Below are 61526 nucleotides of genomic sequence, written 5' to 3'. Positions count from 1 at the left end.
CGTTGTAAGGAGGTTGTAATCAGACTCTTTCAGTGGTGCCCTGTGCCAGGACCAGGGACAATGGGCACAAACAGAAACACAGGAGGTTCCCTCTGAACATCAGGAAACAGTTTTCTTCCATGACAGTCACCAAGCACTGGCACATATTTCTCAGGGAGGTTGTGGACTTTCCATCCTTGGAGTCATTCCAAAGCCACCTGGACATGGTCCTGGGAAACAAGCTCTAGGTGGTCCTGCCTGAGCAGGGTGGTCAGAGCAGATGACCTGCAGAGCCTCTTCTGACCTCAACCAGTCTGAGATTCTGTGAAAGAGGGAAAGGCTTAAAACAGCCCAAAGGAAGTACATCTTCACTCAGCACACAATTCCCTTGTGCAGCTTGTTGTCACAGAATGTTCAGGGTGCAAAAAGTATGAATGGGCTCAACAAGTGATTAGAGAACATCATGGGAGAAAGGTCTATGAAGGGCTCTCAAATTTGATGACGTAGCTAAACCTTCTGGCTCAGGAAGGGAAATGGGATCATGTACTAGAGCAAACAGCACTTTTAATGTTCTATGTATTTTCTTTGCAGTCATCTACTGGAGGGGACACTAGGAGCTCTCAAACTTTGCAATAATCCAGTGTGGTCCTCCTTGTCTTAGGTCAACAGTGACTAACCAGAAGAAAAAAGAAAGAAAACAAACCACCCTTTCCTTTCTTCATCTCCTCTCTCACAGCTTTAGCTGCTGGATTTCAGCAGATATGAATCAGATGGTGACTGTTGTGTTCCTTTTGTTCTGTAAATGATTAAAACAGAACATTTCACACTCGCTTTGTGGCCCAGCAGAGAAATGCTACATTTTCACCTTGGCAGATCCTGAGGTGGAATTTCTGGCTATGGAGAAAGTGAGATCAGGGAGAGAAAAACTATCCCAACATAGAGAGGAACATATGCAGACTGCTTTTCTGTCTCTCCCGTGCTTGGCATGTCTTCTCCCCATTTTCCATTTCCTCATCCTTCCTCTCTTTTCTACCTCCTTCCCACCCCACTGGTATTTTTTCTGCTTGCTGCTTAAAGATGATTTAATTGAATATCAGAAAAAAGGAAGCAGACGGAATAAAAAATGCGAGGTGAAAGCCCCCAGAGCAGAAAGGCCTGGGTAGAGTAATGAGAATGTGATGAAATGGAAAAATAAAGTGGGAGCGGGGGGTATGAACCTCACTCTGCCAAAATTGAGATGAATATGTATAGAAGATGCAATATATCAGTGGAAACCCCTAGGACCCGCGCCTCACATTTCCCGACAGCCGACCAGAGGAGGAATTAGCTGGCTGTGCTATTTATAAGTGCACCCTGGGCATGGTCAGCTGCTGGAGAAGGTTCCCCACAACAGCGGCTTGCAGGAAATATTGCTTTGGTGATACTGTCTGCCTGGGGAATAAACACGCCCAGAAACTAAATCCCATTGGATATAAAAGGGAAGGAAAGAAAAAGCCCTGGTCCCTGCCCTGTTTCTTCCCACTGCTTCATAACCATCCAGCTGTTTTTTCTTTCTTGTCCTGGCCTCATCCCATACTGGAGCAAATCCAGGGAGGGAGTGCTCTGCTTAGCTGTCTTCTGCCAGAAACCAAAGAGGTCAAGTTATTAGAGAAAAATGAAAGCTCTTTGGCAGAACTGGAAAAACAGATGTGCAGAGATATTTCTGCTGCCTCCAAATACAATGCTGCCTATGAAATGCGTATCAGAGGCGATCTGATAAATGTACTCTGTTGTCATGGTAGAAATCTTAACAGTGGCTAATTATTTAGCAGGACGGGTTCCTTTGGGGCTTCAGGTCTACTGGAGCTGAGTTTACTGGCTGCCAGGTTACAAGATTACTTGAAAACCTCTTGCAGATGTGATTTAGAAAGTGGTGCTCCAATGCCACAAGAGGATCTGCCTCTGCCCAGTAGTTAGAAGTCTCTGCAGGGCAGGTAAAGCCTGTAGCTATCAAGAAGAGAGAGGGTATTCTCCACCTGAGATATGGTAAGAACATCTTTTATGTCAAAGGCTTTGTGGCTTTTATTTGCTAAATTTTCCTGGGTGGAAGTTTCTATGCAGTGTATTCATATTTCTTGATTCAGCTCTTGCAGGGCAGCTATTTGTACCATCCCCAGGGGCTGGACCCCTCACTCTGACCATCAGCCACTGCTAAAAGCAGCAGAGACAGCAAGAAGTGGAATTGTGTGCAGGCATTTGGGGTTGCCTCAGTGTCAGGCGGAGCGGGACAATTATTTGTTTGCTTGCAGCATTTGGAATTTGTGGGATTACACGCATGGATGGCTGCAAATGTGACGAGCATCAATACCCGTGTGCGCTCGTGGCTTGGGATGGCTGCGTCCCTGCTGCAGGGCCTCAGGGCTCCAGCCCCAGCTCTGTCAGCAGCAATTGCCCAGAGCTCCCCAGCCAGCAGGTGTTTGGCATGGTGCAGGGCTGAGTGATGCAGGGGACTGCTAAGGACCAAGCTGGAAAAGCTTCTCCCTTCCCATGTAGCTCACCAAAATGCTTGGGATATCCATGAAAGGTGTTTGTTTTCCCTAGCAGGGTATAAGAGACATGAGATGTATGGATAATGCAGGTCTCCTGAGCCCATGGCTACCAGGGAGAAGCAGGAGAGAGGCATGAAAAAAGATGACACTGTCATATCATATCTCCTGATCTTATAATTGGAATTCTGGTGGCACTTGGTCCTGGTTGAGCAGGTTAGAACCAAAAGGGGCGAAAAACGAACTTCTTTCCTGCACCAAATTCCTTAGAATGACATCAAACAAACAAACAAACAAACAAATACACAAAGAAATATTAAAATATCGGAGCTATTCCCAAATTGACCAAACAATATATTTTAATAAAATATATAAATAAACAAATTACATATGTAATTTATTAAAATATTGGAGCTGCAAAGGAGAGAAGCTTGGGTGGTGGTTGCCTTGCCCTCCTGAGCAGACACAGCTCCCCAGAGGTTATCAGATGTATCAAACCACAAGGGGTTAGAGAACTCCCTCTACAATCTGCCATCCTTTGTGGCCACTTACTGGTTTATCGAAACAAAACAGAATTGAACAGGAAAAGATATTTTGAAAATAATGTGGAAATACGCACCAGAAAATTAATAACATGAGAGAAAATTGAAACCATACTTTTACTTCAGCAGAAAAAAGGAGTCTTTTCCTTGGGATCATAACAGCATGGTTCACCAGGTCTTTGTAATTCTACTGAAAGACAAGATGGCAGATAATTTTTTTCTTGATATATTTGTTCTTTTAGCACCAAAATCACCACTGATCACTATGCAGCACTAGGTGAAAGGGGAGCACAAACCCCAGGGCCAGAATGAGAAACAAAAATAAGCCCTTGAACAGATTGGGTCTGCTTGGCCAAGGGCAGTACAGCCAGATTGCTCCAGGCCCCCATTACGCAGACTGGGAAGCAGAATAACCAAAATAGTGTGTCCCATTTTGCCCAACCAAATGATGCAGTTGGAACATGACAAAAAGTAGTGCTTCAATTGGCACTTTGAGCTGGACTCAGTGGACTCACTGGACAGCAGTGCCCTCATCCCACTTCATCTGCCACACTTAACAAGCAAGGGCAAAATTTCACCTTCATTTTACCACTGAGCTGGCTCATGGTTCACCTGTGCTTATAAGCAAAGCTAACCTCTCTATGTGAGGTAGGAAAATCTGACAAATCCAAGGCAAATTCCTCTTGGGGACGGAGGTGTCTAACTCTATTGTTAGAGTTCTCCATGGTTCTCCATGACTTTGCAGAGGATTTAGGCATTCAAAAACCTGAATTTGGGCTTAATCTTATCCCACATACTCAGGGCATCTGCAGATGACAAGGAATGGAACATCTATCTCTAATCAAGTATGGTACCCTAAGCCTGTAATTTTTCTCCTGAAGTGGTCAATGATGTGATGGTTCCCCTTGCCCCCCCACCTCAAAAGCAGCATATTTCAATTCACTGCTCCCCTGCTTGAGCACAACCCCAGCCTGTATTAGGCGACTTCACGGAGACAGGTAAAAGATGTTTCACAGCTTCAGAGAGACATTGCAGCACCTGGCTGGCACCTCGCCTTGCACACAGGCATTGAGGGAAGGGCACCTCTGAGGATGCCCAGCTCACACGGCAAACATCATTCTGGGGTAACATCTGTCATAGGAGATGCTGAGATGCACGAACTGAGGAACCTGATTTCACCACAGAATATTTTTTCCTTCTTTGCCTGTTCCCATATCCTATAGCTTCCCTCTGTCTTGCATTTGAGCAAAATCCAAACTCTGAGCAAAGCTGGGTTTTGTGATGCAAAAAAGCAATGCCTCAGGCTGCTGTGAACCACAGCACTCTCCCGGTGCCTGGAGCTGCTGGGAGTCCTCTCTGCATCCATCCAGTCTGTGGCCAGTCTGGGCCAGCTCCTGTCTTGCTGTGCCCCTTTATGGGGCTGTGGTGACAGTGAGTGTTTTCTTCTTCAGCCTGTTGCTGCGTTTCTTTCTACCTGTCTCTATCCATTTGGCACAGTGTTGAGGAGGAAGAAGGCACCATCAGTCCCTGGGAGAAAGAAGTGCAAATACAATAGAAAATCCTGGCATCATTAGGCAGCTTGCTGGACTGAAAGAGGTTGAAGCACTGAGATGGGGCAACCCAAGCAGTGTCCTGGCAGTGCCACTCATCCCATAAGATGCCTACCCTACCGGGCAGTGCTGGGAATGGAGTGTGTTGGGACTGCTGCACCCAGTCTGTGCCCACATCACGGCTGCAGGGATGGGAATGAAGTGCTGTGCAAACACCAGAGCAGCTCTTCTGCCACGTCCCCTCGGTCAAACCCTTGGCAACAGGGCTGGAGTGGTCTGGGGAGATGCAGCAGTGGGTCACTCCCGCCCTAATGAACGCTCATCCCGTGGAGCTGCTGTGCCAAACCACAAAGACGTGTGATGGAGCAGGTGGGCAGCAGGGCAGGGGGCTGTGCTCAGGAATGCGGCGCTGAGTTTAGGAACGAAATTATATCCCCGGTCAATCCCCGACAGCCATCGACTCCCCCATGCTCAAGGAGACGAGGAGGATGCCCAGAGTTAATTCACGGGCTTGGGACCGCCACCAACTGTCCCGCAAGGCACCAGGGAGTCTGTGGCAGTCTCCAGGTCGGGATTTAGATCCCGAGCATCCCCAGACATGAGGCGGGGCAGCCGTGCTGCCACACAGGCTCACCCCGGCCGCACCCTGGTGCCGTCAGTGGCTCCGGATGGGGCTGCAACCCTCCAACCTGCAGGGTCCCCCGAACGAGCCTCGCCCCAATCCTCGACAGGAGGGCCGAGAGGGGCGGGCAGGGGCCGCCCCGCGCCGGGAGGTGCCCGGACCGCTGCTGTCCCCGCCCCATCGGCTGTCCCCGCCCCATGGGCTGTCCCCGCCCCATCGGCGGTCCCGCCCCCGCTGTCCCGCCCCGGCCCGGCCCGCGGCGGCCGGCGGAGCGCGCCCGGCGGCGGCGGGGAGCGGCGCGGATGGCAGCGGTGCTGCCGGGGACGGCGGGGCGCGGAGCCGGAGGTAATGGCGGGCAAGGGAGACGGCGTCTGTGTGTCCCCGCACGGCTGCGTGTCCGTGCGTGCATGTCCGCGCACACGTGTGTCTGTCTGTCTGTGCGTGGGGGGTGCGGGTGCCCGTGCCCACGTGTGTGCTGGGCAGCGCGGGGTGCCGCGGCGGGATGTCGCTTCTCGTGCCCGCCCGTGAGTGCTGCCGTGCCCTCCCGGGAGGATGCGGGAAGGCCTGGGCAGCCTTCCGCCGGCTGCCGGACCCGGCGCACCCCGCTGCCGCCCCGGGCTGCGTGGACCCGCAGGCGGTGCGGAGCGGGCCGGGTCGGTGCTGAGCCGGCCCGACGCTCCCTTATTCCCGAGCCGCCGGCCCGGCGGCGCCGCTGCTCCCGCTCCTCCGCTCCGGGATTCTTCCCCGCTCCGGGGAGGCAGAGCAGCGCCCGAAACAGCCCCGTTCGGAGCGGAGTGTCCGCAGTATATCCTGAGGGAGGAACGCTCCGGGGTCCGCCGCCCCGGCGCTCCCGGGAAGAGCGAAGCGCCGGCCGGGAGCCGGGGAATGTTTCCAGCGGCGCTCGGAGCGGCCGCTGCCTTTCCGCAGCAGCGATCGCAGCGTCCCCGCGGGTCCCCGCGCCCGGCTGTCATCGGAGCGGCCCCGGAGCACCCAGCGGGGACACCGGCCCCGTCCCGTCCCGTCCCGTCCCGCGGGGGCGTGGGGCGGCAGCGCCGGCCGCAGGGGACACGCGGGAGGGGCCTCCCACGCCGGGAGAGAGCTTTCTCACGTTGTTGTTGCAGGAGGATGGTGAGAGGGAACTTTTTTATATTTAACCTTCCTACCCATGCAGATAAACTCCGGTTAAAAAAAAAAAAAAATTAAGTCAGCATTGAAAGGAAAAAAAAAAAAAAAAAACCCAACAAAAAAAACCCCCACGACGTGAATTTAACCCAAATCCTTCTGCCAGGTTTTGTGATTCATAGCTTTAAGTACAGGAAGGTCGCTGCCTGGGCTTTTTCCTCTTTCGATGGAAAGAGTTTTGTTGGTTTTTTTTTTCTCTTTCCTGGTGCTGTGTGAGCATCCCGGGAGCTGTGGGCAGCTGCTGGCAGAGACAAGGATCTGATGGCTGAGGGTCTGCAAGGCCCTTCTTGTGCATCCACTGAGTTCAGGTTATGTCATTTTATGTATAGAAATAAGAAATAAGCCTAAGGGCTTCCTGAGAGAAGGGTGGCAGTGAGCATGAGTGCTATGAATTTTCCTGAGCACAGCTAGCTGGCAGCGCCATTCCTGCTAACAGGTGTGCATGTATATGGTTATATATAGATGCTAAATATATATCTAAATAGATGTAGATGTTTGTTTATGTATTTTATATATTTACATAGATGTAGACATATATGGCTGTGTATATGGTATATAAATAAAATACGGACGAAGTGTATATATTTACTTTTATACATATATATTTGTGTATATATATTTAATCATTTCTAATGGCCAGAAAAGCTTTTCCAAGGGTTCTATAAATACCTTATCCAGGAGTGTCCAAGTGCGGGGGGGGCAAGACCCCATAGTAAAACCCTCTCTGAGGCTGTGCTGGGTGTGTGGTATGGCCCTGCATGGAGGGTCCATGTCCTGCCCAGCCTTCCTCATCCCCAGCCACGACTGGAGCAGTGGTGTGAGGAGATGAATTTGGGGAGGCTGGTTCTAGGTTGTTAAACAGGGGAGATGTGTGCCCCACAGTGCTGCTGGCGCTAGGCTTCCCAGTTTCCCCAGGCTGTGTGGGGCCACTGGGACCCCCCCCAATCACCTGCATGTCCATTCTCATTTGTCCTGATGTCCATTGCTCCCCTTTTCTCTCTGTCAGTGTTTGCAGGGGAAACTTTGCTTTCCTCCTTCTTTTGGAAAGCACTCAGCTGCTGGAGGAGGGCAGCTTCAGTCCAAAGAGGCACGTGTGGTCTCTTCTAATTCAGATATCTTCAGGATTGGTGGCAGGCCTGAGGGCAGTTTCCGAGTCTTGGCCTCCCACGGCGATCTGGACCAAGCCCTCTGCACATCAGTCCCTGGATGGAGCAACGGATGCACGAATACAGCTCTGGTGCTCCTTGCAGGAGCTCCTATGTGAGGAAACGCCAGCACAGAGCCAAAGGCTTTGCATTTCTCCCGCAAAGACACACCTAAGGGGGTTGGAAGGGATCCCAGCAGCAGCCTGGAGAGGGTCAGGCACAACCAGACTCTGTGCACACGAGTGTTTCAGGATTATGCGGAGATGTTACTGCTGACCATTGCAGCTTTCCTTCAGGAAAGAGTCCACAGTGCCTTTTTTTTCTCACTGACAGGCATGTAACTCGCTTTAAAGGCCAGGTCTGGTATAAATGTTATTTGGTGCTAAGGCAGGAGTGTGTGCCCTGTGCAGCCTTCTTGTCCTGGAAACCATTAGGAGGATAGCTGCATACTTGGATTTTCACACACAGACTATCTGCTAATGTAATAGTCCCAGTGGAAAGTTTAGTGCTCGGGAATATTTTGCGGATTTGAGAAAAATCCCAGGAGGACTTTTGGTTTCATATAGCAATTGCTTTTTGGCAGCTTTGGGATATATGTAATCTGGTCCCCATTTGTGTCCTGAATTTTTAAATGGAACGGCCTGCCTTCCACTCAGGGCAGAAGTAGAAATAGATGGAAGCAGAAAATAATAATAACAAGAACAACGTTACCTCTAAAAAATTCTTAGGGCAACTTTTCTGTCCAAATGTAGCATTTAGGAAATGTATATGTCCATTTTTGGTCATTTTCATGATTTTTGAGTAGGTGAGATGCTGCTGTGGGTGTAAATCGCAGGTGGATCTGTAGAAGCCAGTGAAACTGCTCCAGGTTTGGGTTGGTGCATGCGAGAGCAGAGTTTGGCCACACAATGGTGTATCCCATCAGTGGCAGGAGGTCCTGCAGCATTTGCTGGCTTCCAGTGGCCTTGTCCAGGTCAGATGTGTCCAGCCACGGTGTGTGGCTGTGGTTTTCCTGATGCATGTCTGCCCTACATCTTGAAGCTGTAGCACGTCATTTCATTTTTGTGCAAACCAGGCAAAGGCAGCCAGCACGTGTCAAGGCAGCACCAGCCAAGGGGAGGGTGATCTACAGGGGCATGGCATGTCTCAAGGACACATAGCATGGGGTTAAATAATTGAGCAGCACTTGGGATTATCTGCTCTCACCATGTTGGTTAACACAAATATAAACGTGCTTTAGACAACAGTAACTCCAGTGATCAGTCTCAGGCTGGAAAATAATGACATTGTTAATTTAATTTAATGAATGATTTAATGATTTTAAATGCTTTTAGTGAAATTCCTCCCTATGGTGGCTACCTGGGATGGACAGAGGGTCCCTGCTAGTGACATGTCCCATTCCCTGGGATGTGTCCTTCTGCTTGTGACCAGCACCATTTTGAGGCTGGCTTTGGTATGATGGCTCCACACTGGTGGCTGTTGCTGTGGTTTTCCCTGTTCTAAATTTGAGCTGAGCCATCTGGGAGCAAGAGCTACAGGCAATTATCTTGTTAGCATTTCTACGTATAACACCTTTATTAAATTTCGGCATTTTAAAAGTGGCTGAATATAAATTACATGTAATGTTTTAATAATGGAAGGATCATAATTGTAATATATATTCTGGTGGGAAGAAGGTTTAATTTCTTTTTGCTTTAAATTATGACACTTAAGAATTGTGCAAAGACTCTGCTTAGTCTAGGGTTATCTTAGCAGTTCTTCACATAGATCATATGAAGAACTGTAGATCCTTAGGATGGTTTGTTGCTTGTGTTCAAAAAATGGAAAAACTCTAGAAATCCATATGATAGAGTTCAATGCCTGCCTTTTCAGTTAGAGAGTACTGTACAGCCTTTGTACTATTTTTGTTCTGTCCTTATCCCAGGCTCCTTTGTACACTGCAAGCTTGTGGGAATGACTCAGGGGGAAAGCTATTTAACCTAAAGGACACCACTGGCAAAAAAAAAAAAAAATATGGATAAAGAGCAATGTCTGTGACTGTGAGTGGGAACCAAGAGGAATATTTGTGTGTGTCTGAGGAAGAGAGATCCCAAAACCTCCTCCAAATGGGGTGAAAAAATTCCTCTTCTTCGGGATGCTGTTTATTCAGTTCAAGAAGGGAATTTTATAACATAGTTGCCTGAAGTAACAAGGAACTACCACTGAATGATCCACAGACCTGGGTCCTATTTCACTTCTGGTTAATTAATGGAAGGGCTTAAATATCAGAGTGACACGGACCATACCAGTGCTTTTCTGTAACGTGATCATTTTTAAAGGCAGTAAGTACAGCAAAATTTATCACAGCTTAAACTCCTGCTCTACAAGTGTCTTGTCTGTAAGTTGTAGCTGATTGATGATTTTGCTTTTTTTCCCCCAGTGGAACAAGATTTCCTTCCCTAAGAATTTATGTGATGAATTTTTATCTTGGAGGTTTTTTTATTGCTTGGAAATCAGAATTTATAGCGTAGTGAAAATGTCTGCAGACAGTTGCTGGGCTGACAAGTGGTGTGGCTGTAGCAGAAGTGTTGTCTCACTCACGAGCTCCATGTCAGCCTTTGTATTTCACTCTTTACCAAGAGTTTCTTCCCCTACTTTCAGCTCTGAATAATACTTATCCTTTCATCTCAGAGCAGCCGTGCTGACATGAGTCGTCCTTGTGCCACTGGCACTTTGATCAAAGCAAGAGTTTCAATTATTGATTCAATTCTTCGAATAAATTTGGGCTGGCTGTTTTTGTAGACTCAATGTTATAGCTGTGAAGGCAAATGTGTAGCTTATAATATAGAGAGACCTTAAAAATGCACATATTTTTGCAAAGCCTAACACAGCATCCTAAGGAATATACATCTTTTCCTCCATCAGGTTAATGCCCAGGTAATGTTTGGCACCTGGAGGTGTGATGAGAATACTCTGCCTGTATCCTGCCTCTCTTCTGGGGTGTGCCTGGGTCAGGGGGGAAAAACCAGCATGTTATTCTAGCTTTATAAAACCTGTTGCCATCTGAGATGAAAGAGTGATGATGGGCACTGTTTGCCCCTACATGCCAGCACACATGATTTCCATTGGGAAGGCAGAGAAGTGTGGGCATCCGAGGGGATCTCCCAGTGAGGCAGGCTTGGCTCCACTCTTTCCTGTATCCATCTGATCTCATGCCAGGTTTGGGAGCTGCTTTCAAAGCGCATTTGCTTTGCTTCTTTCATAGGTTTTATTCTCCCCTGCTTTGGTTTTTGCTGAAGGGAAGCATATATGAAAATAAGCACGTGAGGCTGAAGTTTCATGGAGAAAGTTCATCCTGGTAGGCAGTTAAATTTGGACGTGTTAGCACAATTCTTTGGGAGAGACAGGATTTGGCTGACTCTGTTGCCTATTCCCATTAGTCTTGCTCGTGTTTTCTTGGGCAGTGCACTTTCTGGAGAGTGAAATGACAGTTTCAAGGATGGGTGACTCCAGAAACTCTTCTTGAGCATTGGGATAGCACAGAGTGGATCCTGGTGCTGATGCTGGGATGAGGATCTGTTTCCCCAGAGCAGTGAGTTGTGGAGGCGTAGCTCAGTCTGATAATCCTGCCAGGCACAGGGGTGCAGCTTCTCTCGCTTTCATGTGGGAAATGAGAGGTGCTGCTCACATCTGGTGTGCATTATGCATGTTGGATTTTTGTCCTGCAAGATATTGCTCTGCTCCTGTGGAAATGATACTAGTGATGCTTCTTCAGTCCTCGCAGGGCTCAGGAGCCCTGGCAGTGGATGCGAGGTTCACAAGCAGAATTATGGGGTGTGAGGATGAGTCAGCTACCCCAGAAGTGACCTAGAAAACTTGTGCATTGACTGGGGAGCTGCTGATGAAAAACAATCACCTGTGGCTGCCTGAGCCCCTGCACTTCATCGGAGCTGTGGCTGCAAAAAAATCCCAGCACTGTTGGAGGTACCAAAATCATCCCTTGTGACATTGTTATGAGTCCAATTTTTATACTTAAACCAAGTTATTTTTTTCTGTGCCAAAGGAAACGGAAATCTTCCTCCCACCTTTGGGAGTGTGGCAGGCTGTGTGGCTGGGGTATGGCAATCCCTACTCCCAAGACTGGGCCAATGCTTAGGAGAGAAAGTAGGGTTCATAGGCCAGGATGCACATGGAGGGGTGTCCAGCCTCGACAGAGGGTCCCTGTGACCCACTGCAGGGACTGATTGGTCCACCCTGGGCAATTCATGGCACAGCCTTTGTGCAGCCCTTTGGACCATGGAGTGCTTTACTGTCCTTTTGTTATTTCCCTTAAATAATTCTCTTCCTTTTTTGACCTGAAATTTTTATGCAGCAGCAGGGCAGAGAAAATACTTTAAATGGCGAATAAGGTATTTATCCTCCTTTTTGGCATGGCTGTGATACAGAAGGGCAGATGTGGGCTTGGAGATGATGTAATTTTTCTCCTGTCATTTTTGGACTTCCCTTGCATACTGTGGCAGGGTTTATAGGAAAGTGTAAAGCCTCCTTACTTACTTTTTAATTTCAGATGATTGCTTAGGATCATATTTGAAACACCTCAGCCTCTTTTGAACCACTTGGTCAGTAAGGTACAGATTGAAAGAGGAATTTTTGAAGATCAGCTCTGTGGTTTTGTTTGGCTGGGTGGCTTTTGGGTGGTAGAGGAGGAGTCATACATGCCAGCAGCATGGGCTGTGCTGTGGGCAGTGACATTATGTTACCTGGGTGGGCAGTGGGTGTGATGCAGAAACTCATTACCTGGGCTCTGCCTTGAGGTATTGCCTCTAAATAGCAGCAAGCTGTGTTTTCACAACTGGCATCTTCTCGTGTTTTGCTGAAGATGAGAGTAGTAGTACAGTTTGGCAGTAAGTAAACCATCTTCTCTGATTGTTTTTGTAAATTTGTTTCTTGGGGATGCTGTTACTGCTTTAAAAACATGGCTTTCCTCTCATGTCAGAGCAATGAGCTTCCTATGTGGTTTGCTTTAGATCCTTTTCAAAACCAGACTAAAGCCACATCAGAAACAGGAAATATTTAAGTTTGCTCCACTGTCTCTGGGTCCTGGCTGACTGTCTGGTGTTAATCTTAGCAGCTGATTCATTTGAATAGTTCTGAATCTTCAAATGAATTGCACTGCTGTGCAGTAACCTCCAGGATTGTACGTCTGCTTCTGTACAGTGGAATGCATGCTTATCTAAAAGAAAAGGAGAACAAATGCATTGGTGTCAGGCAGTCACTTAGATGTAGGAGAGTTGGTAGAGATGCAGAAATGAAGGCCTGGAGCAGGCTACTCAATTTAGCAAGGACTGAACTGGGCCAGAAATTTGTTCATGTCTTATAGAGCTGGCTATAAGAGACATAATGATGAAAACATCATTACCTTCAATGGCAATTGAAGGCAGTGATGTCTGTGGACTGGGCTGCATCCTGGTGTTCTGGGGCTGAGGGGGCTGGGCTGGCTTTGGGAGAGGGAGAGCAGAGGGCACAGCGCAGCTGGCAGCTGCCTGCAGGCACCTATAGGCATGATGAGGTCAGTTCTTCTTGGCAGTGTCTGTCACAAAACATGGGGCAGCAGCTGCAGCAGCTGGTGGTTTGTGGCTTGTTTGGGCTAGATGTGGGTAAAAAGCCTTTCCCCAGGGACACATGCCTGGCAGGGCGATGATCTTCATTCTAGGTTGCCCTCAACTGGCTTCTTAACTCCTGGCTGCTGGGCACCACTGCTCTGGCACTAGGAATCTTTATAGGGATGAAAATTGGTCTTCTGGTGAGCATTGCAGAGGAATGAGGAGGTCTGGGAAAGGAACAAGTCCATGACCATTGGATTGGTGCCTTACACCATGCCAGAGCTGGATGTAATAAAGTCTTTCCCTTCAGAGACGGAAGCTGGGATTTGGAAGGCTCCAGTGACAACAAGGGGAAAAAGAAATAAAGCTTGTGCCTTGCTCCAAATGGCTTGTGAGGTTCCACTAAGCTTTCAAGTGGTGCCTTATTGCCCATGACCTGGATTGTGGCTGTGTGCCAAGCACTGATCTATTGGCAACTGTTTTCTGTGTTACACAGAGACTGGTTTTCTGTGTCAGTTACAGCTGACGTTTTATTAAAACCTACTGTGAACAAACATAAAATATTGTTACATCATTTTTAACATCATAAAACATCATGACATCATTTTATGATGATAAAACCTCAGTATGGGTACAGCACAGTCCAGTAGTTTCTGCCTGTATTGGGGCTACTTGATTTTGACTGCAGAGATCAGAAACTGAACAGTTTGGCAGATACTGGCATTTACCAGTCCTGATTTTAGTAGAATATTGCTCTGCTATGACAACCAGGGACGAATGGTTAGGTGAGAATTTCTGCTCCTGTTAAAGAAAAAGCCATGTCTTTGTTCTCCATCTTGTAAAATTTGAAACCGTGACCAAAGGGTGCCTACAGACTCGAAATGCAGAAGGCGAGGGTACAGTTTTACTAACAGTTTATTTCTTTTGAATTCTGCTTGGTGAGTGGTGGGGCCAAGCCAGTACCTGCTGGCTGCCCAGGTTGCCTGTAGTGCTTGAAGCTGCTTGTCTTCTTCCTTGGGTGTGTAGGTTTTCTTTGCTTCACCCCAATCTGCTTTTTATTCATAAAACAAGGTTGGGTTTGAATATACAGGATTCCAAATTCCAAGGCAGGACTCTGTGTGTGGAGGAGCAACGAAGGGTGTCTTTAATCCACTTCTCTACCAGAATAGGCCAATAATTTTGGAAATTAGAGTACTTGAGATTTTTCTTGGGTCTGTGTCAGCATCAGCACAATTTACAGACCAGTCTCCTATGCTTGTTTTCACGTACATATATGGCTTAGATCTACTCAAGCAAGCAATCTTTCCCTCTTGCTTTCTAAATATAGATAACTGCTATACACATTCATGCATAATATGAATGGTAAAGTGATGAATTCATTAACATTTTACAGAAATGCCTATTTCCTCTCCTCTTGGCACAGAAGAAAATAGTATCTTCATGCCTGTAGAAATGAGAGGCAGGATCCTACCCCCTTGTCATCCCCCTGCTGCCTTGCTCCATGCAGTTGCATGGGGTTAGCGATGACCTGTGTAATATATGTAGGCAGCATGCAGTTAGCTGAGCACAAACCAAGCAGTCAGGATTAATAAATCCAGGTCATTCGTGGATAGCTGTTTTTCCTGCAGAGTGAGATGCTGTGGATCCCTATGCTTGTGGGCTTCCTGCCCCACAGGGATGGCTGGATGCATCAGTGGTGCCACTTTGAGTACTCTGTCTCTTGCTCAAGCAAGTCTCAAGCAAGTCCCAAGCAAGTCCTTGGCAGTGGCTGGTGATGGAGGTTGATGACCATTCCCTTAGCTTAAAATCTGTGACAGCCAGTGGGGTGGATGGAGAGTGAGCCTGCTGTGTGCCTGTTGTGCCAGGGTACTTGCAGCCAGGAGATGCTCATTTCCAGGGTTTGAACCTCAAGGAGCCTCTCTTTACAAAATGAGTAAGTTTTCTGAAAAATGAGAAAGTAAAAATGACATAAGTGTAGAACAGACCAAGTTGGAAGGGACCTTGCAGATCATCTGATCTAACCTTTTGAGGGAAGGAGACAATTTAGATGAGATTATGTACGACAGTGTCTAATCACATCCTGAAAACCTCCAGTGACGGGGAGTCTGCCACATCCCTGGGGAGGTTGTTCAGTGAGTTATTGTTTTCACTGTGAAAAGTTTCATCCTTATGTCAAGATAAAACATCTCTTAGTGCAACTTGTGCTTGCTGCCCCTTCTCACTGTAGCTCCCTGTGAAAAGAGAGCCTCTGTCCTCTCTGCAGCCTCCCTTTAAATGCTGCAAGACTGTACTGAGAGCTCCCTCGCAGCCTTCTCTTCTCTGGGGAAAAAGGACCTAACTCCTTCAGCCTTTCCTTTCAGAACAGGTTCTACACCCCACTGATGATCTTTGTGGCCCTCCCCTGGACCCTGTACAGTCTGTAGCTTTCTTGAATTGTAGGATTATGCCAATGTCATTTGTGGCTTGAAATACAGGATCAAGCCAATATCATTCCTGGTTTAACACTACTGTGATGTGTTTTGTATCAGTTTGTTAAAACAAGCACCCCTGAGAAGAGATTTAGGATGAGCCTTGTTGTTTGCCAAGTTGCAAGCAGAAAAGGCCTTAATGCTCTGTAAGTGTTGCTCGGCAGAGACTAAAACATCTCTGTATTATCAACAATGTTTCCAGCACAAATCCAAAACATAGCTAGCAGTAGCTACTGAGAAGAAAATTAACTCTGTCCTAGCCCAAACTAGCACAGTCTCCATCAGCTCCCGTGCAGTTGGTCTGCAGCACAGATTCCCATGGCCCTCCAGCTACATCCTCTCCTTATTGTATTAAGAACATCTGGAAAAAGTGATTTATAAACTCTCTCCCTTGATAGCACTGGTTGTATTTTATGTCTCAGCAATTTTCTGTATTGCTAAACTATTACTCATGAGCAGATTTTGTGGTAAGACCTTTCCCAGACTATAGTCCTATTTAATGTGTGGCTGTGTCCTCACCTTTCCTTCTTTTTACCCACTCCCTTGTTCAGTTTTACCATGGCTCTGTTGATTTCATGTCCTGGGGCTATGCCTTGATTTGTGAGCTTGTGACTTTTCACTGTTCGCTCTTTCTTTGTACCTGGACTGAGGACCTTGTAGGCCAGACTGGGTCAATGCATGAAACAGCACTGGTGACTTGGTGTTTTGCCTCTTGTTCCTCAGAGCGAATGTGTTATTTAGGAAGTGCAGACTGAAGAGATGGTTTGTTCACTGGCCTCAGAAGGGCTTCTCAGCACATAGCCACGCTCAAGAAATTTTTTTGGACTACTGTCATAAGTCATGGCTTCACATTTGTCATTCATGCAGTTTCTTTACTGGCATTCCTTTCTTCTTTTTACAGGCTCCACATCTGTTTGTTACAAGCCTACCAGCCCAGTCCAGGTACTGGAAGACTCTGGCTTTCTCTACCAGGATCACCAGTTGTTTGCTGGCAGGCATGAAGTGTCCCCGCTAACGGCTGAAGTGATCAGTGCCAAAGAAAAAGCTGGTAAGTGCATGGCCACACTTCTGTGTGAATCCAATGCATCTATTTCCAGGTTTTTCCCACAGTATAAATTGAGCAGTTTAAACCATTTACAAGTAATATTTAGAGAGCTGAAGGTCAGCTTCTCATTCTTTGTATAGTCAAAGTTATCTTTGACTTGTGTGTTGTGACCCACCATCACTTGTCACCTGTAGTTGTGGAGGGTGCATCATTTCCACTTGTCCTGGACATGGTTGCTTTTCACTGCACAGCTGGACCAATTTCCATGGCTCTTTTGCTGATGGAGCACGACCATAGCACTGTGGAAAATCACTGTGGTCAATCCTTCTGGACTTCAATAATAGGCCATTTAAAGTACACCTCCCAGATATAAGGATGATAACATGACTAGCACAGAAGTGGAAATCCTGATATATTATAAAGAACTGCCTTGACTGTGTGATGTTGGCTTAATCCCCTTTCCTTAGGCTTTTCTCAGGTGTTGTCTAACAACCTAGACTGTGAGCTTTCTGGTGTTTTGGGGAGACATTATTGCTTGTCTGCGAAAATGTCCAGTGTGATGAGGCTTCTGTGTGCTGTGATAACATGAACAAAGCAGCAAGAGTTTGCTGTAACTGCAGGGGCATTTTAAGCAGCTGAAAATGACCCTGCGGTTACAGGGACATTACAGGCTGTTGAGCAGACAGGTAGATGGAGATGCACTGTGTGTCTGTGCATCTTCCTGCCTCAAACACCATCCCGAGGAGCTGACAGACCCTCTGAGAGCTGGTGGCCAGGGTGCAACCCCAGGGTGAGGCTGGTGGGCAGATAACATTGTTACAGGGACAGCAGGAGAGGTGTAACTGCTAGTGCAGGTGTGGAGTGAAACACCCTGGGAAACTTCTCTTCCTCTTGAGCCCCGCAGTCATCTCTAAGGCTTTGCCGCAGAAGTGTTAGCAGAAATTACCTCTTATCGTTGTTAAGCGTCAAAGGCTTTTCCTTCCCTCTGGCATCTGGGTTGTATATAAGTTATCCCACAGCATGTGTAGTAACTGATGAAACCTCAGGGAAATGACCAGACCTCAAGAGAAAGTTTGCTTTTAAACTGCTTTCAAATGCCAAAAAACAAATGTAAGTCCTGACAAACTCCTCTGAGAACTGGGAACAGCAGGAGAGAGAAAGGTGCCAAGAGTGACCTCAAGAAGCCAAACTGCAGAAAGCACCTCCTTCTTGCCTGGGGACATTGGAAGACTCTTCTCGCTTTTGTCTGCACTGGAGTCTTTCAGGAACTTTCGTCTGAGCTCAGTGTTCAGATAGACATCTTACAGCACTTTTGGGATGGAAGGAGGGCTCCAGGAGGGAGAGACTCCAGAGGTCTTAGCCGTGGTTAAATCATAGAATGTGCTGAATTGAAAGGAACCCATTGGGATCATCAAATCCAACTCTTGGCCCTATGCAGGACACCCCAAGAATCACACCATGTGCCTGAGAGCTTTGTCTGCATGCTTCTTGTTGCTTAGCTCCAGGCAAGCCCCACTGCATATATAGTGCAAACATGGTGCCATTGACTCTGAATAACTTGACTAGCCTGTGTTAGTGTTATGCAGCTAATCTGTCCTTTTTTTAAAAAAAGCTGGCATTACATCTATAACCGTAATGCCTTCCTTGTAAAATTGCAACAGTTAGTATTGACTGCCTTAGAAATAGTGTTTTCAGCCACAAGGGGAGTTGCACTTTTAGAGGAAGATGCCAGAACACATATTATTCTCAGACCTTTAGGACCATTTGATTTTCAGTTCTGTTTCACTGTTTTTCTGTGACACATTTTACATTTTATTTTACATTTTACATTTTATTTTGTCATGGCACTTACACCTTTGGCTCTCAAAAATACAGCAGTTGGTGTTGCCATGCAGGCTGCCTCTGTAAGTTGTGCAAGCCATTTCCAGGGAGAGGTCAAACACTGAAACAGGCTTCCTAGAGAGGTGGTCAATGCCCCAAGCCTGTCAGTGTTTAAGGAGGCATGTGGACAAGTCCCTTAATAAAATGCTTAACTTTTTCTGAGCTTTGAATTGGCCAAGCAGTGGGACGAGATAACCATTGTAGGCTCCTATCCTATCCTATCCTATCCTATCCTATCCTATCCTATCCTATCCTATCCTATCCTATCCTATCCTATCCTATCCTATCCTAACCATTTTGGTTAGAAAATACCAAATTTCCCTGTGACATGGAATGTCTGTTTTTGACTTAGAGGGAGGTTCAGAGCTGTGGGCACTGAACGCATGGAATATTATGGAGGGGAAGGCCAGGGAAAGGACTGGAATGTGTTCCTAGGGGTCACTGCCAAACAGGATATACGAGTGGAGGATGAGCAGGGAGCAGTGCTCTGCCTCCTTTGTTGGCTTCCAGCCATGACCCCTGTGCTGCCAGGGGAATCCTGGCAGGACACTGCCCATGGGGTGCATCCTGGGCACGGGGTCACCGTTGTGGGATGTAGGAAGGGAAGAAACACGGGGGGAATTAGAGCTCCTGGACAGCAGAGCTAATGGCCGCCTTTCTCTCCCTGCCCAGCCGAGGAGACCCTCTGCACCCTGCGCCCGCCCAGCTTCCGCCGTGTGCCAGAGGCGGAGATGCGAGGGGCGGAGGAGGTGGCAGCCGGCACCGTCCTGCAGCGCCTGATCCAGGAGCGGCTGAGGTATGGCAACCCCAGCGAGAACATGAACCTGCTGGCCATACAGCACCAGGCGACGGGCAGCGCCGGCCCCTCCAACAGCACTGCCAGCACTCTCTCTTCCGCAGAAAACCTTGCTCCTGAAGACCTGCCAATGGTCCAGCCGTCAGGGCGGCAGGAACCACAGGGGCAGGAGCACCAGGGGGACGGTGCTGCCATGGAGAAGCAGCCTCGGGCCCCGCAGCCCCCGCACGGCACCGAGGAGCTCCCCACCTATGAGGAGGCCAAGGCCCAGTCTCAGTTTTTCCGTGGCCAGCCCGCACAACCAGCCACCGCCGCCACACCGGGCTTTTATGGCTCCTCCGGCCAAAAGTCCAGGACGGAGGGGAGGCCGACAGTGAACCGGGCCAACAGCGGGCAGGCGCATAAGGATGAGGCGCTGAAGGAGCTGAAGCAGGGCCATGTCCGCTCGCTGAGCGAGAGGATCATGCAGCTCTCGCTGGAGAGGAATGGGGCCAAGCAGCATCCCCCAGCCCCAGGAGGTGGGAAGGGTTTCAAGGCAGCCCCACAACCCAGCAAGGCCACGGACCCACGGGGCCCGCCTCCCGAGTACCCCTACAAAGGCAAGGCAGCAGCCCCAGGCAGCAAGGCGCAGGAGCACGGGCTCTTCTACGGCGAGCAATCTTCACAAGATGTCCTCAAGGCCGCCTACGCCGGCCCCCAGCCTGCCCGGGCAGAGCTGGCCCTCGTCCGCTACCAGCCGCCCCCAGAGTACGGGCTCAGCAGGTAATGGCCGCTGGGGTGGGTCTGCAGGGCCACCTGCTCCTGCCTGGGTGTCCGTGGGGCTTGGGCCTCCTGTAGGCACGGCCAGAGTGAGCTGTACCTCCAGGGACCGCGTGGGGACATCACACCCTGCAGTGGGGACATAACATCCTGGGGCTGAGATGGCAGGCCTGGCTGGTGGTGGCACCTGCCTCTCCCAGAGGACTGTGTAAAGCTTATATTCCACTATGTGCTGCTTACATCTCCCCACAGGGCTCACGTGGGGATTTCACGGTACTGGGCCCCTCATGCCAGGCCTCCCTGTGAGCACACGTTTATTCCAAGCGCATTAAAAATAATCCAGTGTTTGCTGGCTGCGCACGGATCCCCGCGAGTGGTGCAGATCCTGCCTTCAGAGATGAGGTGGTGTGCTAAGGGCTCCTTTCCCTTGCTGTACCTCAATGCAAGTGTTTGTTTGTCTCATCCCTGTCTGTTTGACCTCTCAGTTATTTTGTTGGGTTTGGAAGTCTGAAGTTTGGTGTGAATGTGAGTAGTTTCCATGTTGCAAGTAGTTTCCAGTGGCAATCAGTAAAGACCCTCATTGGGTCTTTAAAGACCCTCATTGGGTCTTTACTGATTCCAGAATCCCCAAAGGTTTTGTTGCCATCATCTTAAGTTGCACAGTTATTTTACCGCAGCACAGGCACAAAGAAAAGGTGATGCAACTGACCTTTCTGTCCACCATTTGTAAGGCGTGAAATGCAGGAGGGAATGCTCTGCTTTTCCATGTTTGCAGAGAATATGGGTTTTGTGTTGAGACAGGTAGAAACTCAAAGTGTACTTTCAGTGACAGGGGCAAGGGGGCTCTGACAAGCAGCAGGCCCGTGCTGAGTCTTTCTGCAGCTACATGTATGGCCATTGTGTGGAGTTTGTGCAATTGTTTCAGAGCAAGATGGTATTTTTAAGACCTCTGCAAAAATGCCTATTTATGCAAAGAAAGACCTGTGTGGATGTGAGGGCAACTGGGGTCATGCTATCCTGCAGTTCTTTGTGGTGCTAACAAACATCTCCAGCACCAAGCAGATTCATCCTCACAGAAAAGGAGCTGGTTTGGGTATTTTTATCACTCTTGGAAAATGCTGGTTCAATAGCCACAGAGTGTTCTGAGTCTGTGCAGGTGAGTGGAGTTGGGTGCTGGATGCACTGCTTCAGCTGACTGGGAACATCAGTGGGGTCAAATGGAAAACCGTGTGGGGCCACTTCCAGAGCTTTTCCCATTGCCTGATCAGCAAGGTTAATGCTGACAAACCCCTTTGATTGAATGCAGATTTCCATGCCATTCCTCAGCAAAGGCTGGTTCACCCCAGCAGCTGTGGGGAGAAATCCACTGGCTCGTGATGGTGGTCACTGCTCATTTCTGACAAGGCAGCATTGTTTACCCCCAAATCACACTGCAGGGGAGATATCTGCTACAGGGGATTGGCATGGCTGGGGACTGTTTCACCAAAGCTGGGCTTGCTCTGAGGTGTAAGGTGTCTCTTGAGCTTCATTTAAGGCAGTTCTGGATCTGATGTACAGGTGGTCATTTTCAGGTCCTTCTTGGCTCCCTTCATGTGCTGCCTGGATTTTGGGGATGTTTCCTGTCAGTGAATGGGGGACTATTTGGCTGTGTTCAGATGTCAGACAGTGAGCCTCTGGGTCTCAGCAAAGTGATGGTCTTCATCCTCATCTCAGGCTTCTCTATAATTTTTACACAGGAATGTCAGCCTTTCACTTTCCTTTGGCGCACTGAAATATTCGTTACCTGGACTTTTTCTCTATTATGAACTGCTGTCACTAAAAACTAGGAAATAAACTCACTTAGTTTATTCTGTGCTTATCCCAGTTTATAACAGGTCCCAGGTCCTGTATGGTCCTGACATCCAGGAAGATTTGGTGGACAAAAGGATTTAGGAGGTGACAGATGTAGTCCCTGTGTGCTTATTCATTACTTGTCATTTCTCTATCTCAGTAGCTGTGCTCCAGTGTGTCCTTGTATGCATCTTGGGCTGCATGACAGGATGGGCTTGCCCATGTCTGGGATGGTTAAAATGAAATTTCATAAAGTGTTCTCCATGCCAAGTATTTCAATCTTTGGAGAGGATAAAGGCAGGTTACCTGTTCAGGGATGTCAGCCTTGTCTTTGCTAGAGGATTTGCCTGGGCAGCAGTCACTGTCTGAGCCCTGCTGGAGGAGTTGGGTGCATGTGTTACTCTCCTGGTGTGCTCCCAAGCAGAAACCTTCCTGTGAGCCCTGCACTTGCTCACTGCTTCTCCCTTTACCTGGGCTCTGGGGATGCTCACCATCAGCCATCTGGCTGGGATGGAGGACCTTGACAGAAGAGGTTGAGAGAGGGGACTGCCTGGTTTCATAAGGTTAATTAACAGTAGGGGTGGGTTTGGGAGGCTGTTTTTTCTGTTAGAAGAACAAGTGAAGTAAGGAATTTCAGCTTTAATCTCGTCAGGAGTGTCTGGGAAAGAAGCTGATGGAAACGGAAATTTGCTCGTGGTCAGATGGGAATGTCATATACCCCAGCATCTCCTTCCCTCTGTCTTGGTCATATCAGTTCCCCAGCCCATCCATCCTGGCATCCTCTGGACAGGGACAATGTGACAGTCTTCTGTGTTCCAGAAAAGAGGACAAACACAAAGTGCATCAATCCAGAAAAAGCACTTAGAGATACCAGGGCTGGAAAAGACTTAAGGGGTCACTGAACCCCCACTTCCCCACAGTCCTTCTCTGACAAGGGAAACGTGGCTGGAAATGGACCAATGCTGGTCGGAGGCTGTTGAAGGACTGTATCTGCTGCTTAATTTCCTTTTTTGGTTTGACTTTTTTGTTTTGCACATGACTTGTTTTAAAGGAAACATTGCCTTTATAATCATTGGGGTGAAATCTTGAAATTTATTGCAAATTTCAAGATAATTAATTTGTGTTGTACTGAAGAATTCTTAGAATCATATGATGTGGTAGTCTTAACGTTTATATAAATTAGATTTAATGACTTCTGTTTTATGGACATCACAGTGGCAGAGCAGAGCTTGAACCTTGATGCTTAAAGGACAAAACAACTAGAAGGCAAATAAAAATGAACCAGTATTTTTTCCTTTTAAAATGTCAGTATTTTTAAGCCAGTTGCTTGATGCTTGGGGCCCTGACTCACAACTTCTGAATGCTTTAAGTTGGCCAAGTATAATAATCTTTAGAAAACGTTTCCTTTCCTAGATGTGCAGCCATTCTTGAATGGTGTCTTTGCTAACTTTCCTTAGGTGCAGGTTCAGAAAGTCACAGTTTGTTAGGTAAAAGGGCTTGGAACTAATCTAATTTAGTTTTTTGCACTATGCCGTGAATTAATTCCAGTTTGTGAAACATTCAGTCCTGGGGAGTATAACAATCTCCATCTGGAGAATCCATCACAGATTTTATAGCCTTGTTCCACTAGCTAATTGCCATCTCTGGCAAAGATCTCCATTTTTGTTTCAGCCTGTGTTTTCTAGTTACCAGGGATTTTGCAAAATCTTTGTCAACTACAATGAAGAGATCTGTGCTATCAGTTCTTTAATACACTTAACAGATGGAGCCCAGAGCCCTGTAGTTATTTCACTAGTGTCAAAATCCCTTTTTTTCACTGTGGAAAGCTGACCTAAACACTGGTTCAGTACCAGCTGGACCAGAGGCTAATCAGGTGTAGTAACACCTCTGATTTGACTCAGTGTTCCTTGTTTACATAGCTCATTAACACTTGCAGTTGGCACCCTGGGATCTCCCCATACAGCTTGTTACCCAGTCAGGCATGTGAGGGTTGTCACAGCCCAGGATAGTATTTTCCACCCTTTTACTTCAGCTTGCTGTATTTATTCCTGGATGGATGAACTTGGACCAGCTCAAGTCGATATTGTACCTCCATGTTGTGCTTAAGCTGTGATCCAGATCGCTCAGTGCAGTGAATCCACTTCTCTGATCCCAATGTCTCTTGTCAGATCCTGGTGTCTTTTATTCAGAATGATTTCTTTATCTGCACTATTAATAAAAAATGTGTATAGTGCAAATGAGGCCTTGAACTGGAAACTCTGCTTCTTACTGAGGGGAATTAATTTGTGGTACATGCGGAAGACAATCATGCAGGAACCTTTTCATTCTGATTTAATCCATGTGTTTTGAAAGTCAGCATGCAGAATCAATGAAAAGAATAAATCTGGGCTGTTTTTAAATACATCCCATTTTTTATACGCTTCATAAAATTCCACCCTGCCGGGATGTAGAAGTCTATAATTAACTGCTGAAATACTCTGCTGCTTCTCCAGTATTTGTGTATTTATTCCCCCCACACATATTACTGCTGTTTTCAGACAACCTGTTGATAGTTACCAATTCAGCCATGTCTGTGGCTGATGTCGGGACACAAGGAGCTCCTTTTCTTCCCTGAGACAGCCCAGGCAGGCGGGTTTGCTGTCACTGTGGACAAGCTGAAGGATGTTACACCCAAACTGACTTGTCCTGGCTTTTCTCTGCAAGGATAGCCCAAACATGAGCGTAGGTTGGAGGCTATGCTTCTATCTGACGTGAATGCTGGCAGCCCTGCAGAAGAGCTTTGCTTTGTATTCTTTCCTTCTGGTCTAATATGCCTTACATAAAAATAAATGAAAGTGAAATGAAGCTGTTTCCACAGCTTGGGTGATGCCCTGTCATTTCTCCTTAGCCTTCTCTATTATTATCCCAGCTGGTTCCTCTAGAAGTGCAGAGGTTCAGGAAAGCACCTTTTTCTTATGCTGAGAATCTGTTCTGAGTGTGGATCTCTGTGAGGAAATACAATATCCTGTCCCTCTCCTAACTATCAAGGGTATGTTTGATACAGCATATGTCTTTTTAGATTATAATTTTGCCCTGCAGAATCTTCACGTAATTGTGCCAAAGAAGATGGGCTAAGTCTTTCCGGAACTAGCAAATGTCACCAACAAAACAGGGAATTCAAAAGATGTTGAGTCCAAGTCTGCAGAATGTTTTTTGAAACAAGCACTTGTGTTTACAAGGTGCTGCAACTGTTGCTGATTCCATAGGACAGAGAATACCATGAGGGCCATGTCTGGGCTTTGGCAAATGTTCTCCCATTTCTTTCTGTATCACCATTTAGTGATGGATCTATAATTTTGCTTCCTTGCAGCATGACCATCAGAGTGGACTTGCTGACTTTGCCATGATCCTGTTTTTGTCCTGCACGGTCATAATACTGTTTCTTCCATGTTATTCCCAGTGAGACAGAATAGTGTTTGAAGTCTGCTTCATGACTGCAGAAATCATAATGAATTCAAGTAGATACCTGGTCTGAGGTTAGTATCCTGACTGAAGGCTCCCAGTCAATGGGCAGGAATAAGCACATTTCACACACTTTTTTACTCTCATTGTAAGGTAAAAGCCTAAGGCAACTTCAAAGAACTGCAGCCCAGAAACGCCTTATTCTCATCGCTGACTCAGCCAGAGCATCCACAGAAGATTCATGAAGTTGTGAGATGAAGTTCCTTGGGAGAGTCTTTGAAAGATGAAATAGGTCAGCCTGCCCTAGGGGCAAAGGAAGGCAGAGCATTCAGAGAAAGATGAGCTAAATAGGTTAGAGGAGGGCATTTTAATTATGAATGTAAATGCCATGGTGTATTGGAAACAAAGTCCTTCCTCCACTGGCGCCTTTCTAATCCTGAACAGAGGAGAGTTTCACGGTACCTGTAGCAAGGCTGAGGTGGAATTTCATTTCCAGAGCATGTACAGGCATTTTCATTTACTAATATTGTGCTGCTTTATCCAACAACAACTCTTTTGTATTTATGATTTCCTGGTCATCAACAGCAAGTGGACTTTGTCATTAATTTTCCTTTCTGGGTTTCTTATTTCTGCATAAAGTTACAAATTCTCCCCAGATTTCTCTGTCTCGGTAATTCTTGCTCCCAGGTGGTCCAGTATAAGAGGAGTATTAAGACCATGCCTAAATTTGGGGGCTTGGGCAGCCCCAACTTGAGAAATTGAGGAATTTCTTATGAAAGTGAAGTCAAGTATTTTGCTGAATTCATTGTATTGCAAGCTATAGGTAATAAGCTGTTTTGCATGTATCACATGGTGTATCTGTGAAAAGAGGGAGAGTGTTGGTGACCCCAGCACAGTAGCCCTTAAGCCTCACGGCCTGCTGGTGCTCTTTATACAAAAAGCTGTTTTCCTTATTTTTTTTCTCTTTTCCCTTCTTTACAATACATTGCAGAAGCTTATGGGGGGGCCCTACCTCTACAAGAATGCCAACAAAAAATATGTTTTTAATAGAAATGTAGCTGAAATGTTGCAGAGATAGCCAAAGCTCATAATGTTCCACTGTTGCATGCTTTTAAGAAGGATGATTGTTGACTAGAATGTTTGGCTGAAAGATTGTAACCTGCTCTAATGCAGAGTAAGATCAACATTTAAAATACAGTACAAGCATTGTGAGAATGTCATTCTTTACTAAGCTCAGAGGACCTCAGGATAATCCTGATTGCTGCGTTTCTTTGGAGCTTTACATGAGAATTTGGATAGCAGCTAAGCTGCTGTTACAGCATTCCTATTTTTGCAAATGCTGATTTGTTAATGTGAATTGCTGTGTTTATTTTATTGCGTATGTACTCAAAGATTTTGTAGTTGGCCAAGTCAGAATTAAATTGGGACAGATTAAACAAGTTAAAAGAAAGTTAGAAACATTAATTTTGTTGGAACAGCTGTGCTTCAGGAGGTATAAAGTCTGTTGTACCTGTTCAGTTTCCGAGCTGAAAAACACTGGAGAAACTCTCCTGTGGCCGTGGCTGCTGAGACTCTGGTGGCTGGTAGCTGCTATAGGGTGTAAATCTTTAGTAGCTCAAAAAGTCATTTGCGGTTCAAGAAAATAGAGATCTCTGTGGTCTTTCCTTCCTCTGTAGTGTAGAACTAGACAGGCTAAAGTGACAAGAAAAGATTAAATTGATGAAAGGCATAGATTTCCCAAAAGTACAGTGTCGAAAGTTAATGAAGGGTCTGAAGGGTGTATCTATGGACAAAGATTGCTGTGCTTCATAATAAAAAAGAAAAATTGCTGTATCTCCACTAGTTTAGATTCAGAGATCAATTTAATTCTATTGCTCTACGCTATTCCCATAAAGAAGCGAGAAAATCTGTACCTGCAGCAAATCTTCTGTTTTCTGCTTTCTACTAAGCGTCTTTGTAGGGGTGTAACTGCATCCAGACAGTCGGGCTTTTACTTGCATAAAACCAGTGGTGCCTTTTCTTTTGGTAAAGACAAACAAGCTCACACTTAACTGAATTCATTGCTGTGGTAAAACATGTGAGCACAGACAGGCTGCCAGCAGCATTGAGGAGGCGTTGCGTACTTGTCCGAGTTCACATTCACTTGTGGAGCATCTTTTGCACTGTGAGTGACATCCCTCACTCATGATGTTATTTATTGTTCGGAATTTTGAGCAAAAGAATATTCAAGTCCCACAATGGGCATCAGGTCCCTTGCCAGGTTTGCACACTGGAGCACCAGAAGGAAAGGGGGACTGTGGGGATGGTATGAGAACTATGCCCATGATCAGAGGGCTGGAGCACCTCTCCTAGAAAGACAGACTGAGAGTTGGAGTTTTTCAGCCCAGAGAAGAGAAGGCTCCAGCGAGATCTTTCTGCAGCCTTCTAATACTTAATGGGGGCTTATAAGAAAGCTGGAGCAGGACGTTCTACCAAAGCCTGGAGAGACAGGATAAAAGGAGTTAGCTTTGAACTGGAAAGGGTAGATTTAGATTAGATATAAGGAAGTAAGTTTTTATGCTGAGGGTGGTGAGGAACTGCAATGGTTTGCCCAGAGAGGTTCTGGATGCTCCTTCATGGGAAGTGTTCAAGGCCAGGCTGGTTGGAGCCCTGAGAAGCCTCGTCTAGTGGAAGGTGTCCGAGCCTGTGGCAGGGTGGTTGGACTAGATGTTTTTTAAAGATCACTTCCAACCCAAGCTATTCTGTGATTCTGTTAGTTCCTGAGTGTTTTGGTTTTTTTTTGTGAAGTATCATACAGCACCTCCCTGGCTTCCTGTCTTTCAGTAGACATTTAGCTCCTTAGTAATTAGCCTGCACCTCTGCCAGAGAGCTAATATGCCTGGGACTGAGAGCAAACCCTTCTGGTCCTGGCAACTGCCCAGAGGGAATGACCCCTCTCCTGTCGTTTTGAGCTGCCCCTGTGGATGTTTCATTTACAGGAGAGACACGGCCTTAGAGCATGTCTATGCTAGGCAGGTAAAAGCCATCTCAAGGCCAGACTGAGCTCAGCACAGCTTTCCTCAATGCTAGCTGCATGAAGCTCTGCTGGGATCTTCTTCCCAGAGGCACTGGTCTGTACTTCTGACCAAGTTAGCAGTGTACTTGTGTTCAGTGTTTCCTCCACTTCAGTACCTTTCTGTGCCAGTGTGGATACATTGGGCAAAGCTGGGATGAGAGTGTGGGACTGTGTGTGCTGTGTCTGGGGGCCTGCAGATTTGCTTTCACTCTAGTTTGGACAGAAGATTAAGGCTGAATTGCTGGCTTTCTTTGCTGTTGTGTGGCTTGGCAGTGACAAGTTTGTTAGAGCAGTGCTGTTCATTTTCTAGGGCAGGATTTTAAAATTGCTTTCACTTTTCAGCTTTGTTCTGCTGCAGTTGAAGGAAGTGGTGGGTTATTGTCAGTAGAATTAGGCCAACACTGAAGGCTTTTGAAAACCCTATTTTGAGAAGCTGTGTAGGTGCTGAAGACAACAATAACCATAATTACTATGTATTTATATAGCACAAAATTGTCTGTCTAAGAAAAAGCATTCATGGTTCTTTGAGGCCCAGTGGAATAAATATGTGTGTTCATTATGTCTTGTGCTGTGTGTAGGGTACAGAAATAAAGGTAATGATATCAACAGCAAGCCTAATAGCTTGTGTTTACATTAAAATATAAATCCAGGAGGTGCTTGATTGCAGACTTCAGGTGGGGTCTAGCAGCCAACTTATTTTCCAGCCAGACTGGGCCCTGACACTGAGGTGCCACATGGTCTGGCTTGAGTCTCTTTAGCAAGATCAATGTAGAAATTTCAGAACTTTGGCATTAGGGCTGAGAAGTGGCTCAGCCTGTGCACAGTGAGATTTTGCCTGGGACTGCTTCCCGTGACTGAGGCTTCAAGGGCTGCCTGTGCAGTGGATGGAGGGATGGAGATGGGTTGAGTGAGGGACTCTGATCCCTCCTGGCTGTCAGCTGCAGGCTTACCCTCACTGCTGAGACATCCTCCTGGATTATCTTCCAGCCACTGCAAATTATGATTCGGGTGTATTAAAGAGCTGCCTGCTGGCAGCAAGCCTAGCTCACAAGCAGATCCACTACCAGCTCACTTCTTATTCTTCCCTGATATGAGTTTGGTGAGTGATAGATGTCCTTAATCGGGGAACAACACAATGAGGTCTCCGGCTGGAAGATGGCTTTAATGGCTCACTGTGATTGAATAGGGCTGTGCTTCCAGCAGTTCTGCAGCAGCACTTCCTATTCCACTTGCTAAACCCTCTCAGGGATGCTGCTTTGCTCACATCACTTCCTCTTGCCTCCCAGCTCAGGTGATCCACTGGTCTTGCTCTGGGTGGGGAATGGTGTTCAAAGGGTGAGTAATGCATCCCTTGTGTTTTCTTCAAGCCTGCCAGCTTATGCTTCTCAGCCATGATGTTTGTGGGAAGGGGAGGCAGGAAGAGGCTGGTGGCTGCTGAAGTATTAGCTGCACACCTAGGCAAAAATGCTGGTTTTGAGTCAGTGCGTCCTTTATGCGCTCATACCAGGCATGTATGTCACTGTCAAGAGCAGGCAAGGAGACAATTTACCCAGTCTCTGCTGCGATTGTTGGCATTTAGGAGTCGTGACTGTCCAGTTAGAACACTGTTAATAAACCATGCAGTCATTAGGTGAAAGCTCCCGTAAGCATTTCGAGGGCATGCGGCTCTAACACTTCCCCCATGTGTGCTTTCCCACAGCCGACAATGCCAGCCGCCCTTCCCGCCGCCGCCGGCCCAGCAGCACAGCCCCATGTCCTCGCAGGCCGCCGCTGGCCCTCTGCTCCCAGGCTCCTTGCCCCCGCTGCCAGCCCCTGTGGCTGCCCAGACCCCGACGCTGCCGGGCCAGCAGCTGACACCGGACGCCTTTGCCATCGTGGAGCGGGCACAGCAGATGGTAGAGATGCTCTCCGAGGAGAACCACGTGCTGCGGCAGGAGCTGGAGGGGTACTACGAGAAGGCAGACAAGCTGCAGAAGGTAGGTGTAGAGACGGGGATGGAGCCTGCCAGGAACACCATCTTGCTGCTTCTGCCTTTGGGCAGCTGTTCTTCAGAGTTGTGTCACTGCAGTGGGGATGCACCACTGGCCACTTCTAACTACTGCCTCTCCATGGTGGTCTCACAGATGGGTAATCCTGTGCTTTGTGGGCTCTACTGCATTTAGGATGAAACAGGGCAGTCCATCACATCTCTCTCAACTGGATATTTTCCCCTTCCATCTTCCATGCTGGCCTCACTGGAGCTTTCCCTGGAAGTCTCCCATGGGCAATATGTTCCTGGTGCAGCAGGGTCCTGTACCATCTGCACAGGGGTTAGAGATGCTGATGAGAGCCATATGAAGAGAACATTCTCATCTATCCTAAGCCGTCTTGTCCACCACAATAAGCTGGTGCGGTGCTCCACACTCTTCAGAAGTGTAACAGCGACCAGTGGGGTTGTCCATTGTTATGAAATGGATGAACTGGATTGTCTTAGAGGCTTTCAGTTACTGCTCCTCGAGTTTCTAAGAACTGCTGTTAGACATCCATTTGAACATGTTGGTTCTAAAACCACTGTCCCTTTATCTGAAAGAACCATTTGATAAAGATTTTGCTTGAAACCCATTTTTTTCTGAGAGATCCTGCATACTCTTTTCTATAAATATGCAGGTTTTTTCAGCAGAGAAAGGTGATGTCTTGCACACTGCCTGGGGTGAGAAGATGAAGAGTTGTGTCAAGTGAAGTAGAAATTGTTTAAAACTGAGACTCACTAAAGGCAAATCAGAGATGCTCCTGAGATCTGCTGGCTTTGGGTCCCAAGGGCTTGGACCAAATAACTTATTTAGGACCCTGTACTACTATTTCATCTATGTCTTCCCGCCACTTATACACAAATGAGCTTAGACTGCAGGTCTTTTCTTTCTGAATTTAGAAGTCTATATAGGAGCTCAATTTTTTTTGTATACTGGGTGGATCAGGGTGTTCTTGGAGACAAGATCCTTCATAGAAGAAGCAGCTCTTATAGACCATGTCCCAGCCTCCACTTTGGGAGAAATTTGTGACAATCTGTTCAAACAGATTAGAAAAAAGAGCAAGTGTTTTGTAGCTGCTGTCCTTTCTGCCTCCTTCTCTGCAACAAGATGAGTTTAGTTTATTCCCAGAATCTCCTAAACTTAGTTAAAAAAAAATTTCACAGCAACATTAACTATTCATGAAGAAATCTGCCAAAACATTAATACTGACTTCCTGTGGCCTTTGTGGGCAAAAAGAAATATTCCAGCTATTAATTTTACAAAAGCTGTGTTGTTCAGTAAAAGGTATTTAAGTGTAATGCCCCATAAATATTCCAGTTTCTTTCAGCCTTGGAAATGGTTCTCTCTTTATCTTGGATGCCCCGCAAGTCTATTGCATCAGACACCAACAAAAAGGTATTCAGGCATGGGCTGGAGTTTCACTTCAGTCAATAAAGTGTGGACTTGAGTCTCATTGACTTTGGGGGAATGTAAGCGGAGTATTAAAGTGAAACACATACTCAAGTGCATTCCTTCTTCAGGAAACCAAATCTCTAACACATGGTATCCCTCCCATGCTGCTTTTGCTGTGTTTGAGCACAAGGTCAGGGCAGGTCTTCCTCGGTTCCCACAAACATTGCCTCTGAAAATGTGATTGAGTTAAATTACGTACTTTGGATGTGAAAATTCTTCCCTCTTGTTGCAAGTGGAAAGGTCAGGAAGGAGTACTTCTTGTTTGTGGGTAACAATTTTACTCTAGGTAGGACCACCTTCCCATCACTTTTATTTATTACAGAATAGGAAAAGAAGTTGGAGAAAGTCAGCCTGACTTGTAGGACTCCCTGGGTATTTGTACATGTTGATCAGTTCTGAGAGTTGTCACATTCTCAGTTGTTGTAGAGAGGTACAAGGTGGTGTTGAGTCCCTGCGCTGTTTGATGAGTTGCCTCGTTTTCTTACCTAAAAAGAATTGGAAGAGGAATTGTGTGCATTTAATTTTGAGCTTTTTGCATGATTTTCCCTTTTCTGAGTAGTGTTACCTTGCTGAAGGTTAATTGCCAGGCTGGGCTGGCTCTTCCCTGTGCTACATGTGTGGGTTGTTTGAGTGGGTTGGCTCCAGGAGCTACCAGGCAGAGAAAAGGCTAAATTGTTTTCTTTTTCCTCCATAGAAGAAGGAGAAGGAAATCCCAGAGCTGCTGAGAAACGCCAACACAATTTATGGCTGTTCTTCTGCTCTCCTTTAATTTTGCTCAGTGCTGATGGAGCACTTGGTACAGCAAGTTTTTTGCCACTAGGGCTGCAGATGGTGTGGTGATGTTGGTGTTTTGGGAAATATCAGCATATAGAAGGCCAAGCAGAGCCCTTGTGGTAACCAGCTGCATTGGGCCAGACTGTTAGGCTGTGGAAAGCCACTTTTGTGCTGGCAAATCTGCTCTGCTGTGGAAGGAGCTGTCTGGAGAGAGCATCTTCTCCTGCAGATAGTGGCTTACCAACTCCCTGAACAATTCAGAGAGAATCAAATTAAAGCATATTGCTAAGGGCATTGTTCATATGCCTCTAAAGCACTGAAAGGCTGGGGGCATCAACCACCTCTCTAGGAAACCTTTTCCAGGGTTTGACCACCCACTCAGGAAAGAAACGCCTTCTCATGCTAGTCTGAATCTCCCCACTTGTTTCAGCTTTTGTGCTTGTGAACAAGCTGGAAGCAGAAATTGGAGAAGGTAATCAGGTTTCCCCATCATGGCTCTGCCAAGCTTTCCTTGGTGCGTGGTTTGGAGGTGCTGCCTGCCCATGGGCTGTATCTTGACAGAGTGGCTCCAGCATTGTAGGACGTGCATGTCCAAGCTGCTGGAGCCTTGCTGTGAGTTCCTACACAGCCAGTGGGGTGACAGCTCTAGTGTCCCTGGAGCTTTCATTCTGCAAGTGCTGCAGCTGGAAAATCATGCCTGAACTTACTGAGAGGGACCTAACTCTTCAGCAAGTAGAGGTGAGCTTGCACCCTGGCTTTAAAAATCATGAATCTGTCCCACCTATGACTCAAGAGGCCAAAAAAGCACTAGATTTAGAAAGGTACGTGGGAGACTATGTATGTCTTTTGGTTTTCCAGCCTGTGCACATTATCAAGCATTTCTCCACAAACACAAAGGTAAGGCATGCAGGAACACATCAGCATTGATCATCTCTGCAGCAATAATTTTACTAAAGCCGTATCACTTAACATGACATTATCTTATGGAAAGAGTTTGATGGATTGAGCTGAACAGCAAAACTCTACCCAGAACTATTATTCTGTCAGTCTTTTGGGCTCAGGTCTTAAGATGCAAGTTCACCACTAAGGGATTTCTCTGCATACCCTGCCTGCAGTTCACCAGATTTCAAGGAGATGAAATTAGGGAGATTGAAAACCCAAAGCAATTGGTTCTGTCTGTTATAGAGAGTTTCTCTTGTATAAAGCCGTCTTTAGTCAAGGATGGAAAGGAATGGATCACAGTATTTTAAAAGTGACATGATAGCAGAGCTGAGCCTAAAATACTTTTGGTGGCATTCAGAGCTCAGAGATAAGTTCTGGATCAGGGACCTGTTGAACAATAAATGTTGCCTCCTACACCCTTCCTAGGAGAGAATACAGCCCACACAAGTACACCGTTTCTTGTTTTTTCTCCTCTTGGGTGGCATTAAAGCAGTCACCTTGGTCATAGACCAAAGGCAACCAAGCAGTTCCATCAAGTTTAGCCCACCTCAAGGTTTTTTGGGAGCTGCCAACGGGGTGTCCTGGGGTGTTGTGACATGGTGAGCTGCCCCACAGTGTGTTTACAGGGATCCCCACTGCAGGAGCCATGAGCACTGCTGGGGCTTCATGCCATTGCCTGCCAGGGAGATTGGTCATTGCAGAGTTGGTGGCTGGTGTGACACTTGACATGAGCATTGCCCTGACCCCTTGTGTTATTGGAATGTGCTGGGCAAGTGCTGGAACGGGACACATTCCTGCAGGGCTTTAACAGAAACTCTCTCTTCTTTCAGTTTGAAATTGAGATTCAGAGGATTTCAGAAGCTTATGAGGGTTTGGTAAAGACCACCACTAAGAGGGAGTCCCTGGACAAAGCAATGAGAAACAAACTCGAAGGAGAAATTAGGAGACTTCATGACTTCAACAGGGATCTCCGTGGTATGTTCCAGTTACTTGTGGTTTTTCCCCCTTTGGTTGACATGGTGTTTCATTTACAAGCTCCAGAACAGCAGGCTTTAGAGGAGTGGCTTTCTACAATATGTAGATACACATCATGAGAAGTAAGGCCCTGCTCACTGGCATTAGACAAAACTGTTGTCACCCTCCTCGTGGCAAAAAAAACTTCTGGCAAAGTGTAAAAATCAGCTCCAGATGGTGCCTTTGTGTTTAGCACTTGAAAATATGGGTTTAACAGCAAAGCCACCAGTCACAGTATCCTGGTGTCTCAAACCTGCCCACTCCTAAAGAGCTGAAGAGCAAATTGTAATATAGAACAATACTGTGTTACTCAAAAATCTCTGAGGTCAGTGCCTTCACAGGCCAGTAGCTAGTATCCAGGGTTATCTCATTTTTAAAAAAAAACTTAAAATTGAAGGTGTATCCTTTTGAGAAAGGAAATGGAGGATACGTTGGGTATTTCCCATCCAGGTTCCTGATGGGGGATACTTTGGTACTCACTGCTCCTGCAGTGAGGTGCCTTTTTCAAGCTGACTTATGTTTTTTGCAATGGTGTAAATGGGTCACACTGTCTTTTTGAAGTGGGGAAGTTTCTGAAGGCAGGACCTTTCCAGGGGAAGCTGTCTTTGGCTGAAAAAAATGCCTTCTTTCCCAGGGCACCCCCAAGGAGTGGTGTCACTGGGCTGGGGGCTCCCGTTCCCCAGGATGTCTTGCTGTTCTGGGGGCAGCTCTTCACTGCAGGAAAGCAGCCATCTCCTTACACAGCTGGGTAATTCAGATTGCAGATGCCTTGTGCATTTTGAGTAGTGTGAGAGATGATTGCCTGGACATGTCAGCTGTGAATGGCAGAGACTTTCCCCCCAGTTTCTGTGAATCTGAATAACACAGCTTCATGGAAGAGGTCAAAGGCCTCATCTTTTATGTATGTGTCAGCCTCCATTTTAATATCCTCCTTCAGAGAGTCTATTTATACTTCTCTGCTGGCATGCATCTTATTTTCTTGGTTGGCCTACAATTTTATATACATATATTTATACTTGAAGTATTTCCTGTTTTTTGCAGAACGACTGGAGACAGCCAATAGGCAGCTGGCCAGCAGAGACTTTGATGGGCACGAGGATAAGGCAACAGAGGGCCTTTATGCCACTCAGAGTGAGTACTGTGCTCATCTGTTTGGAAGATGCAGATATATATATTTATATATATATATGCATATATACATGCACACATATAGTGGAGTGGAGGTGAATACTCTGCTATTAATTGTTATCCTGCTTGTGGCTTGGTTTTACTCAGCTAATTCATCACACAGTCTTGTTTAAGCTGCAGACTGGATTGTTTAGGGTAGGGTTTTTTCTCTCTGAGCACCAGACTCAAGCAGTGGGAGTTAATGGTAACACAACTTAGCTTATTTTTGATAAATATTTATCTGAAATTGTGAAGTGTTGCTTGCAGAGATAATCTCTAAAGATGCATGCTTTTTAGAGGAGCCAGATTCTTCTCTTGGCTGGGAAGAGCTCAGAACGAGCTCTGCTCTGCTCAGTTGTCAGTGCCATGGTTTGACTAACAGCAGAAAGAGCAGAGCTCAACCATGCCTTTTACCAAGGACTGAAGTGACAAAGATTTTACAGCTTCTATTGCTATGGAAGCATCCATTCCCAATGCACTGTAGGCCCCCATAATGACTGGCCATAGTGCTGCTTGTTTCCTTGCCATGCACTGATGTGTGTGTGACCATCCAAACTGGATGCTGTGTGGCATTGTATGGCTTCTGTCATATCCTAAGCATCTTCAGCATGCTTCCAGAAGGGCTTGGTCACCTGGAAGCTGTGCAGTATCTTGTGAGCTGAAATCCCAGGGAAGCTCATTGCTGTGTACAGCTCATCCTTCTGTTTTATTGCATCTAGAGCTTCCTTGGAAGATGAGCTGCAACTGCAGCGGAGAACCATCCACCTCCATTAGCATTGCAGAGTTTGGTACTATTCCACATGCCTCACCACCAGCCCTGCAATGTCCAGCAGCTGCTCCAAATGCTGGAGAGCCTTCTTCTGGCTCCCACCAGCAGCAATGGTGCCAGCACAGCTGATTGTTTGGTACATGTGTGCACAAACCAGAAAAGAATCCAGTGATCTTTTCCATGACGCATTAGCTCTGCTGTATTAGCAAATGGCATAAAGGTGTGTAGATACTGCTGCAAATCCAGTGGGATGATCTTTTAAGGAAATAGCATTGCTGTATAAATCTTGTCATCCTTAGGAAGAATTAGATGTCATAAGCTGCTCAGTAGAAATTGGAAACTGGGATCTTCTCTCTTCATGTAGAGACAGCCTGGCAGTGTTGCTATATGCTGTTAGCTACAAGGAGGAGTTAAATCCCTGGGATGGACTCGGTGTGAGTTCTTTTCCAGTGCATAAACCTGCTCTGTGCTTCTAGTGATAAATATCTAGCAGTGAAACTTGGTGCTGTGCACTCAGCATATTGCTGCAATCAATTCACAGCTTACAAACAAATATAGCTTTTCGGATCCTGTCATGTAAGAAGGTCTGGATGCTTGGAGTGTCTCCTGGCTAGGCCAGCGAGCTAAATGTTACTAATGCAATGCAGAGTGCTTCCAAGAATAGAAAAATGGGCACATGTAAAGCAGGTCCTCTTCAGTCATGTTCTTCGGGCTGCTGTGACATGCACAGTACTGACCTCGATATCAGAGTGTCTGCCTAACAGACACCCCTCTCAGAGTCCATAAAAGGTTCTGCTTGGAAATCCTCTGTTGCTGACTGCATTTGTACCCTGATGTTTGTGTGTGTCTGAGTCTTCCACTGGGGCAGACCATGACTGGGGTTCGGTTGTACCTCACTGCTGACCTAGGGGTTTTTGCAAGCACAGTTTGTATCTTCCTCATGTCTTTTAATAGGATGCACAGGCAGAAAACTGAGAAGAAGGAAACTGACTTTTAGCTATTTTATATACATTGAGATTGAAATACTCATTTTAGAAGAAGAAAAAAAGGTTTGTTGTGAAGGTGATGTTTTGGTTTTATTCCTAAGAGTAGCAGGTTATTAAGTAAATGCAGATTAGTAAATGCAAATCTAAATTTTCACTAGGAAAGCAAAAGCAGATTTCTAGTCCGTATGTTTTTGGAAGACAGCTGGGAAACATGGCCCAAATTATGTAATAAGACTCTAACATCCACAGTTTCCTAAAAGTTGTCATTTTTAAGCCACTTTGGTGATGAGCTGAAGAAAGAAAGATAAGATTCTTGAAGCTGGTAATACTGCATACCAGGATTTTTTTTTATGGTAAAACTCCAGTATTGGGAAAAACTCCCTGAAAAAAAATCTGGCAATGCAGGATGTTCAAGGATCAGTTCCTTGTAGAGCTTTCCATAAGCAGTGCAACAGTGCAGGTCAGTCATGCGCTCCGAGATGGAGGCTGCAGGTGACAAAAAATCTTATTCTTTGCAATTATAATAGACAAAGCCAGGCCACGTGCCTCTAAGTGTTGAGTGCTAGGCAGGGCTGGAAAATACGCACACCACATTAGTTAAAAGATAATCATGTGATGTTTTGGGAGGGAAAAGGGTTTTTTTAAGGAAAACCATGAAGCAGCAACTGATGAAGGCATATGGGCCCATACAGGCAAGAAAAGAGACACTTAGGAGGAGGCTGAGAGATGCTGTGGAAAAGAAGAGGCAGGAAGATTAAGGCTGGTTTCAAGGGCATAGGGCTGAGAGAAAGCTTACAATGCAGCTTATTATCCTCATATCTTGGGAAAAATATGTTTTGGAGGAGTGTGAGAATTCTGTGTGTTTTTTGGGGATTTCTGAACCGTGGGAGCACTGTTTTTTCAGGTGTCTGAGACAGATTGAGGTCTGTGCGCACCCACATGGCTCTGCATCTGTTAGTGGGGATACAGGGACAGTTCTAGCAGTGTGTTGATAGAGCCTTACACTTCGTGGGAGTGTTCAGTTCATGTGCCATGAACTTGTGCATATATCTCTGTCCCAAATATTCCAGGCAAAGAAATGTTCCCATTTCCAGACCGGAAATAATCAGGAAATAATCTGCATTGCTGCTCCAGGCCTCCTTTGGCCCAGCTTTGTCAGCATCAAACCACAGCTGCAGAGGACTCAGTGAGGCTTGGGCAGGTAGGCAGAGGGACAGTAGCTCTGCCACTCCTCTGGAGGGAAATGTCTGGATCTGGCAACCTGACCCTATTTAATGTGTAGAGAATTTAGTAAAGCTGTGGGAAACCTTCTCCTGTTTGACTCCTTGGTGTAAATACTGATTCATTTATTTTGCTTATTATTATGGGGTGGATACCAGCTGCTGAAAGGTCTTTGGAGCAGGCAACAAGGTCCTGTCCTCATTTCTGATTCCTTCTGACAGTCAGTCTGGGGAGGCTGACGGAGCGTGAGGGCCCATCCTGCTCTTGATCCCCTGTCTCACAGCCATGGCTGTTTGGGAAGGTTGGGCCACTGGAGTTGGCGGGGACACAGCTTGATCTAGGTGAGCAGGAGAGGTGACTCTTGTGCCCCACCCTGGTGTGTCAGCTGGTCCGACGGTGACTGGCAGTAGCTGTCATGGCGTACACCTGTGACCAGGGACGGTGCGTGGCAGAGCTCCTCCACACACTTGCCATGTCAGGAGCTGCAGGAGTGACGAGAGGCTAAAGAAGTCCCTCAGGTTTCACTGAGGAAAGGCATGGTCACTGGGAGGCATCTGTGGAATTAACAGCTGTGAGTGAACAGCCACCACTGGGAAATGAAAACCTGCATAAGAGAAATTGTTGGAAGTGCTGCAAGGGATGTGCTATGGGAGCCACTGTTGTTTGCAGGAAATCTCCTGCAGCCAAATTAGTCTCTGGCTGCTGTAATTTGATATATTTTCTTCTGCCAGCAGTGGTCATTTTATAGTAGCAAGGACTGTCTTTAAAATATGTCCATGTTGTAACATCAGAGCAAGGCAAAAATCAGCATGGGATGTATTGAGATGGTCATTAAATTGGTCAAATAAGTTGATACTCAGATGTAATGTGTGCTAAGGCATCTGAGTTACACGGAATCTGTGTCATCTCATGCCTGTATCTTTTTGTCTAAAGTTTCCATTTCAAAGCAGATTCAATACTTGTCTGCTTTTGATGCACTTGTCCAGCCTGACAAGTCAGAAAGCCTGTTTGAGAAGCACTGAAGCAGCCTCCTTTCTTCATTCCCTTTCCTCTACCCAGCTGGAATACAAGTGTAATATCCACAGTGTGTGGAGTCTGTAGAAAGCTGTGAGATTACAGCTGTGAGCAGCAGTGAAGTCTTTTGGGAACTGTTCTGTAATGGGGTATGGCAGTGATCCACAGAACATAGAAATAGTTATTAATTAGAGTCCTGTAGTTAAAAAGGTGTATGCAAGGGTAGTGCAGTAAAACAGTGGTTTTAGTCTTTAAGGATACTTAGTTTGCACTTGAAGAGAATTTAAGGTATGTTCAACTAAGTCCTTCATCACTAAAAATTATTGCAGTAAAGAACTTACAAAATGTACCTCTAGGATTTTACAGGATGAAGCTGACATGGAGAAGTGTTGAGAGGTGTTCAGGAAATTTTTCTTGCCGGCTTTCTAGTAGTGATTATTTTGTGTATTTGTGTATAATTTGTCCTCTTCTGGCAGGATAGAAAGCACAATGCAACAGGGTAGGCTGAGGACTTCAAGTTCCATTAATGGAAGTTGAGAATGAGGATCCCAAGTTCTGTTTTGATATGTGTTATTCCCATGTGTAACATGAAACATGGGTTTCAAATCCAGAGCAGAGCATGTGTGGTCCCAGCATGAGGTGGTGGAGTGAAGGGCTGAAATAGCACTCATCTTCCAGCTTCCTCACCCTCTCATGACATTAGCTCCCTGATAATTTGCCCAGATTTACACTTTTCTACAATACATACTAATATTCCTTCTGGCTAATGTGATTGAAGTAAATATTTTTGCATTGAAGGAAGAGGTCTGCATGTCTAATATAAAATCCCTTGCCAACAAGGGAAGAGGAAGGCCACCATCATCCCAGGATGGCTCATGGTGGCAGTCAGTGGTGCAGTGTCCACAGCACTCACTGGGCTTTACCTGTGGGCTTTGCAGTGGCCAGCACGATGGTGTTGCTGCCAGCAGTTTTTATGAGGTGCTGAGTTCCTCCTTTTAGGATAAATGAGAAGACAGGTGGGTGGGTTTGAGCTCACCTTGCCCACTTTTACCTTGTACACATGGCTCAGCTTGTGTCCATCTCACCTTGCTGCAGGCACCTGCTGATGGTGCATGAATTAAACTTATTCTCATCCCACCTGACATTAAGGAAGAATGTGGCCCTGCTGGGGGTAGTTCAGGTCCCAAATGGAATGGCTTTGGCCCTGAGAAGTTTTCTGACCATGCTTGGGGGAAGGTGGATGATTGGGCTTCCAGCTTGAGTGGCCACATTTGGGTGGCATGGGCTGGATGCTTGGGGCAGGTTTCCCATGTTTCAGTGTTTTTGAAGCAGCTTTTCACTTCAATTAAAAAATAATAAATTATGTAATGCTATGTTTTAAAAATCAAAAATCAAAACAACATTTAATTGATGCCAAATAAATTTTTGGAGGAAGTTTTCCTTCCTGGAGGCTTTCCAAGTATCTATTTTTGTTGTCATTTAGAACAAAGGCCAGATTTGAAATTTCAGATGTCACTGAAAGAAACCTCATCCCCTGCTCAACACAAACAGTCATTAACTGTTTGTGTTCTGACATCAGGGATCCAGTGATTGGCCTGTGACACTCGTGTTCCCAGAAATGGCTTCTCAGCATTGTCAGGGCAGAAGCAGATGGAGCCAAGCATTTCCCCAGGCAGCTTGCCAGCAAAGTCAATGGTGGGCCTGCAATTTGTTGCTGAAGACAAAGATGTGAGCAGAGCTGACTGAATTTAGCCAGTTGTTTATTTTTTTAATGTTGTTTTAAATCTTACCCAAAAAATGAATGATTTTTCAGCACAGAGGTTATCTACATGCTTTAGTCTCACTTGTAATGCTTAAGAGAAGGGAGCACTGGTCACTGGATCCTTAAATCCTGCAGGTCTGGAAGGTCACCCAGGGCCCCCATAGGCCTGCAATGGTTCCCACAACCTCCCTTCTCTCTGCATGGTCAGAGGAAGCCTGTACAGAGGCCTCCTATCATATTCTTTGTTACTGTTTTCCCCTCTTTCCATTTTCAGGCTGTCCAGCACAGATTTGTGTTTACTATTTGGCTTCTTCAAATTTTGTGTGTAGTGATCTCCATCTTTGCAAATAAAAAGCACAAGGCACAGCACAGCCCACATCCATGGGGCTGAGGTTTCTTCTTACAGAAGGCAACAGAATTGAAACTGGCAGCTATAAGGAACTCTTAGTGTAGGGTATTGTGTAAAAAAGGGGTAGTTGGAGCAAGCCAAAATGCTTCTGTGGGATGTGCTAGCAGTTCAGCAGAATGGAAAGCTGTGAGGCGGTGCTGGGGGTCACAAGCTCTGCTGGTGCAGATGCAGCCCAAGCAGCCTCTGGTCTCTGCTGCTGGTGTAAGGCTGGGCACTGAGGGGCTCAGCCCTGGCAGTGGAAGCTCTTTGCCCGCTGTGTCTCAGCACTGTGTTATAAAGGCTCTACTCCCTGCTGCTTTTCATAATTTTTGTTTTTCTAGGGAGGTGACAGCTTTCCTCTGGTGTGTGGCCTGGGGCCTGTGAGCTGTCCTCATGGAGTGGCTCTTGTCTTTCTTTCAGACAAAGAGAACTTGAAGGAGAAGGAAAAGTTGGAGATGGAGCTGGCAGCTGTGCGTTCAGCCAATGAGGACCAACGGAGGCACATTGAAATCCTTGACCAGGCCCTAAACAATGCACAAGCCAAGGTTATCAAGCTGGAAGAGGAGGTGAGGCATGGACAATATTTCTGTGCTCTGAGGATAGACATGGCTCATGGTTAGACCTTTCTCTATCCAAGTCCTGATTCTCTTCTATGCACAGGGTGCTAGGTCTTCCTGTTTCCCCATCAGCCCTTTTATAGAGAAAATGTGTAGTTACACAATGCTGAGCCAAACAAGCAGGCAAAGGAGACCATAGATGTATCTAGAGCAAAGCCTTCAGCATGTAACCAGGAACAAGATTAAATTCCACTAGCTGGTGGCTGAGGTAATGATAGGATTTAATAGAAAAGTTGAACAAGAAACTGACTACTCGCTGGCCTGAGACTGTGATAGAGACATGTGGTGTTAGTGCATCCCATTTCTCACCAAAGAATACCAGGAAGCTTTTGAGATGCACACAGCAGTGCAGGACTTGGTGACTTCACATCTTAAAATGTCTGGCCGATCTGGCTGGAAGCAGACTGACTGACCAGGATTTAGAGCTGCAGGTTTTATTTGAGAGCTGAAGAGAACCTATCATACTGTGAGACCCAAGAAGTGCAAAAATCCCATTAAGTAATCGTATAAGCCTGATAATAAAAATAGGTATTCAGATAGGAAGCAAAATCCCATGCACAGGGCATTCTTTAAACTGACAGACAGAACAATACCTAGTAGTTGGAAGCTGAAACTAGACAAATTCATAGTGGAAATAATGTTCAGTTTTAACTATATCTAAGAGTGACATTATCAGTTCTCCATTACTGGTGAAGAAAGTCTCAATTTATTGTATTCCTTAAGGACCTTCAAGTCAGGAGGTGTGGATCTAGTATAGTAACTAGTTGAAAGTCTATGCATGCTAGCAGATCGGGTAAAGCTGTCAAAACAGACCTTTTCAGACCCCTAAAATCTCTGTTCCTGGGACCAACGGAGGGAGCATGTTTTATGGGATGTAAAAGGAATGTGATGTTTACTGCCTAATGGCCAGGTCACTGGTGACAGGAAGGCAGTTGATGAACCTCTGCCCTAGCAGATTGGGTAGAGGTTCAGGCTCTGGGACAGACTGTGGGCAGGAACTTGGTCAGCTCTGTTCCCCTTCAGAGCCTCATTTTCCACCTGCACCTTCCCCAGGGCTGGCCAGAGGAGCAGGGATGCAAGGGGTCTTGTGGGGAGCAGAGAAAGCCTTTCCCAAATACTTGCAGTTAACCTATATGCCATTCATTGTCTTGGAAAGATGAAGGGAGAATTGACCTCTGTGATTTTTGAATGTTTTTTATTGACAGTGAAATGACAATGTAGACTCCCTGTTAGGCTAACCAATAGTTACTTAAGAGTCTGGAAGATTTAAAGTGCTGTATGTGAGTGCTGAAGGCATTGCTGGTTTGTACCTGACCAACGGCCCATTCTGACTCCCTGTTTGGAAACATTTTAAAAACTCCATTTCCTTGGATGGATTCACTCAGCAGCAAGAAGAGGATCACATTAAGTTTAACAGTTCCTTTATTAGTTAGACTAAAGCCTGCTCACCATCTGTGTGTGTTTGGGGCAGTCCCTTTGGGGTAGCTGCAGGAGCCAGCATATCTTTAATCTGTACATAATTCACTTGACACTCTTTGGCTGAAAGGCAACCTGAGGTTTTCTATTTGCATTTCATTACAAAGGGCTGAATAAAGGAATAATTAGGTGGCAATGCCTGCTTCTATACTCATGGCATCATGCAGGGGATGGGAAGAAATAGTATTTAGCTTGTGTCTGGTCCACAGACTGTCAGTGTGGTACTGGCAGGTAATATTGACTTACTGAGTAGAGACTAGTGAAGGCAGAAGCATTTATAGAGTGATCCAGGCAGGTGATTTAAGAACCTACCTTGTGCCTGCTGTGCTGTAGTAAATATGTTTGCAGCCTTAGGGCTCTAAGAGCTTGGCAGTAGTCAGGTTTTAGTCTACTCCTTCAACAGAAATGTGCCTCTGCTGGATCCTGGATTGTGGACTGGTAGAGCTAAGTAGGGGTTAGATGTTCTCCTCTAGGGAGCTCCTAACCTGCCTAGGGCATGGCAGGAGTTATGGAGGTGGTAAATTCCTGCCTGGGGCACTGTAGGTGTTACAGAGGTGGTAATCTCCTGCCTTGGGCATGGTAGGCAGAGGTGACATATGAAAGTGATGCCTTGGTATTTGCCAGAGTATATCAGAGTCCTCAGCCTGACAAACCCATGTTGATCTGGTAACTTTTAGCTTCTTTTTTCATTCTAGGGGCACTTCAAATGGATTTTAGCCCAGCTGCTGTGTTTTAATTGTTCAAGGCAGTGCCAGGCAGCTTGGGTGAAGTGCAGTTAATCTGAGGCTGCCAGTACGTGCCCAAGCTCCAGCATTCACTTTCCCTTTTGTCCTGTTTCATGGCTGAACCAGAGCACCTTTTAAACAGTCTCCAGTGTTTCTGGATCTTAATTAGACACATGCAGAAGATAAGCTGCAGTGTTAAACCTTCATTTTAAGCCAATATACTTACTACAATATATTGAGAAAAACAGAAATTCAGTCAAATCAAAATGACTGTTATTATTATTAACAGAGCTCTAGCTCATACACTGCTTTGTAAATCTGCCCAGATTTCTTCTACCACCAGCATGTATTTAACAGCATTTTAAATCAAGCCTTGAGAAATAAGCAGTAGCTACTAAGTTGAATTAACATAATTTAGTGTTCTATATAAATCTGCATTATCCTGGGTGCCTGCTAGTAGAAGGATTTAATTCAAAATGTGTAGGTGGTATTATTACCACATGTCATTTAGCAGACTGCTACTGGAATCATGTGTCTGTTCCATACTTTGAATAGAATACTGAATAATTGGAGAGAGCTCAGAAAGCAGCTGTATGATTTATTTGGGGTCCAGAAGCTGTTCTTTGCTGGGAAGAATTACAGTGAAAAGTTGTCTGAGCTTCTGTCTGTACACATGAACATGAATCACTGAATGGTTACGATTGGAAGGGACAACAGTGGGTCTTCTGTTGCAACCTCCCTGCTCAAGCAGTGTCATCCTAGAGCACATGGCACAGGATTGTGTCCAGATGGTTCTTGATTATCTGCAGTGAGGGAGGCTCCATAACCTCTCTGGTCAATCTGTTCCAGTGCTTGGTCACCCACATAGTAAAGAACCCTCAGAGCTTCCTCCTTCTCTGCTGAGCTGATTTCCAGCAGGTCAGCTCCCATCCTGTACTGGATGGGCTTATTTCTCCCCAGGTGCAGGGCTCTGCATTTTCCCCTGTTAAATTTCAGAAGGTTCCTCTGTGCCCATCTCTCCAGCCTGTCGAGGTCCTTATGGGGGGCTGCACAGCCCTCTGGAGTATCAGCAACTCCTCCCAGCTTTGTGTCTGCAGGTATCTTGCTGAGGAACCATCTGCACTTTCACTCAAGTCATTGGTTCATAGGTTTACAAAGCTGAGCCCAATATTGAACCTTGGGGGCCACCACCAGTGACAAGCCTCCAACCAGACCCCGTGTTGGAGGCTTAATTGTGTACACCTGGGATCTGCTGTTCAGCCAATTCTTAATCATCCTCACTGTCCACTCACCCATGGTTCCTGAGTATACCCATGAAGATGTTGTGAGAGACAGTATTGTGAGCCCTGCTGCAGTCAAAGTAGGCAATATCCACTGCTCTCCCTTCATCCATTGATGGATGGATGAAGAAAGGATTGCTGTAGAGAGATTAAACATTGCTATTTAACATAAGAGGAAATTATGAGATGCAGTGTTTGGAGGCTGAAGCTGAGCAAATCAGGCTGAAAATAAAGAGTTAAGAGTACAGAGAGTTAAGAGATTCAGAGTTAATTAACACTGAAACAATCTACTTAGAGTGATAGTGGATTTTCCATCTCTTACAGTTTTTCATTCAAATCTCATATCTGTAGAATTCAATTGTTCAAACTGGAGTTACATTTATAGACCGAATATTTTTCCAAGACCCACTCATCTTTACTCAGATTTATTTGCTTGGATGATCCCCTTTTAGCCTTAGCTCTTCTTCATTTTTATTTTCCTAATCCTCAGGACAAGGGCAGCGTTCAGGCAAGTTTGCTGATCTAGTGAAGAAGTGAATTGTTTAATTAAATGCTTCTTGCTCTAGTAGATCACAGTTTGGAAACAGAGCAAGAAGTAATTTGCTTAAATTGCATAAGAGAAAGCCAGATTAGGCATTAGGGTAAAAGTTTTCTGGCAGTAAAGGAAAATAAGCTGTGAAGTAGTTTGCAGGGATAGGTCTTGTAATTCCTACCCCTGGGTGATTTTGTAAGCAGCTTATACAGATATGTGCCAGGTTTTATGTACAGTTGATCCTACCATGCAGCAGGAGGATGGATTGGTTCTTCTCCAGTTTTGGGGTTTTTTGGAGTCTGGGTGTGTTAGGTGTTAGAGCTTAGCATCACATGTCTCTGATTTTAGCCATCTTTCCCTTAAGATTCGTGCTTCACTGGCAGCCCAAATTAATTTGAATTACAACATTTTATACTTTGTGTTTTAAATGCATTGGTGATTTTTTTTTGTTTTGTTTATGAATCTACATGCAGAATAGAAAAGTCAGAATTGGCTTGAGAACCTCCCTATAAACTTATGAATATGAGAACTGTCTTGTTGCATATCTCCTGCACAATTGTTTTCGAAGGCAGTGGTGGGCATGTGAGCATCACTTCACCCACAAGGGCAGAGGTGTGTGAGTGTGAACCCTGGGGCCTAGAGGGCTACTCCAAAGCCAAGTTGTGGCTGCTGTGATACAGATGACCCTGCAGCATTTGGCAGGACCAGGGAGAGCAGATGAGGTCTGCTGCCAAAGAGAGACCCTGGGGCAGCTCCCTAACCCTCTCTATCCATGCTGGTGTGGCTGGAGGTGACACAAACACCTTCCTACTGCCAAAGTAGCACTTTCAGCAAGAAGCCTCTGCTGTGTGGGTCTTGCCAAGTCGTGAGCTCCTAAGGAATGCAGTCTTCATGCTGCTGCCAGAGACTAGTGGGGTTTGTAATCTCATTAATTTTCAGGGAAAGCCCAGGAAGCTGTAAGCATTACCCTAGATTGCAGCAGGGCTAAGGAGGTCACTCTGCCAGTTGTTGGTGCCAGGGGTTAGGGAGGTTTGTTTAGAGCAAGCTATGCTTTTGCTGTGAGCAAGCCTGTATTTCGCTTTACCTGTGACATGGATGGATTTAGGGTGACAGAAGAGGAATTCGTACCCCTTTTGGGGTATGCTGCTTGAGCAATCTCTGTCTGTAAAACCCTGCATTTCAAAATCCTTGTGTCATGTTTAGCCCTTCAGTAATTGCATTATAGATGTAAAGAGGGCCTGACTTTAGCTGCCAGGCCATCCCATCTACAGATCACCATGGACAAGCCTGTGAGCACGATAGAGTAGGTGGGAGTGCTTCTGGCTGCTGGTACTCTGCTTGTTCCACCATGTTAAGCAAATATGCAGGAGTGAAGAAAGAACCCCTCTCTTTGGGTGCAGGCAGTATGCTGAGTGTCAGTAGTCAGTAAAACCCATGGGGATTCCTCTTAACTGGGTCTGTCCTGTGTGTTTGCCCAAAGAGTATCCACCACCATGACAGCTCTTGCTTTGAAATGGCCTGGAGAGGTTCATGGTTAGCAGATCCCCAGTGGGTGGAAGATCTGGGGCAGCATTCCTTCCAAAAAGGCTAGCTGTGCCCCAGCAGTGCCTGCTGTGCACATTCCCTGCCCATCAAAGAGACACCATCCTTTCCCTAGAGAAACTCTCGGAAGCAAATGACCAAAGCCATGCTCAAGCTCAGTGTGTGCCTGCAAGTGCACAGGGGTCCCAGTGGCCCGGGGTGGGGTACAGTGCCCTCCAGACTGCTGACCCCTGTGCCCCACAGCTACGCAGGAAGCAGGCCTACGTGGAGAAGGTGGAAAAGCTGCAGCAGGCACTGACACAGCTGCAGGCAGCCTGTGAGAAGAGGGAGCAGATGGAGCGGCGGCTGCGCACACGCCTGGAGCGAGAGCTGGACTCGCTGAGGATGCAGCAGGTGAGGACAGGGTGATATGGGCAGGACCCCAGCACGGGGCCTTTGGTGTTGATTTGAACAGAGATGGTCACTTGCAGCCCTACCAGGTGACACCTTGCCTTTGGATTTGGGTTGCTGGGCTTTCCTCCTAAACCATTCCTTTGGATAGGGTCACTTATCACTGGAAGTGTTCACGGTAATGTTGGATGGGGCTTTGAAGTCATGAAGTTTTCCCTGCCCATGACAGGAGGGATGGATTTAGATGGTCTTTGAAGGTCTCTTGCAACCCAAATCACTCTATGATTCTTATTCCTGATCTTCAGCAGAGGATGGGGCTGTTTTGCTGTGGGGCTCTGGATACAGCTGAGCCCTGCTTGCTGGGATGAGATGTCCTGGCTTCCTTGCCCAAGGGCAGGCAGGAGAAAGTGTCCTTCCACGTTTCTCCCTCCAGCAATGACAGACTGTGCAAAAACGAGCTCCGCACAACAGGAGGAGAGGAAAGGTGTGGTACATGTGAGATTCACCCCAAAAATTCTAGCCGATGTTTCATTGAAAAGGCCAGGTGGGATGATGTGGGATCTGGTAGGAGCAAGATCTAGGCCCATATTTGTTCTGAGCAAAGCTTGATGTATGTGGTTCACAGAATCTTCAACCCATTACAGATCTGGAGTCAAGTGATATCATCTTCAGACAATTATTTATTTATTTATATATCAGTCCAGTCCAGAATGGGCCATGAGTGTAGCCTTGAATTTCTGTATGTGTCCCCTTCTTTTTCGGCAGCCCTGTGTCCTTAGAGGGGTATTGCTGTGCTTGTATTTTGTGCACAGTTACTCCTGTGTTATAACACCTTCATCCCTAAGTCACAAAGTCCAGTCACCTTAAAAGGAAAAAAAAATTAAGATTTTGCAGGGAGAATTTCCAGGCTGCATCCTTCACCAAATACTTGGCTATTGACCCTGGAGGAGAGTGAGCAGATATGCTAAATGTATCAAACTATTGCTTGGGGAAAAGCAGCAACATAAGCAAAGCAAGATGCTCTTGGAACTCTTGAGGTGCTCACCCGTATCTGTCATCGCACGCATCTGCTACTATAACCTTTCCTTATTTATAAGCCATTAGTGGACACCAGAGCAGCTGTTACACTGCTGCCAAAGAGCAGAGGGGCTGATCCTGCTGGCAGGATGCCATTGGGAAATAGCTCCACGGTCAGGGTCAGTGTCAGGGTTTGCAGAGTCATGAGGCAGCCAGACCTGAGAGCATCCCCTTCCTTCTGGCAGCCCCAGGGCAGGGCAGGTCCCCCAGCACTGCCCAAGGTGTCACTCTGCTGCTGCTCCCTGCAGGCCCTTCTCATTCATCTCTACTCTTTCTTGCTTCCATAGAAGTGTTTTAAGTCTTTCTTGCCCAGTCCACCATGGGCTTGGTGTTCAAGTACTCTTAGTTCCCCCTTAGCCAGCTCCCTTCCAGTTTAACAAGGAATTGCATAGAATATAACATGCTAATGCCATTTGAGAAAAGAACATCTGAGAAAAATCCAATTAGAATTCAAGTGAATGTAAAACTAGAACTAAGGCTGGGGTACAGAGACAAATTGATATATTAAGTAAGAGGGATGGACTGTTGCTGAAATCCTTGTCTTGCAAGTTCAGGCTGTGTCTGTTCATTTTGGCAGAAAATTTTTCTGTAATTTACAGGTTGTTTATTTTTTTAAAAAAATTGGTATCGTAATTAGCAATTGCTGTTGGGTTGACATAATTTTCAAATGCCGGCACCCATTCCATCTAGTCAGTTTTAAGAGGAAAGATACTCTTAACTTCTTGTCTGGCCTATAAGCTTTGGGAGAAAACTTTTGGGGTATTTTTACTATTTTTATTTATACTGTTTATTTATGGGCCACAATGTTGCAGAGAATCTTTTTACATCAAAATACCCCAGCTTTTTCCTTCAGAGCTGTCTTCTCTGAGTAATCAAAGTTATAGCTACTGAAACATTTTCTCATTGCAGAGAAAAAAAGGTGATTTTCTTTTCTCATTTTTACCAGAGTGAGCAGAAGGGACCCAGCACACAGAGACAGTGAGCCAGAATCTCTGCTGTCCCTGGCTTGCTGGTAGCTGAGTCCAAAATGGCAAATCTTCCTTATCACTGACTCATGAATTGGGACCAATGAACAAACTCTTTCAGCACTGCATGCTCAGTGTGCAGGGCTGGCAGATGTTTTGACTCAGAAGATGACCAGGTCCTGTGATGTCCCAAGATAACAGTTGTAGATCAGGACCACACTTCCAAAATACTGTCTTCCTGACAGAGGTTTGACAATACTTTTTGCAGGAGCAGAGTCACAGCCATTGTTCCTAAGGGCTGCTCCATACTGCATTTCCAGAAAGCATCTTCCAAACATGAGGCACCAGAGGCAAAGGCTGCAGCCCTTCCCTGGTATGTCTAGTTTCAATGGTACAGCTTTGCCAGTGGAACTTCAAGGTGCAGCATGAGTGAGAACTCAGTGCTCCTGAGACATGGTTTCCTCTTCAGCACAATACTGTTCACCATGGAGTATAACGAATCTCTTGCATTGTTTATTTAAAAATTAATTTATTTCTACTGAGTTCTCCCAGAGCTTTGTGCTCATTGTGCAGTCATCCCTCTGCTGAGTCAAGGACTGGATCTCCCTCTGCCTCCACTCTGTATCAGCAGTGAGAGGAGCTCAGGGTAGCTACCCATGCTGCTTAGGTGACTTAATTAAGTGCTGTAACTGGGTGGAGTGAATCTGGCCTGGACAAGCACTTTTCTTTCAGCATAGATGGAAAGAGTTATGCACTCATTGCTGCTTGTCAGCATCCCATGGGAGCCACCCCACAGGTGCCTGGGAATCTTCTGCCCCTCTAGTTAGAAAGTTAGCTGTTGCACCATGGAAATCATCCCCTGAGGGCACAAAAGAACTAATGTGCCAGAAGGGACAAGCTTAAATGCATGGCTGGGATATTTTCCCAGCTGCTGCTTTAAACAGGGTACATGTAACTGGGTCACAAGGTGCTTTTTTCAGCTTTAATATATAAACCTCTGATAATAACTGCCTGTCCATACTTAGCACTGCCCAGCCATGGGCATGAAGTCCCAGCAAGAAGAATATCTTTTAAAGTTTTATTGCTTCTTTTCGTACCAACTTTTTTTTCCTACTTTTTCCCTTGGCTTGGGGTATCCCAGGAAATCTCTGCACATCTAGGGTAGCAGCCAAATCCCTGCTTCTGTCAGCATGGTCTGGGGAAGCATGTGCTAGGGTTGCACATATGGTCAACGTGCCCGTTCTCCTGCAAGCTAAGGGGTTTAGCCTGGGATTTCCACCTGCCCCTGTCAGAAGACATGGGGATGTCTTTGTACGTGCCAGAAGACTGAAGAAAAAAGGGTCAGCATGCCATGTTCAGCAGGGCATGAATATCTGTCACTGTTTCCACTGGCAGAGGCAGGGCAGCTACCAGGCAAGCAGCCTTCCGGAGCATAATGCCCCGGCCCTCATGGAGCTGGTGCGGGAGAAGGAGGAGAGGATCCTGGCCTTGGAAGCTGACATGACCAAGTGGGAGCAGAAGTATCTGGAGGAGAGTACGATCCGGCACTTTGCCATGAATGCTGCAGCCACAGCTGCAACGGAGAGGTAAGATGACCTTGCTGCAAGCAGGCAGCTCTGATCACCATGGAAATCATGGCAAAACAGTACAGAATGGGTGTTATCTTAAGGCTGGGTGTTACTTGCCTTGCCCTGCCCAGTCACACTGCCAGGGTTAGTGCACTTCTCCTAGGTGTCATGCCAGTGAAACAGAATAGTTGGTTGAGACAGAATTTATCCTTCTGACCAGGCCAAAGAGTTTATCAAATCTAGGCATCAGATTGAAGCAACGGCCTCTGACAGTCTCAGGGTGCCAAATTACACAGCACAGGTAAGGCAGCTCCTCCTAGTACCCTGGTGGAGTCAGCAGGGACATGGTATATGTCTGCACCCATCCCATGGCCTGCAACAAGGTTGTTTAACCTAGTTTTAAAAACCTGTAGTAAGGGAAATTTTATTGCCTAAATGACCCTTTTCACCACTTCATTAATCTTCAAACTAAAATGTTTTTCCTGATAGCTAAGCTAAACTTCTTCACTGCCAAGTATCTGCATTGATTCTTGTCCTTCCCCGGCATACAGGATGAACCACTCACCACTGTTGATGTTTAAACAGCCTTGTAAATAGTGGAAGACAGATATTCCCTGTTGTATTGTCCCTGGTCTGCACTAGCTTCCTCCCCTCAGCCATTCCTGACATGCTCTAGTGTCAACCCTTTCCCGCTCACATTGCATATGTCTGGACTATCTGTCCCCAGTTTGTCTGTCTCAAAGTGTGGTGGCCAAAAGCACAAAAGGCAGTGACACTTCCCAGTGATTAGGAGGATGGGATAGTTAACTTTTCAACCCAGTTTCTTAGGAACCAAATCCCCAGAAAACATCCTAAAGTGAGTTTTCCCTTTGAAATGTGTTTAGATGTGTGACTCAGGATGGACTTTCCTTTCACACTCCAGTCTAGGCAGCAATTACTGTGATTTTTTTTCAACTTCCAAAGTGTAGAGCTTTGTTACTGGTTCAGGATGTACTCTTGTTGACTTGGGATCTGGTGAGTGGGTCCCTCTGATGTCTGACCCCGTCCTTCCGGGTGGCTGGTATCCCTGTGTGGGTCACCCATGATTCCAGCATGCTCTCTGTTCCTTTAACCCACTTAAATGAATGGCATTAATGACCCAGCCCAAGCCAAGAGTAGTCTGCAGCAGGATGCCCCAATGCCATGGAGCCATCTGCTTGACAGACAGCCATCGCTGGCTTGCTCTTTGACCATGGGATTGGGGTTTTCTGTGCAAGTTTGTCTCACTTGCAGAAGCCATCCTCACAGTCTCAGGACTGACTGTGGTGACCCTCTTTGCCAGGGACGCCTCGGCCCCGAGCCACTCGCACAATGGCAGCTACGGCGAGGCGGCGCTGGAGGTGCGGGGCTGGCAGGAGGAGGAGGAGATCGTGCAAGCCAACCGCCGCTGCCAGGACATGGAGTACACGTAAGGGGCATGCCTTGCCATTCCTGCTTGTTGTGGTGCTGGGCTGGGTTCACATAAACCAGGATGCCCTTCTGTTCCTTCCTACATGACTGGAAAGGATGGGCTTGGCTTCACTTTGACTTAGTTTTGCTCTTCAGCATTCAAAAGGGATTAAAGAGTTGTTGTCATAACTTCCTCCCTACCTTCCTGTTAAGCCTTCTGTGGCAAACCCAACGTTTTTACAAAGCAGAGACTGTTCCACTATTAAAAGTAGTCTGGCATGCAAGGACACAAATTTGCAGACCCTTTTATAAAAAAGGTGTATTTGTTGCTTGTGGAAAATACCAGTGATTGTTTTTACTGGGTTTGGGTTTTGTTTTTTACTCACAGATGCAAGCTAATCCTGCTTCCAAGGAAGTAGTTGAGTTTTGCCACTGCCTTCATAAATATAGCTTAGCATCTTGTGTTTAAATTGCTCATTAAATGTGTGATGATGAAAAATAATGCTTTCACTGCTTCATAAAATGCACCTGCATTGTATTATATATTGTACAGCACAGTCAGGCTAGTCACTTGACTGTGAAAATGTACAAATTTTTTTTTTTAAATAGTTTTGCAGTTGTTCAGTATGATTTGGTGTAAATCATTCCTGGAGAAGAGTTCAGATAATCCCATTTTTTTAGTGATTTGAGAGTCTTCAGAGTCTGTATGAGAGAAGTAGCAAGCTTTGGTCAGCTCTGAACACCATGTGCTGATTGTTTCTGCAGCACTGAGGGAAAAGGAAGAGCCCAGACCATCTCTTAGAGAAACCAAAAGGAACTCACTTCAGCAGGTGTTTACTCCAGCTGACAACAGACCTGAATCCTGGGGTTAGCTCAGTCTTCCAAAGCATAGTTTCCACATTTGGCCCCAATGTATTACAGGGGTGAAAATTGTCCTTGTGCTTGTATTGTAAAGGTAGCAATGTGCAACCTGGTCAGGATTCTGCCCACTGTTCCTGCTGGGTTAGTAAAACCATAGCATAGATGGGTTCAGTTAACCTTGCAGAAAAGTTTTGGCTTAATAGCTAGAAATGCTGTCTGTTTTGAAGTGCATGGTTTTCCTTGGAGGAACTGCTGGGAGCTTGTCCAAGTATCCAAAAGCAGGGAGGACAGAGCAGCAGGGCATCTGCCTGGGGACCTCCCTGCTGCCTCCAGGTGTGGAGACCTGCCCATATGAATGGTTTTTTTCCATTCCTGTAAGCAGAGCATTCATATTTTGGCAGAATAAAGAATCTCCACGCCAAAATAATTGAGAAGGATGCCATGATCAAGGTCCTCCAGCAGCGGTCCCGGAAGGACCCTGGCAAAGCCGACAGCGCCAGCCTGCGACCGGCGCGGTCCGTGCCCTCCATCGCCGCTGCTGCCGGCGCGCATTCGCGCCAGACCTCGCTCACCAGCAACCAGATAGCTGAGGAGAGGAAGGAAGAAAAGCTCTGGAAGGGAAGCATAGGTGAGTTCTGCTTTTGCTTAAGCTTTGGTTCATCCATCACTTCATGCTAATCCTTCTGCTTGAACTTAGCCAAAGTGCCTTGGCACACACTGCCCTGGCAGCTCATTTCCAGAGCAATTTCCATGGGCAGAATGCGTGTCCTTGTGCTTAAGTCAAAAAACAGTCATTCTTTAACCTTGCATTGTATCTTAGTTACATTTTTAATCATGTTAAATCATTCTGCACTGATCATAGAAAGCCAAAGTTGAGGGAAGACCTCCCAGATACAAACCCATAATGTTTGCAACTTTGTGGGAGGAAATAACAAATTTGGGCTAGAAATAAAGCCTGAATAAAGTCAATCAAGAGGGTGAGCATCCCTTTGGCTAGGACAGCATGATGTGATGAGGCAGATAAATGGGAAAATAACTGCGGGACTGCCTGTTGTTTGGGACCACATAGGATGGGGGTGTGGAGGTGTGCAAGGCAGTGTCGCGAGTAAGTGTCACTGGGTGTACAGGAGGGGAGGCAGGGAGGAGAAGCTGCTTTCAGAAAGCTGTTTTGTAGGAAAGTACAGCAAAAGCAGCATCAAAGGGAAAAGCTAAGCCAAACTAAATGACTGGAGCCATACCCAGCATCTTGTAGCTTCAGGGTGGGACAGGGGACATGCATTTGAGCCAAGATGTGACTGACCTCTATGTGTCTGCAGGGCTGCTCTTGGGAAAGGAGCACCATGACCACCCGTCAGGCCCCTCTCTGCCTCCGCCTCTGCCCTCCTTGTCTTGCATGTCCGTCCCAGTGCCGGCAGCCTCCCACGCAAAGACGGGCAGCAAAGACAGCAGCACGCAGACGGACAAAAGCGCTGAGCTCTTCTGGCCCGCCACCGCCTCCTTCCCCGGCCGGGGACGCCTGGCTGCCACCCCATCACACAGCCCAGCCCCACGGCCCCTGGGGACACGAGTGGCCAGCGAGAAACTGGGTGAGCTCTGCCAGATCCCTGTCAGTGCGAAATGTCAGCACCCCCGGGGCTATCAGCCATCCCCAGAGACACATCAGTATTAAGGGGGGCAAGGTGTGGGTATGTGATGCTGGCACAGTTTGTGAGGTATGGTGGAGGTTTGTTCAGGGAAACTAAAATTGTAGAGAGAGAAATTTCTAAGGCTGCCCAGAGTGGCTTTGCAGAGCTTTGTGCTTGGCAGCTTCTGTAAATCTCCGTTCGTCTGCGGCAGGCTAGATATTTATGCTGCTACATATAAAATTGTAGAATTTCACACCTTGAAAACACTCCACACCTGCTCACATACTCAAACTCTTCTCTTTTTTTTTCAACTGAAACCATGGTTTGTTAAAACACCATTTTCTCCTTAATTTTTAAAGGAAAAAATTTAAAGGAAAGCTGGGGGGAATAGTAAGGAGAAAGTGGAGATCTTTTTTTAGGATGGATGAAGAAGTACAATTTTAGTTATTTTTGAAAGGTGGAAACTGCTGGTTTGCAGCCCTAGCAAAGGAGACATTTATTTTATGCACATTATTTTGAAAAAGCGTGTTTCTTACATATTTATCTCCTCTCAAAAGCAAGATTTTCCCCCAAAAACATGCTATGTATCACTAAAAGGGCTATCACAGAACTAGATGGTCTTTAGTGTTCTTTCCAACTCAGACCATTCTGTGGTTTTAGCTAAAGAGGCTCTTTGGTGTGTATCTCTTAAATACCATCTCGCGGTCTGTGCGACACGCCTGCTGTCATTGTGCAGTGTGTTCAGCATCACACATTCTTAGTGTCCTGAACAAATATGGCTTTCAGTATGTAGGATGTACAGGTAATACATGCCCCACCTTTAAGGAATGGGTTGATATTTGCTTTGAACAACTTGAATTTGGACTGAAGACTAACTTTCCCTCCTTTCCATTGCAGAGAACTCCAGCCATGGGAAGCTGCCTGACAGCAAAGGCAGAGTGAGCAGCCTGCTCCACAAGCCTGAGTTTCCAGATACAGACATGATGGAAGTCCTCATCTGAGCAGAGGACAGCATCTCTGGGGTTTTGTGTGTGTACAGCCAGGTCCAAGATGGTCCTCGGTGTGCCAACCTTGAAAACTAACCCTGAGAGTTTGAAAAAAGACAACGTTTATTCCAAAATTGATGCTAGAGTCTGATACGTTGAGACTTTTCACCAGGCGAGAAGTCAAGAGCACTGAAGAGGAGTGACAAAATGAACGTCTGGCATTTTCTGAACAGAAAGGGTCATTGAAAATGGAAAATGGTGTGAGAAGGGGAGTGTTGGGGAAAAAGGAAACTGTGTTTTCTGGCATAAAGAGAAAGTAGTTGAGTTACAGGCTGGTTGCATGCTGCTGCTCTGTTTTCCTGCCTCTGCAACCAGGACAGGGAGTGAAATCCTGTCTCTTTGGAGACTAGAGAAAGTTTCTGAATAATCCAGGAAAAACTTGCATCTTCCTCAGTATTAATGCATTTCTCAAAGGTTTCAGTCTCAAAAATTTCACTTCTAAATTTTTGTGAATAATTGGTCTGTAGATGTACACGGCAGGTTCTTGTAAGTATTTGTTTGAAGTGGCATTGGTGTGGCTTTCCTGGGCAGGCAGGTCAGGTGCCTCTTTCCTGGCTGGACAAGTGTTTCTCTTGGAGCTGAATTTACAGTACAAATATTCATGTCTTGCAACCTCAGAGCTCGCTGAGACTTCTTTTTTTGATAGGAGCAGTTGTTGGCTGGAATTCTCCTGGTGGATGAAGGGGGAGGGGGGACCCTGCTGAAGCAAACCCTATTGTACCCATAGGAAAGTTTCAGGAGGGGAAGTTGGGGGAGGATCCCAGCAGCTCCCTAAAGGGCTGTGTGTTGTAGAGTTCCTTCAGAGGGGAGCTGCATGGGTTTGTTTTTAGAGGAGTTAAGCTGGGTTTGCATGTGAGATCAGAAGATACCTCTTTCTGGGCACTGGTTCATATTTGAAGAATCAGTGTATTTGTGGTAAGAACAAGATTTTTCCTTACTTTCAATTCTTATAGCCAGATCCTAGCTTCTTCGAGCATACAAACCTGCTGTTCGAGCTGATGTGGGGCAAGACATTAAGGAGTGCAGGAGCAGGCAGGGAAGGGTTTAACTGCAGAGCAGTACGTGAGCATCATGTGTTTTCTGTGCTGAGCTGCGGTTTCTTTTCACCTTATTTTACCCAGGGTGGAACATTTCTTATTTTCAGCTTTGTCCCTGAATTCAGTAAGAGGCAGCCAGCTCACCCGCTGTGTTGCTCGTGGCTTCATGCACTGCACATGCCGATGGGGAAATTTTCCTCTGTGAGGCATTTCTGTGTTGGCTTTGCAGTTCCTGAGCCTTGTGGTGCACTTTAAGGAGAGCTTGGCTTTGGGAAAAGGAGTGATGGGAGCTAATGTGAAGCTGCCTAGAGTGGAAAAGTGATGGGTGCTAGAAGTAATCGTGCACTCAGGGCTGGCTCAAGGGCACCCCTTCCTGTAGGTGACAAATCGGAGCCCTTGACTTTTGAGAACACCAGGCATTTTAAACTCTGCTTTTGCCAAAAACTGAAGTCCTTGTGAACTCAAAGCCTTCACAGGCCAGAGCCTTGTGCTCAGTACTGCCTGGCTGATACCTTTTATTTTTAAAAAGAGCAAAATTGCTATGTTAAAGCTATGCACTTATTTTTGTGTGTACCTAGAATTAGATGTATGTTGTTGTCACCCTCTTTCTGAGTTTCGCACTTGTTAAACAAAGTAATGGTAGGTAGGTAGTGCAGGAAGCAAATTGTGTGCTTCAAGTATTAGCAGCTTTGCATTGTGAAACCAAAGGTGTAAAACCTTTAGAAATGTTATGCAGCTTAATATATGCCTTGTAAGATAATTTTTTTTTCTTTAAAGTTAATTTAAACATTGTAATTGTTTGCATAAAAGCCGGGACCGCGTGTGACATCACCACTGACCCACTTTTGTGGCCCTTCCTCAAGCATCTGTGGTAGGAATGGGGCAGGAGAAAGACAAATCAAGGGAATACAAGTAAAATGTTGCCGAATTTTTAATTCCATCGCTTTTTATCCAAGAAATAAGGATGCCCAGGTGCTTGGAAGTCGCTAAGCATTTTGTTACCAGCTGTGCTATTTCTTTTGGTGAAACTCTTCAGTAAGTTGTGTGCAGGCAGACAGTGAGGCATCCAGGAGAAACAGTGGTGGATCAGCACGGATCAGCTCTGTTATGTTTGGTAGTGGTTCAGCTCAATTTCTCCAAGTCAGCTAGAGCACAGCACTGCTCCTTGGGGAGACCACAGTCTCTCCAGTTTCTGTTATCCAAAGCTGGCTTTACACTTGATGCTGTCCCAGATTCATGGTCACATGTCAGAAATTGTTAGAGACAGTGTGTGGGTAACTCTTATAGGCAACAGCTCAAATAAACCAAATTCTCACCAACTGTGTTGAACTCAAGAGATGTTAGTTTTCCTGGAGGGAAGGTCTGGAGGAGTGGTGTGTCTCCTTCCAGCCCAAGCACTAGCAGGACTTGGATGGAGTACTACTGCCATATGTCAGCCGTGCTGAGCAGAGCGGCCCAGCTCCGTTTGTGCTGGCTTTCCCAGCTCTTTGAACTGTTTTGTGTTTTTGGGAAACTGTGCTGTAGCCATTCCAGGTGATGTCAGTGGTAACTAGTTGTAAAATACTGTCATTTTTTATTGTTGTTGGTTGTATAGAGAAGTTTGTGTACAGTGTTTTACAGCTGGAGGGTTATTTGTACATAGGGGGGGAAATGAAGGATGTTATGTGTCACCCCCAGCAAATGTTGATATTGTTGGTCAGCCAAAGATTTCTTATTCTTTGCTGTTTAAATTTGTGCCTTACTATTGTAGATAATAAATGTATAAACATGTTTATTTTCTCACTTTTCCAGTGTGAATACATTCAGTCCTCTGGAAGAAAGGACTTAAAAAAAAAATCTTTAGGCTTTTTTTACAAACAATATGCTAAGACTAAGAGGGTATACCTCAGGGACTTTTAAGGTTGCATCTTCTCCATTTTTCACAGGTGTTAATGAAAGGCCCCACAGCAGGTGACACCAGTAAGTGTATGTGGGATGAAATCCTCCTCAAGGCAGAGCATCAAACGGGGCACTTGCCCAAGCAAGAAGAGCATGATTTTAGAGATGATCAAGAAGAGATATGATTTTAGTGAGATTGTCTTCACTGGAAGGAAATGAGAGGGGAAACTTAATGATATACTTCGGTGAAGATATGAATATTTTTATAGCCCTGTGTTCCTGCTAAGCATAGAACTCCCACTGATTTTTTTTTTCTTGAGGGTCTGGGGCTTCTTTATTTGACAGATGTTGGATCGGTGTGAATGAGGTACCTAAATATCTTTTATATCTAGATGTTCTTGAATGATATACTGTGCTCAGTAAGGAATAAAGATCAGATCCCATTTCATGCTGTAGTGCTGGCAAGGGAAATGCTCCAGCTTGGTGGAAATATTGTTCCTATGTTTGTTTATGCAACTGAAATAAATGGGGGGAAGGGAGCAAAAGTGAGCCAAGAGTCTGGCTCTGAGTTAGGGAGGTTTGCTCAGCAGGCTCTCACATGCTCTTGAAAGTGTCTGTTAAAAAATTCCTGAATCAGGTCCCAGGGAGCTGCAGGCATGAAAGGCATGAATGCCACTAAGGGCCTCTCTCTCCTATGAGTTCTCTGCCTGTCCCAATCTCCTCTCCCCAGATCCTTGCACACATTGATAAAAACCAACCTGTCCTGAGCAGGAGTGTGTCAGCAAAGATCCAGGGGGTTGCAGAAGCTTGAGGAGAAGTTGGCTTGACCCAGATCCCAGCACTGCGTGTTCCTCATGCAAGCACAGGTCGGCCTGACCCATTTGATCACTCCATCTTCAAGATATGGCAGCTGGCAGTATTTTTTGTGCCAAGAACAAAAGTTTGGTGATTGCCGAGATTGTGGCTTTTTGACTTCCTTCAAGTCAAGATTTGACAGTAAAATTTGGCATATATCTTGTTTTTCAAGGCCATGGAAGAAAAGGAAACTAACAGAGGCCAAACCAATATTAGGATGGGAAACGCCTCCTGGCCAGCTGTGTTCAGGTATAACAAGGAGGGGGCTTATTCCACTTTTGGGTTGTGTCTTCACCACAGATGCTCTGGCCAAAAAACCAAAATGTCATGGTAACACTGTCTGTAGGTTAAATATATTTTGCATATTAACGTCAGGAATAAATATGCAAAGGAGCAAACTTCCAGAGTCAGTTTGTTTAAACATTAAAGTCCATTATTCCAAAAGTAAGTAACAGACCTGCATCATGTAAAGAAAGAGCTAAGAAGAGCTAAAAATATTAGCAATATTGCCATTTAGAAGCATTCAAAAATCTAGTCCCATCCAAAATGACCTTTTCAGGATTCATCTGGATTGAGTGCACTGTGCAGCTGTGTTATCTCTTCTGTGCTGGTTTGTTACCATTTTCAGGGCTTTTCTCCTCCCAAAGTTTGAGAGGGGCAAACATACAAACAGCAGTGAGGTGCATTCTTGGGGAAAAGCTGTGATTTCAGACATCTTTAAATA

The 61526-nt window shown here is 46.1% G+C and overlaps 1 protein-coding gene across 1 annotated transcript; it reads left to right on the top strand.

Moving 5' to 3' along the window:
- Positions 1-5434: 5434 nt before the first annotated feature.
- AMOTL1 (angiomotin like 1) lies at positions 5435-59839 on the top strand. Its single transcript, XM_064409487.1, has 13 exons — positions 5435-5563; positions 16497-16643; positions 19194-20079; positions 30102-30378; positions 34410-34554; positions 35635-35724; positions 42321-42466; positions 48316-48465; positions 51900-52090; positions 53394-53519; positions 54763-54989; positions 55678-55947; positions 56884-59839. The coding sequence occupies exons 1-13, from the start codon at positions 5521-5523 to the stop codon at positions 56985-56987; spliced, it is 2802 nt and encodes a 933-aa protein (XP_064265557.1). The 5' UTR covers positions 5435-5520; the 3' UTR covers positions 56988-59839.
- Positions 59840-61526: the final 1687 nt, after the last annotated feature.

The sequence above is a fragment of the Passer domesticus genome, chromosome 2, assembly GCF_036417665.1.
Source record: "Passer domesticus isolate bPasDom1 chromosome 2, bPasDom1.hap1, whole genome shotgun sequence".
NCBI lineage: Eukaryota > Metazoa > Chordata > Aves > Passeriformes > Passeridae > Passer > Passer domesticus.
The sequence above is the reverse complement of the archived record's forward strand: the minus strand, read 5'-3'. Positions and strand labels throughout refer to the sequence as shown.

What these genes read in the sequence shown, in the direction of transcription:
- AMOTL1 (XM_064409487.1), top strand. Translation starts at nt 5,521, where the DNA reads ATGGCAGCGGTGCTGCCGGGGACGGCGGGGCGCGGAGCCGGAG. An exon ending in GGGCCTTTATGCCACTCAGA is followed by an intron (nt 35,725 to 42,320) that starts GTGAGTACTGTG and finishes TCTTTCTTTCAG; the next exon opens with ACAAAGAGAACTTGAAGGAG. An exon ending in ACTCGCTGAGGATGCAGCAG is followed by an intron (nt 48,466 to 51,899) that starts GTGAGGACAGGG and finishes TTCCACTGGCAG; the next exon opens with AGGCAGGGCAGCTACCAGGC.